The following is a 69,369-nucleotide window of genomic DNA, read 5'->3' on the forward strand; positions in this document are numbered from 1 at the left end:
CAGGGCTGCTCCCAAAGCTGTCTCTGCACCCGCAGAGGTGAGTCCCTTCTGTAGATGGACACAGTGACACAATTTCTTCACATGTTCTTGTGTCTCACTGCTCACCATGTGCCACCATCATGAGTGCATTCCTACCTTCCTGCCTTTGGTGAAGAGCTGCAGCCATGTTTCACAATCCTGATACTTTCAATGGCTTTCCCAGACAGCTTTGCACTCCTCAAACTCAGAATTGATCTGATTGTATCTGGCAGTGAGGCAGTAACCCTGCTGGCACCAGGTACAACATGTGAGGTTAACGTGGGGGGCACTGGATACAAAAAGGCCACGATGGCTTCGTGTTCAATGAAATCAGACTGTGGGTGGATGTTGTGTAGGGGAACAGGAATGACTTTCTGTTGCTCAGATAGAATGTGGTAGGAATCAACTCCAGTACTGCGCTGATTTAAATGAGCTTGCTTTGTTAATTGCACACGTTTGAAACAGTGTTTTCACAGCAAAGCATGGATCTTGTTATATGCAGGCATTTATGAAAGGGTCAGTGACCCAAGTGACAGGAATGTACTGTTCCAGGTGCAGCCGTTTTTGCAATATCTCCAATCTGATTTCCTTCATACACTTCCCCTGGTGTTTGTTCTTATTTTGCACTTACTTTATTTCTTTTTAGCCCTGGGATCAGAGTACACCAAATTCTAGAGCTCAAGCAAAGAGCCTTGAGGGGGCAATAAAGGAGAAGCTGCAGCTGAGACAACCGGAGAAGCTGAAGAAGGAAGTGGCTGCTGTGCCGGCTGCAGCTAAAGAAACAGTCAAAGGTAAAAGTGCAGAGCTTAGCAGTCCTGAATCCACCCTTCATGTTCAGCTTATCAGCTTGCAAAGGCCTAAGTGAAATCTCAGCACGGTGGGCAACAGCATTGCCAGGGAAACCATCAGCCCAACCTCAGGAGCAGAGAAGTATGAATGAGTGTTGAGTGTGAGGTGGTCCTCGGAAGTAAAGGGACCTGAGTGCTCATGGTGGGTGCATGCCTTTGCTTAGTGCTAGAAAGGGAAATGCTTATTTTCTTAGTTCACTTGTGTTCCTTCCAGCCAGACTTCAGCTTGAGAACGAGGGACAGACAGTGGCACTGAGCTGCAGACTTACCTGTGTGATAAACCCCTGGATGTATTTTGTGGGTCTGTTGTGGCTTGCACAGCGTCTGGTTGCACACTCTTGTCTGTAGCTCCTGCTTTTTCCTTTCTCTAGAGGGACCATGTATTGCTTTCTCCTGCTGTATGGCTGTTTCCCTTGTCTGGGTTATAATATGGTGTAGCTCTGCAGTTTCTTTGTTCCTTTGGTGGGACTGTTGGTATGCAGCACTTACTGTGGAAGATATTGCTGAGATTTGTGGAAAGAGCAATGTAATTTTGCTGGCCAGATGTATTTAACTGTGGAGAAGAGCTGTGGGAATGACAGGACAACCTGGACTCCTCTCAAGGCACAATTGTACCAGCTCTCTCTTCTTCCTGTAGCCAAGGGCAACGTGTGTGAGAAGCCTTGGGATGGCAAAGCCAGCAGCCCCACGAAGCGAGCAAGGAAGAGGAAGGCTGCTGAGATCTCTCCCTCTGCTGTGGCAGCTGTGAATCGTCAGAGAAGCACTGAAGAAGAGGAGCCTCCAGCTAAAAAAGCTAAAATAGCAGCTTTGGTAAGGAGGGGAGGAAGCATGAGTGCTGCCCTGGTCAGGCTTACAGATAAGGTCCTTCAGGAGCCCCTTGGCCCCCGTGTTGGGTTAAGGCTCAGCAGTGCTGAAGGAGAAGTGCTGCAGAGGAAGGATCTCCTGAGCAATCATTGACTTTGTCTTCCTTCTTTCCAGACTGCTGCTCCAGCCCTGCCAGAGGTCAGCCTGCTCACCAAGGCTGTAGAAGAAAATGACTTTGAAAAGTTCATCTCAGAAATCTTAGCAGGGGAACTGGAAGCCAAGTGCAACGTGTGTGAGAAGCCTTGGGATGGCAAAGCCAGCAGCCCCATAAAGAGAGCAAGGAAGCGGAAGGCTGCTGAGATCTCTCCTTCTGCTGTGGCAGCTGTGAATCCTCAGAGAAGCACTGAAGAAGAGGAGCCTCCAGCTAAAAAAGCTAAAATAGCAGCTTTGGTAAGGAGGGGAGGAAGTGTCGGTGCTGTCCTGGTCAGGCTTACTGTTAACGTCCTTCAGGAGCCCCTTGGCCCCCGTGTTGGGTTAAGGCTCAGCAGTGCTGAAGGAGAAGTGCTGCAGAGGAAGGATCTCCTGAGCAATCATTGACTTTGTCTTCCTTCTTTCCAGACTGCTGCTCCAGCCCTGCCAGAGGTCAGCCTGCTCACCAAGGCTGTAGAAGAAAATGACTTTGAAAAGTTCATCTCGGAATTCTTAGAGGAAATGGAAGGACAATATGACTTGGAGCTGGAGAAGGACGTGGATGAACTCCATCTTGAACTTTCTAAGATGATTGATAGTATATCTGAGTAGTCTTGTAGTATATATATATAAAAATAAATATTTTAAAAGGCTTCACAATGAGTCTTAAAGCACAGCTGAACTGGTAAAAGATTGGCAGACTGCATTCCATTGTCCAGAGTTTTCCTGCTGGTCAGAGTTGAGGCCCTGTGCATCCATTCCCTGCTCCTGCTGAAAGGTTGGCTCCTTTCAGCAGCAAGAGGACAAAGCAGTTCTGTGACAGCCCAGAAGGACGTCCATCTGTGTGCTGCAGTGCCTGGCAATTGATCTCCTGATCCAGTGATGCTCTGAAGGCTTCAACCTCAAGCTCCTTCCTTCCTCCTCCCTTGGCCATGCTCAGCGTTGGGTGCAGCTGGAAGCTTCTTTGGGGCTCCCATTTCTTGGGTAGTCCCTATGTCTAGCTTGGAGTTCTGCCAGCTCTTGAGTTTTGTTGGTGTATGCTTTTGTTTTTGACTTGAATCCTTTAAGGCAACTTAATGACAATGTGGGGGTGGGAGGGAGCAGAATTATTCTTTTGTTTTGGACCAAATGTGTCTCCAAGAATGGGGGGTGCTCCCTGCCTTCCAGTTATCAGCAGTGATGCAGCAGCAGTGTGAGAAGCGGGAGCTGCACGCCACAGCTGCGTTATTCCCCCCTTTCCCTTTTTCTGGACTTAATAAGCCTCCCTGCTTATTAAGTGGATAATGCAGAGAGGTCTGGCTGATGAAGCTTCTCACTGTGTCAGTCGGTCAGCATTAGAGAAAGCCAGCATGGAGCTCTGTGAGCTTGTGCAGGGGATGAAGAGCCGCAGAAGCTGCTACCCGCCCTTGGTGCTCTTAGAAAGTTAACTGAATCGGCCAAGGAGGAGCGGGAGTTATGGCTAACCTGTTTCCTGCAGGGGTGAACCCCAGAGGTTTGAGACCAAATGAGGTTTGGCAGATGGATGTCACAGACTTCCCAGAGTTTGGGTGTTTCCGTCACTTGCATGTCACAACTGACACATGCAGTGGTTTTCTCTGGGCTGTGGCACAATCTGGACAGACCGCCATGCATTACATGAAAGCGTTGTGCATGGCCATCGCTGTCATGGGTGCACCTCATGAGTTAAAGACTGACAATGACCCAGGATATAGAAGTGCATGTTTTGGACACTAGTGCACAGTTTGGGGCATTAAGCATATCTTCAGCATTCCTGGCAGCAGCACCGGCCAGGTTATTGTGGAGTGTGCACATCAGACCTTGAAGGGGCGTCTTCGTGCACTTAAAGAGGGGGGAGGGCTGGAGGGGCCTGAGCTGTGCCCACACGCTCTCCTCCTGCGTGAGAGAATCGGATGGGAGACCATCAGCTGACCGAATGGACACCAATAGGTCAGGTCCTGATCAGACCCGACGGAGGGCCATGGCTCCCAGACCCTATGCCACTCCTCGTCATGGGCAGGGGATACGCCTGTGTCGGGACCCCAAGTGGGCCCTGCTGGCTGCCGGCACGTTGGGTTAAGCCGGCACCAAATGATGAGCCATCCTGTGCACCGTGAGGATCCGAACATCTCAGCACCGGTTTTGGTCAACAACTCCTTGGTTAATGTCTCCAGTGCAGCCAGTGATTTGACGTCAGCACTGGGCAGCGGCTGCTGGTAACGGCACATGAGACAGCGTTGCTCCCAATGTGCCTGAAGGTCCGAACTGGGAATCCAGCCTTCATGCCGGACTGATAGTTCGTGAGCGGGGGAGACCTTGTTCCTGGATAGTCCCCCAGTGGTGGACATTCAGAACGATTCTGCACAGCCAATATGTTTTTGTCTTGTTATTTGGTTATGGAGTGTGACATTATAATGCACACTGGACAGAACTGGATTGCCACGAAGATTCTGTACAATAGTGTTACATTGAACTTGGAGAAGTTGTAACTCCATTGTGTACTGTGCTGTTATCTTGAACTTGAATGCACTGTTCTCTACAAGTTGACTAAGTGTTGCCATACAGCATTTCACAATTTTTAGGCAGATTGCTGTTGTGTGCTTTCAGGTTTGTAGTCACTGCAGCTGCATCTCTTTGGTATGTTATTATGACAGTTTCATTGTTTTTCGCATATGTTTAATGATTGATTCATTTGCGGAATAGCCTTAAATGTGCAAATCACATTTGGGGTAACAGGGAGTACGTGGGGGAACCTTTACAGGGGCTGCAGATGATAAAGAGGGGGGAGATGTTGGGTATTGGGCAGGTGGTGCCTGCGTGCACCAGGGCTGGAGTCATGGAGGTCATGGGTATCTGATAGGGGTGGTCACCTGTACCACTATATAGGGTTTGTGGTGCGGCATTAAACTGGTACTTTCAGCGTTACACACTGTGTGTTCTGGTTAGCATTTGGGCTGCTGTGCTAACAGATGTGTCTGGGGTTATCTTGTTTTAAAATGGAAGGGCTCGTAAGGAGCAGAGGGATGTGAGGTATTTCTAGTCCGCTTCATGCTCCCGATTCCAGAACCCTTCCAATTGTGAGGAAACAGAAGTGCTGAGCTGTGTGCGTGTTCCACGGTGCAGAGTCCAGTGACAGTTGGTGCCCTGTGTCTGTGCTGAGCAGCATTGAGGTCTTTAGGAACGTAGGAATCTGCCAATCCCTTGTGAAGGTACTAAAGGTAAAAAGGCAGCATTTCTATCAGTATTGGAGGAGGGAAGGGAACTTTGTCCTTAAGTGCTGTTTTTGTTCCCTTTGTCATGCAGTCAATCCAGCAACTAACTTGAGAACCCGACTTCTCCTCTCTTTAGTTTAGATTTGGGGAAATTCCCTGAAAAAAAATAAAAAAAAAAAAAAAAATTCTCCAAAATTCACTAGTGTCTGTGTGAGTAAAAGGTTCCAACCTTTATTGACTATCGGAAATGCTTAGCTCAGAAATGTGCAGCACTTTAATGAAAGAGTTCTGAATCACTTGAATTTGATCTTCTGTCTGGCCTGGTTGCAGGTTTTACTGCATTTGGTACCTTAAAAAATACAACAACAAAACAAATCTAAAATATCAAAATATTTGATTTTTACATCAGAAGAGAAAAAAAAAAATGAACCAACCCAAACCCTTGTTGTGGCTGAGCAGATCGTGCTGCAGCTCCATGCAGTGCTGAGTTACAGTATACAGGCACATGTGTGTGGATTTGTGTATTGATACGCACTGTCATGCTTTTGCTGTACAGGTAATAAAGACGGAGGATGGTTTTTGTGGATTCTTCAAAGAATCTGGTCTGAAGACCAGAAATTCCAACTTACAGAATTTGACATAGGCAAAGTGAGGAGGAAAATTCTTCCTAACCTGTTATAATTAATTAATTCACGGATTCAGTGTTGGTTCGGCCTACAGGAGAAGTGAACTGCAAAGCTTTGAAGATCACTGTATTTGCTGAGGTTGTCCAGGTGGTTGAGCTTGAAGACCTGCAGCGGTCAGACAAATGTGTTGGGGTTACTCACTGCTGTCACTTGTGGTGTTGAAGGAGGGGCTCCATTGGAGGGCTTGCAGCCGTGCAGCCCAGGGGCTCCGTGCTGAGTCAGGGTGATGTTACTAGAGTTTGACCAGTGTTGAGGAGGGCAATGTTTTGAAACAACTGCTCCTGAGAGACTGATTGAATGAAGAGAACAAAGCTGGGAAGACGGGTGGGCATTCCTCATTCTTTTCTGCTTGTCGGTGTTTTGCTTAGGGTTCCTTTTCAAAAGAAGATTTCACTGATCAAGACTGTAGAAGACTTTCAGTCCAAGGAAGCACGAGCCAGCTCTTTGAGAAGCACAGGAAGAGCTGCACAGAGATCCCCGAGACCAGAACTGCTTCTGTGCGCTCGTCCAGCATGTCGATTAAAGGAAATGATTGCTATTTCTACTTCTATTCCACTTGTAAAAAGGTCTGCTTGGGTTTTTTCCTTCATTTTTTCTTTCTTTCAGTTCTGAAGTTAAGAGGAATGGGTAGAATAAGTAGAAGTATTACTGGTCTTCAGCAAACTTCATAACTAATTGCATTGTACAATAGAGCAACTCGCTAAAAATGAGCTCAAAGCATGGCCAGTTCTCAGGCTGTACTATTTCATTTTCCTCTCTTGGTTTCCATTGGGTTACAGGGAGACAACTGTCCCTTCAGGCACTGTGAAGTCGCTTTGGGCAATGAAACCATCTGCACGCTGTGGAAGGAGGGCCGCTGCTTCAGGAATGTCTGCAGGTTCAGGCACATGGAGATCAGTGTGAGTGTTGGCTCCTCAGAGTTTATCACCAAACCCACTTCTCATTTCTTTAGGTGGGCTGAATGTGCTTTTGCAGATTAGGATCATTTGCTTTGAAATGATGATGGTTCCTACGGTTAAGAATAGGGGAGGAAGCAGAGGGAAGAGAGCTCAATGGCATTGGTATATCATAGCAGAATATTCTTGTAGTTGATACCAACAGTGTTCTATCAACAGATACTAAAGAACCACATCAATCAGACAAGCATTCTGCAAGGTGTGTTAGTTTAACCCCTTCTAAACTGGTGTCCTCACCCACAGAATCCTAGTAAAGCTCAGTGAGCCTGGTGCTCCCAGCCTGCGCACTCTTCAGAGTGGTGTTTGAGTGCTGCTTTGTGGCAGTCTGCTCACTGGCACCATCTGGAGCTCAGTCTCCCTTTGCAGATCTTAGGTCCACGTTACCATCAGCTCTTCTTCCTTTCTGTCTTCAGAAAAAACGCAGCATGATTTCCTGCTACTGGGAGAACCAGCCAGGAGGCTGCCAGAAATCCAACTGTGCCTTCCATCACACCAAGGGACGTTACCTCAATGGGGTTTTCTTTCCACCAAGCCAAAGTGAGTTTGTCTTTTTTAGGTACGAAAGATTAACTCTATTACTCACAGGTGGGTATAGTGTCATAAAGAACGCCAGGTAACGTTCACTTGTGAGCTGATAGATAGGTGCACAGCTGAACTTTGTGCGCTTCTGATACCTCAGTTTTATCTTGCATGCTCAGCTTCTCTCTGCTCCTGTGGCCTTTGCCTTGCAGGTTGTTCTCCTGCATTTAAGCTTTTACTGGGTGTCAGGGAGATGAATGTTGTGTAGGGGGGGATTTCTTTGTTCACAGAGAAGCCATTTGGATGGGCAAGTGGAGACTCAGCATTTATCTGTGTGGGTTTTCAGCCTTGCCTGCCATCTTTGTGCAGTGGATAATCTGATTGAATTCCTACCGCATAACTGAAGAGACTGATTTTTTCTTTGCTTGTACAGACCAGCTTTCTAAGGAGGGAGAAGAAACAAAAACACCTGTCCAGCAACCAGCTGAAGAAAACCATCATGGATTGCGGATCATTTCCACTACAAAATCTGATGCTGATACAAAACAAGGTATTCCAGGATTAATCAGAAGCACTTGCCAATTAACTCCAAAGCAATTCATTGTACAAACACAACAGAACATAGGGTTGCTGAATGGAATCAGCTATTTCCATGATCTTGTTCCTACCTTGTAACTTCATGTGCCTTTCAGATTAGGAAGGTAAACTCCTTTGTTTACATCATTAGAGCAAGACGAGGCCACAGCATGGAGTTTAAGTGCCTGTATGTGCATCTTTTCAACCAGTGGTGAAAGCCACATTTGCTGATAGAGGAATCTAATGTCATATGGATGGGATAAAGTAAGGGATAAAGCCTACTTTTAATATCCAGAAGGATGAAAGGAGGGCAGCAGACAGACATCAGGTCCATGGTGCTCTTAGCTGTGGGGAGAGCTGACAGGGTTTGTTCTGCATGCTTCTGAGCAGGAGGCAGTTTGCAGAGCTGTGGTCCTCAGCGTGTGCCTCTGTCCCTCAGTCTCATTTACTGCTCTGTGTTCCCAGATGACAGTTTGAATGCTGGAATAAAAACACTTGGATCAGAAGGACCTTCAGGAGCTCCTGCTCATCGGCTCAAATCTCAGATTGTTCGTGTGCCTAAGAAGGAGAATGTGCGGACACTGGTCAGCACTGTGATGCTGCCTGCAAAGCAGGGTAATGATGAGTACCTTTGCTTCCATTTGGTGGCTCCTAAGTGGAATGGATAAATTACAATTGGGACTTACCTTGAGTGCATTACAGTTGCAATATAATTTTGTGTCAGGGCTGTCAAAGTGGTGTCTTTTAGTTGTATTTGTTTTGGGTGGGAAATGGGCTCACAAGACAGTAATTCTGTTGGTTTCTGTCAAATAAGCACTTTGTTTTTCTTTGTTTTAGGGGAGGTGCCTGTCAGTCAACTGAATACTGCTGATAAACCTGGAAAACGGAAATCCTCTGTAGGTAAGGGCTGCTTGTGAGCTGCTGTTTGGCTGCCTCCACGTAAATGGGAGGGCACTGCTGAAGCAGGAGGGAGGAAAGTGTGTCGTGGGTCTGTGATGACTCCAAGTGGCACACAAGTGTAGCAGCTGAAAGGTGAATTTGAGAACATACACTTGGAGAAACCAAAGTTTGTGGTTGACTTGTAAAAATCTTTCTCCAAAGGAATTATCTTAGGAATGTTGTTGTTTTCTCTCTGTAGCTGATGTCAGTGGCCTTCCGCTGAAGCGCAGCCTCGTAGAAAGGCTGGGGAAGAAGATCGAGGTTGACAGAGCACCAAGGAGAGGTAAATGGTCATCGGTGTTTGCTGCACAGATTCTCTAGGCTTTCTGCTTATTCTTTCTCAGGAGCGTTGTTGTTGGGAACACGTATATTCTGTAATATTATGACAAATCTGGAAACTTGAGCTCTCGTTGTAATTTCTTGTAATCCTTATGCTTCTCCTTTCTTGATGATGACAGAGAAGGGTGCCAAGCCAGCAGGGGAGATCTGGAAGAAGAGACGACTGGAAGAAGAAAAGCAAAAAGGAGAAGAGGTTCTTACTGAGAAGAGATCTAAGGATAAGCGCAAGAAGAAGAGAATTTTCCCTCCACCTGAGGTGAGGAAAAGACTGTGGAATGGAGCAGGGCTGCTCCCAGAGCTGTCTCTGCACCCGCAGAGGTGAGTCCCTTCTGTAGATGGACACAGTGACACAATTTCTTCACATGTTCTTGTGTCTCACTGCTCACCATGTGCCACCATCATGAGTGCATTCCTACCTTCCTGCCTTTGGTGAAGAGCTGCAGCCATGTTTCACAATCCTGGTACTTTCAATGGCTTTCCCAGACAGCTTTGCACTCCTCAAACTCAGAATTGATCTGATTGTATCTGGCAGTGAGGCAGTAACCCTGCTGGCACCAGGTACAACTTGTGAGGTTAACGTGGGAGCACTGGATACAAAAAGGTCACGATGGCTTCGTGTTCAATGAAATCAGACTGTGGGTGGATGTTGTGTAGGGGAACAGGAATGACTTTCTGTTGCTCAAATAGAATGTGGTATGTAACAGCTCTAGCACTGTGCTGATTTAAACGAGCACTGAAGAAGAGGAGCCTCCAGCTAAAAAAGCAGCTTTGGTAAGGAGGGGAAGAAGTGTCAGTGCTGTCCTGGTCAGGCTGATACTGAGATACAACTCCTGTAGAAAGTGTGGAGAACTGAAATGTTCTGCAGGTTTCCTTTCAAAGTAGTCACTGTGTGCAGGATGCTGGATGAATGACAGTGTGTGCACAATGCTCTGCAGCCCTGTGATTCCTCTGTAGTGTGAAGGAATTTGTCCATTAATGCTGCATTGTTAAAAAGACCTGAGGTGCTCTGCAGCCTTCCCGTGGTTGTTAACATCCTTCAGGAGCCCCTTAGCCCCCGTGTTGGGTTCAGGATCAGCAGTGCTGAAGGAGAAGCACTGCAGAGGAAGGATCTCCTGAGCAATCATTGACTTTGTCTTCCTTCTTCCCAGACTGCTGCTCCAGCCCTGCCTGAGATCAGCCTGCTCACCAAGGCTGTAGAAGATGACACTGAAAAGTTCATCTTGGAAATCTCAGGAGGGGAAATGGTAGCAGAAATTGACTTGGACCTGGAGAAGGATGAGGATGATCTCCTTCGTGAACTTTCTGAGATGATTGACAGTTGAACTGCATAGTAGTTATTATAGTATGTTTAAAAAAACAAAAAACAAAAAAACCAAAAAAAACCCCTTTAATTTAATAAAAACCTTTTCTTTTTGGTTGGATACCCCAGGGTGGTACTTTACTAAAAGAGTCTTTGCAATAATTAGTCATAAAGCACTGGTAAAAGATTGGCAGACTGCATTCCATTGTCCTGAGTTTTCCTGCTGGTCAGAGTTGAGGTCCTGTCCCTGATCCTGGTTGGCTCCTTTCAGCAGCAAGAGAAGAAAGCAGTGGGGATCTGTGCCCTGGGATGTGCCCAAGCCTCCAGCCTGGCACCCACCTGCCTGGTGCTGCCCCTGGCACGTGTGGTGCTGGGATGAGGGGGGAGCCCAGCGGGTTCTCCCTGCTGCTCCCTTCAAACCAGTGTGCGAGGTATGACCCACTGACGCCATCACCCCGGAGTGGGGCACAACGCGGTGCCAGCATCATAATCTCTGCGGGCACTGCAGCGCAGTCAGCGCGGCTCGGGGGCGGGGGGGGGCAGAAAGGAGTTGGGAGGGAGGGAGGAACCTCACAACATCCCGCAAACGGCCCCGGTGCCAACACCGCCCACCGCCCGCCGTCCCCGCACCGCAGCCCGCGCTGCCACCTGGCGGCTGTCCCCGCAGCGCTGCCGGGGGTTCCAGCAGCCGGGCCGCCCCCAGGATGGGACAAATGCGGGGGCAATTAAATTGGATGGAGGAGCCGGAAGGGACCGAGCGGGTCCTGAGCGCTTCAGGGCTGCCCTGAAGTTAAGCACCACATTCGGGGCATTGTCCAAACGCCACTCGGTCAGTGACGGGCTCGGGGCATCCACCACCCCCCAGAAGGGCCCGTGCCTGCGTTGGACCACCCCCACGGCAAAGACGCGTTTCTCAGCCCTCCCCCGCTTCCTTCATCAGTTACGGGCAGCTCTGTGCCATTCCCCTGCTTAGGAAGCCACAACGAGCCACGGGACGGATTCTCAGCCCCATCTCCTGCAGCTCGGACGAGCCGGGGGTCCTCAGCCTCTCCTACAGGATGAACCTCGTAGCCCTTACCAGCTTTGTCGCCTCCTTGCGATGCTTTCAAGGACCTTTTTGTAGGGTGGAGTGCCCCAAAATGCACTTTGCTCCCTGAGCTGGCTCACTGAGCCCAGGCAGCTGCTCAGGTACATCCCAGAGCCACGGGGACATCCCTGCAGTCCCTGAGGACCCTGTTCCCATGTGCTCACTTCCTCACAGCACCCACGGCACAGAAGGACAGGATGCACATCAGGACGGGCGGCTCCCAGCTCTGTTCTTCCCCATAACAGTCAGCACTGCTTTGTCTCTTCCTTTCAGTAACGCTTTATTTGTGAAGACAAAGAGGCGAGGAACAAACACATCCATCGGGAAACAATTCAAACCAACGTACATCATGAGAGTGAAATAAGTTACATTATTTACAGGAACACATCGAGGGATCAAATATTTGTACACACCTTGACAAACCCAGAGCGCAGTGCTGGGCTGCACCACCCAGCAGAGAAAAAAAGCCTTCACCAACAGGAGTTGGGCTCTGTACAACAGCTCTGAGCAAGAAAAGGCACCTGCTGCTGTGTGGGATGGGCTGATGGAGCAGGCAGTGCAGCACTGCAGAGCAGGGAGCAGAGTGCAGGGTGGTGGTGGGATGCAGAGCAGTGAGCAGCTAAAGGGGCAGAGCTGCTCCACTGGGAATGGGGACAAAGGCCCGGGGTGGCAGGAAGGTGAAGGGCAACGCTTTGCTGGAAAGGCCTGGGGGGGGAGTGGGACTGTGCTGGGATCCCTCACAGTTGGGGTGGGAGCAGCACGGGGAGAGAGGGGCAGCTGGTGGGAGCCCTGGGGAGGGTGATGCTGCCTGCAGGATGGAGCAAAGCAGGGGTGAGCACGCTGCAAGGCAAGGGGACAAGTGACAGGTGCTCTGTGGGATCGTACCTGGAGCCCATCCAGCGTGGGACGGGAGGGCATCCCTGGGAGCAGACTGCCCAGGCAGGGAGCCCAAAGCAGCTGTGCTTTTGGAGGCGCTGGGGAGGAACAACGCATCCTTGTGCTTCTCGCAGCTGGCCAGGCTGGGGACAGCCCTACAGCCTTGTCTTTTGTGCCGGGAGAGCTGCAGCTCCCTGGGGGGGCTCACAGTGGTTGGTTTGGGGGCCCAAACATTTGGACTTCTGGGTCAACTCCAGCCCTTGTGTGCAAAGCTCAGCTCCAGGCAGTGCAGTGCCCTTAGCAGAGCATGAAGCTGGCTCCTGTGTGCTGGGAGGAGGAGATCCAGGAGCAAGAGGCAGAAGCCAGGAAGAAGAAGTCCCCCAGCTCTCAGCAAAGGAAGGAGCTCCCTCCCTGGACAGCAGTTATTATCTCCATGCTTGACACCACCAAAGGCACCGAGGGAGAAGCAAAATTAGGTGCACAGAGGCTCAGAGACCACAAGAAAGCAGTGCAAGTCCTGAGCCCTAAAGGAGCACCCAGCACAGTGCGAAAGGACGGAGCCCATCTGCAGCCCAGCCCTGAACCTTCACCCTCTGTGGCCAAAGCCCTCAGCCCCAGCACGGGGCCTGCAGGCCCCGTGCTCTGGGGCATGGAACAGATGGCAAAACAGGCAAGTGCAGCCCCAGGGCCTCCTGCTGCCTGCCCACAGGCAGAGGCAGGGCAGCAAGGGAAGGATCTGAAGAAGCAGAGGCCAAGAAGCCACGCTCACTGGACTGCAGCTGAGTTGGGACTTTGTGCTTTAGCATTTGGGGGACCTGCCCCCCCAACCTGACAGCATGGCTCAGAGCTGCCCCCGCACAGCCCCCTGTGATGGGGAGCAGGGCAGAGCTCTGTGCCAGCTTCCTGGGGCTGTCCTCATCATGTTCAGTGCCTGGGACAGGATCTAGATTGAACTGCATTTTGGGGACAACAACTCTTAACAGCATTACGAGATTCAGTTTAACTCAGATTGCCTCGACCTCAGGCAGAGGCTGTTACAAAACCAGAAACCCTTGAGCTCCCCAGCCCACCCCCAAAATGAAATCAATGACAACAGCACCCAGCTTGCACCGTGAGGTAGCTACACCAAATCAACACACACCCTCCATCTCAGCAGATCAACACCCCCCCACTCTTCCACATGGGAGATACCGACCCACACAGGTACTGAGACACCAGTACCTATGGTACACCCAGCTACAGCCACACGAACGCAGACATACACATCCCAATGGAAAAGAACAGGCTGAGAGGGCAGCGTTGCCCCCACCTCCCAGTGCTGTGCGTCACAGGGCAACCATGGGGCCTGTGATCCATCCTGCCCAGCCCCACAGCACAGGGCTCAGCTGTGACCCAGGAGCAGCCACCATCCTGTCCATGGCAGGGTGACCCTGCGCATGCCATCGTGCCCTCCACCAGGCCATGGAAACTGCATTTTCTTCTTCCCCTCCCCCCCATTCCCAGAATGATAAAAGACAGACTCCATCAAGTAAATAGAGATGCTCCTGTTTCAAGGTGTGCAGAAATTCCCACCCTGCAGTGGTTTGAACGAGGGCTGGTGGCACAAAATAACGGGGCTGCAGAAAGCAGAAGGAAATTGGTCTGTGCTTTCGCATCCGCCCTTACAACTTTCCCAACCACCTTTACATGTCAACAGAGCATTCTACAAAAACTCTTCAACTGTCCATGCAGGCACATATCCAATCAGAGCCGTGAGTCCCTTCTTCTCCTTCCAGAGGTGTCCTTGGTTCTCATGCTGTTGATCTGGCTCCACAGCTGCTGCTCTGAACAGCTTTTCCGGTATTCCCATGTTCCCCTACGAGCCCAGCATGGGGCAGGGCATGATGGAGCAGGGAATGCTCCAAGGGACCACAGGAGAGGTAGAAGAAAGCTCCAGTGTGAGACCAGGGCCTCGTCGGCCCCCTGAGCAAAGAAACGTGAGCAGGGCAGCTGGAGAGGCTGCGTCCTCATTGACACTCCTGGGCTGAGCCTTCAGCCTTCTGAAGGGCTCCAGCCATGCACCATCGTTCTCTGTAGGATTGTCCTTCAGGCGTGCAGCCGTGGGGGGAGTCGTGCAGGATCAGGGTCCAACCCGTCCGCACTCCGCTCCTGGCACAACCATCTCCATCCTCACCCATCTGCAGCCCTTCCCCACCCCACTGCAGAGCAAAGTGGGTACCCAGGGAAGAGCAGAGGGTCAGCAGACTTTGCAGCTGGGATTCAGAGATCTCTGCAGGGAAGCTCAGGGTGAGCCAGCTGTGCAGCACTGGCTGCTTCAGAAACAAAAGAGAATGATGGAATGAGTCAGGAGCTTTGCATGCTTCAGACAGGCACCGCCAGCAGAAGCAGCGCCCACCCCCAGCCCATGGTGGGCTGCCGACTCCCCCCCCCACTGTCCTTGCAAGGGTGAGTGCAGAACACGGCTGCCACAGATGTGGGCAATATTTGGGGTGAGAAGATGCACAAAAAGCCACATGCAGAACAGGGGAAACCAGAAATGTGGGCAAGGGGGAGAGAAGAGGTCTCAGAGGGGTGCTCTGCCCAGCAGCCACAGGAGACTACCTTGACATAGTGATCTTTGGAGCCCGTCACCACCAGGTCATGGTTGCTTGCTGTCTGGCTTACTGCGAGACACATCACGGGCCCAGTGTGGCCACTCAGCTTCCCAACAGGCTGCAGCCTACAACCAGTGACAAGGGTCAGTCAGCCCCTTCCCAACAGCACAGCTCCTCCAGGGCCCTCCCCCAGCACAAAGCCCACTGCCCTCAAGCACTCCTGACATAGAAAGGTCCCCAAACACGGGCATCGCCATCAGGGGTACCCTGCTTCACAGTGATGCTGAGGGATGAAGGCAGCTCTGGGGCACACCGACAGCCATCTGCAGAGCCCAGGCTGCAGTGAGGGCTCAGGGTCAGTGGCACAGCCTGGGGAAGATGCTGCTCATCTCCCATTTCTTCCCTCTTCTCACAGATGGAACGCACACCACAAGTAGTCCCATTGCTGCTCATCACCCATCAGGTCCAAAACAGGGGCTTGAAAAGGCATATGAAAGGGTTCTGTAAGCCCTCATTTGAGGCAGCTTCCACAGCTACAAAGGTTTTCCCTTTCCTAAGGGGAGTCTTTTCAGATGGACACCGTCCACACAGAATCAGTCAGTTGTCCTGCCTGCCTCTGTGCTGCCCCTCACCTGCTCAGCTCCCAGATGCGGACGGAGTTCCCAGTGGCAGCATAGAGGGTGGTGCCAGTGGGGTTGAGAGCAATCTGGTTGATCTGGTGCTCCCCCTGCACACTGGTCACAGGGCGGGTGGTTGTCCCAGCACATGCATCCCCAGAGATCACCTGGCCAGAAGACCTAGAGGAGGGAGGATGGGAGGAGAAAGGATGATCAGAGACCAGCTCAGAGCATGTGAGGCCCCACCGAGGAACCCAAAGAAGCTGTTGGCTCTCAGCTGGTCCCACACTGGGAATGGTCCTGCAGCTGTCTGGCCGCCATGGGACCAGCAAAACCTCCACCTTCCAGAGCAGTGCTTTCCTTTGAGCATTTGCTGCAGAGGGTCCCCACAGATTCCATTCCAAGATCTCCCTAAGCCTCCCTTCTTCCTACAGCTGTAGGCACTGATCCTAAAACAGCTGGGCTCTGTTTCCAGCCTGTGGGACCCCAGGAGTTTCTCACACCATCCTCTGCAAAGCCAGAGCTGCCCACAGTCCCCCACAACCACTCTTCCCACTACATACATCAGGGTGCGGATGCAGCACGCTTAGTCCTGGATGTCCCACACTTTGATGTACAATGTGGACACGGTGAACACCAACCCCGTGTGTCTGCAGTACTTGATGGAAATGACATTATTTGGGTGACCCTTGAGGGAAAGGCACAGCACTGTAAGGTCCTACAGGCATGGGAAAGCACGAGATGCCTCACCCCCAAGCATCTTCCAGTTCCTGGTAGGGCAATGGGCCCCTCCATCTGAACTCAGGCATATCTGAGCAATCATCTTCATGGAAAACCTTGGCATCTCCCCACTAGCAGCCCCTGCCTAACGGCTCTGCCCAGGTGACACAGACTGTGAGACGTGATGCTCACGGCCTCTGCTCTGAGCCAGGAGCATGATGGCCATTGTGCATGGCCATCGCTGTCATGGGTGCACCTCACGAGTTAAAGACCAATAATGACCCAGGATATAGAAGTGCATGTTTTGGACATTGGTGTACAGCTTGGGGCATTAAGCATACCTTCGGCATTCCCGGCAGCAGCACCGGCCAGGCTATTATGGAGTGTGCACATCAGACCTTGAAGGGGCGTCTTCGTGCACTTAAAGAGGGGGGAGGGCTGGAGGGGCCTGAGCTGTGCCCACACGCTCTCCTCCTGCGTAAGAGAATCGGATGGGAAACCATCAGCTGACCGAATGGACACCAATAGGTCAGGTCCTTATCAGACCCGACGGAGGGCCATGGCTCCCAGACCCTATGCCACTCCTCGTCAAGGGCAGGAAACACGTCTGTGTCGGGACCCCAAGTGGGCCCTGCTGGCTGCCGGCACGTTGGGTTAAGCCGGCACCAAACGACGAGCCATCCTGCGCACCGTGAGGATCTGAACATCTCAGCACCGGTTTTGGTCAACGTCTCCTTGGTTAATGTCTCCAGTGCAGCCAGTGATTTGACGTCAGCACTGGGCAGTGGCTGCTGGTAACGGCACATGAGACTGCGTTGCTCCAATGTGCCTGAAGGTCCGAACTGGGAATCCAGCCTTCATGCCGGACTGATAGTTCGTGAGCGGGGGAGACCTTGTTCCTGGATAATCCCCCAGTGGTGGACATTCAGAATGATTCGTCACAGCCAATATGTTTTTGTCTTCTTATTTGGTTATGGGGTGTGACATTATAATGCACACTGGACAGAACTGGAATGCCATGAAGATTTTGTACAATAGTGTTACATTGAACCTGGAGAAGTTGTAACTCCATTGTGTACTGTGCTGTTTTCTTGAACTTGAATGCACTGTTCTCTTCAAGTTCTCTTTAAGTGTTGCCATACAGCATTTCAAAACTGTTAGGCAGATAGCTGTTATGTCTTTTCAGGTTTGTAGTCACTGCAGCTGCATCTCTTTGGTATGTTATTATGACAGCTTCATGGATTTCCGCATATGTTTAATGTTTGATTCGTTTCCAGAATATCCTTTAATGAGCGAAATCACCTTTGGGGTAACAGGGAGTACCTAGGAGAACCTTTACAGGGGCTGCAGATGATAAAGAGGGGGGAGATGTTGGGTATTGGGCAGGTGGTGCCTGCTTGCACCACGGCTGGAGTAAGGGAGGTCACGGGTATCTGATAGGGGCGGTCACCTGTACCACTATATAGGGTTTGTGGTGCGGCATTAAACTGGTACTTTCAGCGTTACACACTGTGTGTTCTGGTTAGCATTTGGGCTGCTGTGCTAACAGATGTGTCTGGGGTTATCTTGTTTTAAAATGGAAGGGCTCGTAAGGAGCAGAGGGATGTGAGGTATTTCTAGTCCGCTTCATGCTCCCGATTCTAAAACCCTTCCAATTGTGAGGAGACAGAAGTGCTGCGCTGTGTGCGTGTTCCACGGAGCAGAGTCCAGTGACAGTTGGTGCCCGGCGTCTGTGCTGAGCAGCATTGAGGTCTTTAGGAACGTAGGAATCTGCCAATCTGTTGTGAAGGTACTAAAGGTAAAAAGGCAGCATTTCTATCAGTATTGGAGGAGGGAAGGAAACTTTGTCCTTAACTGCTGTTTTTGTTCCCATTGTCATGCAGTCAGTCCAGCAACTAACTTGAGAACCCGACTTCTCCTCTCTTTAGTTTAGATTTGGGGAAATTCCCTGCCACCCAAAAAATATTTCCTGGAAAATTCACTAGTGTTTGTGTGAGTAAATGGTTCCAGCCTTTCCTTACTGACTGTCGGAAATGCTTAGCACAGGAAAGTGTGGCACATTAATGAAAGAGTTCCGATTCACTTGAATTTGATCTTCTGTCTGTCCTGGTTGTAGGTTTTACTGCATTTGATACCTTAAAAAAAACCCAACAAAACAAACCTAAAATACCAAAATATTTGATTTTTACATCAGAAAAGAAAAAAAAAAAAACCGCCCCAAACCCTTGTTGTGGCTGAGCAGAACGTGCTGCAGCTCCATGCAGTGCTGAGTTACAGTATTCAGGCATATGTGTGTGGATTTGTGTATTGATACGCACTGGCATGCTTTTGCTGTACAGGTAACAAAGACAGGGGAAGGTTTTAGTGTTTTCTTCATAGGTGAAGAAACCTTGAAGACCAGAAATTCCAACTTACAGAATTTGACATTGGCAAAGTGAGGAGGAAAATTCTTCCTACCCCGTTATTCTTAATTGACGGATTCAGTGTTGGTTCAGCCTACAGGAGAAGTGAACTGCAAGGCTTGGAAGATCGCTGTCTTTGCTGAGGTTGTCCAGGTGGGTGAGCTTGAAGACCTGCAGCGGTCAGACAAATGTGTTGGGGTTACTCACTGCTGTCACTCGTGGTGTTGAAGGAGGGGCTCCATTGGAGGGCTTGCAGCCGTGCAGCCCAGGGGCTCTGTGCTGAGTCAGGGTGATGTTACTAGAGTTTGACCAGTGTTGAGGAGGGCAATGTTTTGAAACAACTGCTCCTGAGAGACTGATTGAATGAACAGAAGAAAGCTGGGAAGATGGGTGGGCATTCCTCATTCTTTTCTGCTTTTTGGTGTTTTGCTTAGGGTTCCTTTTCAAAAGAAGATTTCACTGATCAAGACTGTAGAAGACTTTCAGTCCAAGGAAGCACAAGCCAGCTCTTAGAGAAGCACAGGAAGAGCTGCACAGAGATCCCCGAGACCAGAACTGCTTCTGTGCGCTCGTCGAGCATGTCGAAGAAAGGAGACGATTGCTATTTCTACTTCTATTCCACTTGTAAAAAGGTCTGCTTGGGTTTTTTCCTTCATTTCTCCTTCTTTCAGTTCTGAAGTCAAGAGGACGGGGTGGAATACTTAGAAGTATTACTGATCTTCAGCAAACTTCATAACTGATTGCATTGTGCAAAAGAGCAACTAGCTAAAAATGAGCTCAAAGCACGGCCAGTTCTCAGGTTGCACTAGTTCATTTTCCTCTCTTGGTTTCCATTGGGTTACAGGGAGACAACTGTCCCTTCAGGCACTGTGAAGCTGCTTTGGGCAATGAAACCACCTGCAGGCTGTGGAAGGAGGGCCGCTGCTTCAGGAATGACTGCAGGTTCAGGCACATGGAGATCAGTGTGAGTGTTGGCTCCTCAGAGTTTATCACCAAACCCACTTCTCATTTCTTTAGGTGGGCTGATGTGCTTTTGCAGATTAGGTTCATTTGCTTTGAAATGATGATGGTTCCTATTGTTAAGAGGGGGCTGGGAGGAAGCAGAGGGAAGAGAGCTCAATGGCAATGGTATATCATAGCAGAATATTAATGTAGTAGATACCAACAGTGTTCTCTCAACAGTTGCTAAAGAACCACATAATTCAGACAAGCATTCTGCAAGGTGTGTTAGTTTAACCCCTTCTAAACTGGTGTCCTCACCCACAGAATGCTAGAAAAGCTCATTGAGCCTGGTGCTCCCAGCCTGCGCACGCTTCAGAGTGGTGTTTGAGTGCTGCTTTGTGGCAGTCTGCTCACTGGCACCATCTGGAGCTCAGTCTCCCTTTGCAGATCTTATGTCCACATTACCATCAGCTTTTCTTCCTTTCCGTCTGCAGAAATTTCGCAGCATGATTTCCTGCTACTGGGAGAACCAGCCAGGAGGCTGCCAGAAATCCAACTGTGCCTTCCATCACACCAAGGGACGTTATCTCAATGGGGTTTTCTTTCCACCAAGCCAAAGTGAGTTTGTCTTTTTTAGGAATGAAAGATTAACTCTATTACTCACAGGTGGGTATAGTGTCATAAGGAATGCCAGATAACGTTCACTTGTGAGCTGATAGATGCACAGCTGAACTTTGTGCGCTTCTGATACTCAGTTTTTTCTTGCATGCTCAGCTTCTCTCTGCTCCTGTGGCCTTTGCCTTGCTGGTTGTGTTCCTGCAAATAAGCTTTTTCTGGGTGTCAGGGAGATGAATGTTGTGTAGGGGGGGATTTCTTTGTTCACAGAGAAGCCATTTGGATGGGCAAGTGGAGACTCAGCATTTATCTGTGTGGGTTTTCATCCTTGCCTGCCATCTTTGTGCAGTGGTTGTAAGGTTAGGATCAAAGTTTTAAATTGATCCTTTTCTTCCTGTAGCTACGCTGCCAAGTCCACCAGAGTCTGCAGGTGACGATCCGAATGCAGCTCAGATAACAGTGCAGCAGAGCAAGCTTTCCGTGCAGTCCGATCCCTCTCCACAGTTGATGGAAGTGATGCAAATGGAAAACAAAGAGAGAGTCCCAAGCGCTACACATCCTCCCATTTTAATCAAAGCTGCAGATGATGACAAATGTGATGATGGTGAGTGTGGTTGCTTTTCCCGGTTCTTTACTAGTTACTCTATTCACTTAGGCTGCTTCTATGGGTTTACCAGGTAAGTATAGCTGTTAAAATAAGGAACCTGTCTGTAATCACTTCCATTTGTACTTAAGAATATAAACTGTGGGCTGCCAATTAACTCCAAAGCAATTTGTTGTAAAAACACAACAGAACATAGGGTTGCTGAATAGACTCAGCTATTTCCATGATCTTGTTCCTACCTCGTATCTTCATGTGCCTTTCAGATTAGGTAGGTAAACTCCTTTGTTTACTTCATTAGAGCAAGATGAGGCCACAGCATGGAGTTTAAGTGCCTGTATGTGCATCTTTTCAACCACTGGTTAAAGCCACATTGTTGATAGAGGAATCATGTGGATGGGTTAAAGTAAGGGATAAAGCCTACTTTTAATATCCAGAAGGATGAAAGGAGGGTATCAGACAGACGTCAGGTCCATGGTGCTCTTAGCTGTGGGGAGAGCTGACAGGGTTTGTTCTGCATGCTTCTGAGCAGGAGGCAGTTTGCAGAGCTGTGGTCCTCAGCGTGTGCCTCTGTCCTTCAGTCTCATTCACTGCTCTGTGTTCCCAGATGACAGTCTGAATGCTGGAATAAAAACACTTGAAGAAATCAAACTGAAGAAACAAAAGGATAAAACCAAACAACAAAGTGGTGAGTTCATATGCCCTACTTTGTTATCCTTCTGATAATACTCAGATAGCTGGCACTGTGCTGGGGAATAGAGCCGTTCACAGAAGTGAACCATTATCTTGCACTGCTGGTTTTGGAGTAGCAGTTGCTGGTGGCTGGGTGCTCCATGAGAGATAGACTTTTTTGTGGTTAACTGTTCTAAAATCTTTCTCCAAAGGAATTATCTTAGGAATGTTGTTGTTTTTTCTCTGTAGCTGTTGTCAGTGGCCTTCCGCTGAAACGCAGCCTGGCAGAAAGGCTGGAGAAGAAGATCAAGATTGACAGAGCACCAAGGAGAGGTAAATGGTTGTCTGTGTTTGCTGCACAGATTCTCTAGGCTTTCTGCTTATTCTTTCCTGGGTGCGTTGTTGTTGGGAACACGCATATTCTGTAATATTATGTCAAATCTGAAAACCTAAGCTCTCGCTGGACTCTCTTTTAATCATTATGCTTCTCCTTTCTTGATGATGGCAGAGAAGGGTGCCAAGCCAGCAGGGGAGATCCATGTCAAAACTCTGGAAGAGATCCGTCTTGAGAGAGCGAATCAGCGAGGAGAAACCCCAGCTGCCCCCCAGGCAGAAGGGTGCTGTAAGGTGGAGGATCCCAGCTCCGGGGTGAGGCCTTCTCCTGCAGTTCGCATCAAAACCTCGGAAGCCCTGGCTGAAAGGAAACACAAACAGCTGGAGGAAGAGAAGCAAAAAGTAGAAGAGCTTCTTACTGAGAAGAGAGCTAAGGGTAAATGCAAGAAGAAAATTTTCCCTCCACCTGAGCCTGGTAACGTGAAACTGGAAGAGCCACCGCGTAAAATCAAGCCATTGGAAGAAGTGCATATTAAAACCTTGGAAGAAATCAAGCAGGAGAAAGCCCTGCGGATGCAGCAGATGGCAAAGCCAGCAGGTAACGAGGTGCTTCACTGTCCGCACTGCTGAAGTGCTTCCCCTGTCAAGCAAATGGAGTTTGCTTAGAATTGCCTGGGCTGTTTCTTACAACATGCAAAGGCAGGAAGTGCCAGGATGTCCATCCATGTGTTTTTCCATCGAATCCATGGTGTCTGCCTGCTTCATTCTGGAAAATTCATTTGCTGTGAGGTTTTGTTGTTCAGTTTCTCCTGTACTTTCTTTCTGCCATGGTTTTGGTGTGGCATGTTCTGTGTGTTGATGCCAAGGTTGCCTTCATCTTTGGCTTGTATTGCTTAGTTTGATATGTAAATGTATTTGAAAAGCATGGATTGATTCCTCAGCATGGGGGCCAACCTCTGTCAGAAAGGTCAGGGGGGTGAGTTATTCATTGGGGAGGTGAGAGAGGCTTTGTGAAGAGACAGCATGTGAAGGAGGGAAGAGCTTGGATACTGTATGGACTGCGTGATGTCGCCTCTGTCTGTGCTTTGTTATTGAATGTGAGGAAATAAGCACATGGAGGAAACACTGGCACTCAGGTTTCTTTCTATGCTTGCTGTTGACCAAGTGATTTTCTTTTTCTTTGTTTCAAAGCACCTGGAAGAGAAGAGGAAAAGACTGTGGAATGGAACAGGGCTGCTCCCAAAGCTGTCTCTGCACCCGCAGAGGTGAGTCCCTTCTGAAGATGGACACATTGACACAATTTCTTCACATGTTCTCATGTCTCACTGCTCACCATGTGCCACCATCATGAGTGCATTCCTACCTTCCTGCCTTTGGTGAAGAGCTGCAGCCATGTTTCACAATCCTGATACTTTCAATGGCTTTCCCAGACAGCTTTGCACTCCTCAAACTCAGAATTGATCTGATTGTATCTGGCAGAGAGGCAGTAACCCGTTTTTGAAACATCTCTAATCTGATTTCCTTCATATGCTCCCTCTGGTGTTTGTTCTTATTTTGCACTTACTTTATTTCTTTTTAGCCCTCGGATCAGAGTACACCAAATTCTAGAGCTCAAGCAAAGAGCCTTGAGGGGACAATAAAGGAGAAGCTACAGCTGAGACAACCGGAGAAGCTGAAGAAGGAAGTGGCTGCTGTGCCGGCTGCTGCTGAAGAAACAGTCAAAGGTAAAAGTGCAGAGCTTAGCAGTCCTGAATCCACCCTTCATGTTCAGCTTATCAGCTTGCAAAGGCCTAAGTGAAATCTCAGCACGGTGGGCAAAAGCATTGCCAGGGAAACCATCAGCCCAACCTCAGGAGCAGAGAAGTATGAATGAGTGTTGAGTGTGAGGTGGTCCTTGGAAGTAAAGGGACCTGAGTGCTCATGGTGGGTGCGTGCCTTTGCTTAGTGCTAGAAAGGGAAATGCTTATTTTCTTAGTTCACTTGTGTTCCTTCCAGCCAGACTTCAGCTTGAGAACGAGGGACAGACAGTGGCACTGAGCTGCAGACTTACCTGTGTGATAAACCCCTGGATGTATTTTTTGGGTCTGTTGTGGCTTGCACAGCGTCTGGTTGCACACTCTTGTCTGTAGCTCCTGCTTTTTCCTTTCTCTAGAGGGACCATGTATTGCTTTCTCCTGCTGTATGGCTGTTTCCCTTGTCTGGGTTATAATATGGTGTAGCTCTGCAGTTTCTTTGTTCCTTTGGTGGGACTGTTGGTATGCAGCACTTACTGTGGAAGATACTGCTGAGATTTGTGGAAAGAGCAATGTAATTTTGCTGGCCAGATGTATTTAACTGTGGAGAAGAGCTGTGGGAATGACAGGACAACCTGGACTCCTCTCAAGGCACAATTGTACCAGCTCTCTCTTCTTCCTGTAGCCAAGGGCAAGGTGTGTGTGAAGCCCTCGGATGGGAAAGCCAGCACCCCCACGAAGCGAGCAAGGAAGCGGAAGGCTGCTGAGATCTCTCCTTCTGCTGTGGCAGCTGTGAATCCTCGGAGAAGCACTGAAGAAGAGGAGCCTCCAGCTAAAAAGGCTAAAATAGCAGCTTTGGTAAGGAGGGGAGGAAGTGTCAGTGCTGTCCTGGTCAGGCTGATACAGAGATACAACTGCTGCAGAAAGTGTGGAGAACTGAAATGTTCTGCAGGTTTCCTTTCAAAGCAATCGCTGTGTGCTGGATGCTGGATGAATGGCAGTGTGCGCACAATGCTCTACAGCCCTGTGATTCCTTTGTGGTGTGAAGGAATTTGTCCATTATTGCTGCATTGTTAAAAAGACCTGAGGTGCTCTGAAGCCTTCATATGGTTGTTAACGTCCTTCAGGAGCCCCTTAGCCCGCGTGTTGGGTTAAGGCTCAGCAGTGCTGAAGGAGAAGCGCTGCAGAGGATGGATCTCCTGAGCAATCATTGACTTTGTCTTCCTTCTTTCCAGACTGCTGCTCCAGCCCTGCCTGAGGTCAGCCTGCTCACCAAGGCTGTAGAAGATGACACTGAAAAGTTCATCTCGGAACTCTTAGAGGAAATGGAAGGAGAAATTGACTTGGAGCTTGAGAAGGATGTGGATGAACTCCATCCTGAACTTTCTGAGATGATTGACAGTATATCTGAGTAGTCTTATAGCATATATATATATATAAATAAATATTTTAAAAGGCTTCACAATGAGTCTTATAGCACAGCTGAACTGGTAAAAGATTGGCAGACTGCATTCCACTGTCCTGAGTTTTCCTGCTGGTCAGAGTTGAGGTCCTGTGCATCCATTCCCTGATCCTGGTTGGCTCCTTTCAGCAGCAAGAGGACAAAGCAGTTCTGTGACAGCCCAGAAGGACGTCCATCTGTGTGCTGCAGTGCCTGGCAATTGATCTCCTGATTCAGTGACGCTCTGAAGGCTTCAACCTCAAGCTCCTTCCTTCCTCCTCCCTTGGCCATGCTCAGCGTTGGGTGCAGCTGGAAGCTTCTTCGGTGCTCCCATTTCTCGGGCAGTCCCCATGTCTAGCCTGGAGTTCTGCCAGCTCTTGAGTTTTTTTGGTGTATGCTTTTGTTTATGACTCGAATCCTTTAAGGCAACTTAATGACAATGTGGGGGTGGGAGGGAGCAGAATTATTCTTTTGTTTTGGACCAAATGTGCCACCAAGGCGGGGGGGTGCTCCCTGCCTTCCAGTTATCAGCAGTGATGCAGCAGCAGTGTGAGAAGTGGGAGCTGCACGCCACTGCTGCGTTATTCCCTCCTTTCCCTTTTGCTGGATTTCCAGTGCTGTTTGCTGACAGAGCTTGATGCTGTGCTGATGATTTCTGGAAGCCAACACGTGTGCGCTTCACTTGTCTCAGTTCAGAGTGCAGCCATCCCAGCCCTGCTGTGGGCACAGTGCAGCCCTGGCCCTGCTGGAGGACGCCGTGGTGACTCTGTGCTTCAGCAGGGTATTGAGTGGTTTTCTGCTGACTCTGGGTGGGACTGTGCCCATGTCGTGTCTGCCACTGTTACTGTAAATATTTTATCTTTTCCTTTTGTATTTGCCTTCTATTTAAGATATTTTATGAACGTAGTCAGGCTCCTCTGTTTATGCTGGCGGCTCCCAGCTGTGTTTTTAAATAAACCTGGCACAGGACAGCAGTGCTGTACGTCTGCCTGCAGCTCTTGGAGGGAGCAGGAGGGGAGCCAGGAGTGCTGCTCCAGCAACATCCTGGTGCTGCTGCCACCAGGGTTACTGCTGTGCTGCTGTTATGAGCTCCATGGAAGAGATGAGCTCCAGCACGGCCTCCTCACACTTATTTGGCTCTGAAGCCTTCAGTTGCTATTGGCCGTGGCACATTCCATGCGGTGTGAATCTCTCTAACAGACATAACTGTATCAGTGGAATTGTGGGGGCTGGGAGGGAGGACACAGTGCTGCTGAGAGCAGGGCCAGGCAGCCCAGCATGCTCAGCACCACAGCCAGGTGAGGCTGGCAGTTCAGTTACAGGTGTGTGTGCAGCTGGTCACCACTCAGCCTCCCCCATTGCAGCTCCCCGTGTCCCACAGTTCCCCCATCCCCGTTCTCCCGCTGTCCCATTGTCACCCTGCCACACCACTGCTGTGTGCACTAAACCTTTATTGCCCCCCGAAGAGGTCCTCATTGTACACCACCTGCGCCCGCTTGTCGCGGTGTGAGCCCTTGGCACTGTTCTTTACGGCTGTTGGGGCACAGGATGGGGGCAGGGACTCAGCACTGCTGGCACCCCCACACCGTCCCTGTGCCCCCCCAGTGCCCCCCAGCTCACCCAGGGATCCCCAGAGCCTGGTCAGCTGATTCCATCTTCTTGTAGGTGACAAAGGCACAGCTGTGGGGGGGTGAGGTCAGCACAGCTTCCACCCCATTCAGCACCACCCCAGAACAGATGCACCCATACATCACTGACTCACCCACAGCTTTGCCCACGCCCCCTGCCCCTCTGCCCATCCTGCTCTCGCCTCCCCCGCTCCTCAGCCTCCGGCTCCTGCTCCCAGTCCAAGCGGCTGTTGCGCTCTCCCCTCTCAGGGGGGTCCCCACGTCCCCCACCAGCTTCAGGGTCCCGCAGGTGCTTGCTGGTGCAGACGAAGCTGGTTTGAAAAAATTGCGGGGGCGGAGGGGGGGTGAGCAAAATAAACACAGAGTGAGGGCACAAATATGGGGGAGAGAACAAAATAAAGGGATAGGAACCACAAATAATGAGGTGGGGGCAATAAAGAACTGTGGGGGGGGGGGGGATGGCACTCACCTCTCATCGGGGTACCATCCCGTTCTCTGCCATCCACGATGTTGTGGGAAGCTGTGGAGGAACTGCTCGAATGTATTCTCTCTAAGACAGGGGAGCAGGTATCTCCTAAATGCATATCCGAGCTGGTAAAATGGGCTCATATGAATGGACACCTTCAGGAGGTGGCACTGATGTTCACTGTAGCCGAATGTCGAGAAATAGTCGACCATATGTGGGACTTTGTTATCTCCAAAAATAAGGAATACAAAATAAATACACTGAAGAATATGCAAGCCGAGTGGGAGATTGCTGCTGCTGTGGTACAAGCTCTATCCGGACCTAGTGCTCAGTCAAGGTCAGAGCTTGACTCCCTGTTACCAGGAGTTTCGTACTCCGTTTGCTCATCAGCCTCACAAGTCAGGGCTGCCGCAGAAGCCCCTAATAATCCCCCGTCTTCGACCTCTTCAACGTCTCTGGCAGATCCGGTTTTGGCTGGTGAGGAAGGTGCGGTGGGGGGGGGCTGAGGGGTGTGCAGAGCAGCAAGAAGCTCCTGAGAGTGAAAGCGACTCGGATAATGGTGGGAATGAGAAAGCGTTGGAGGAACATAATAAAACATTAACTGAGGAGCTGCAGGACTTAGAACTGCGTACGAAGGAGGCATCAGTCTCTTCGAGCGTTTCACCGATGTCTTTACAGCCCCTGTCTATGCGATTCCCCCCCACACGTAGCGATCCTCCACCTTTGCGTTGGTCTGGAGTCATTAGAGACATGATATTGGAGAGACCGTGTCAAGCTGTGTTTCAGCTCGCTTGCCCGCTGATAGACGATCAGCAGGGAGCTGCTCGGTGGGAAGTGCATCATTGGAAATTGTTACAGCAGGCTGGTAAGACTGTGACTGACTATGGGAAACGATCTGAAGCTTCTTAGCAAATCATTCAATGGATTTTCACTGAGGATACTCATATGACACTAGACACTTCTAATCTTGTGCGGTTGTTACTAACACCACCAGAATACGTTGTTGGTCTCATCTCAAGGCAGAAAATAGCATCCAGCCTTTATAGTAACTGTGTTTGTGTGTTTCTTTCCTAGTGGAATTGCTTTGTAACTTGCGGTGTTATAAATAATATTAGTAATGGTTTGACATAGTGTGTGATTTTCTGTGTTACCACTGCAGTCTCAAGAATTAGAATTTTAGGCATTATCCATAGATCAAATGTGTGTTAAAGAAAGGATTTGATGTAATCAGTGCTGTAATCTATGGGAATAGCTCTTTTAGTATGTTAGTACTGCTCACTCATGATGTTATTAGCCTATTAATTAGCTTTTCTTAATTTGCAAAGACAAAACCTGGAAAGGAATCCCAGGCAAAGGGATGACCCTGTATCGTAGAATGGATACGTCTCTTACACCCAACTAATTGGGATTTTAAAAATATGACCATGCATCACTTGAGACAAAAGTGCATACTAATAGAACTAAATTTGATAGTTTATTCTGTTTTCCAGGCAGCTGTTCCACTTGGGCTCTGTATCACGCACTGGCCATGCGGATATGGTGTACAACTGGAAGAAATCCTTCAGACCCTGAATGCAGGAGAGAATCTGTGATGGGTGAGAGAGGAAAGGTGCACTTTGAAGCAGGGAAGGCCCTGCTGGCACCGCCTGTCGCAACCACCACCAACACGGTTTGCTGTTTCTCAAGGGTCAATAAGTAATAATGCCCCTAGTGATACTCCAGCACATTTGTCCTCTAAAACTGGTTCTATCTGACATGCAACTTCATAAAGTTCAATTATCAATTATTAGCTCAAAGGCATGGTTATGAGCATCCTAAAAGCATTTGTTGCACAATAGTTAGTGGCCATTAAAAATCAATATATCAGAGTATATGAAAGTTGAAGACTTTTCCTAACTAGTTACATGTGAACACAATGGGACCCTCATGGATTTATTTCCAGGTTGCAGAAACTTAGGTTGCAGAGCAAACGTGTTTGTTCTTTTTAGTAGGTTTAACAGTAATGTTGTTATGCTGTGTTTGACTTGTCTCTTTTTTCACATCTAGAGTATTGTCAATCGAGGCCTTGATTGAGTTATAATGGTTATGTTATTAATATAAGTAGTGTTGTTATTCTATAGGCAGTAGCTTGCTAATTAATAAAAAAGGGGGGGTCGCCGCGCTCCGACCCCGCAGAGCTCCACTCCATGCGGTACTTGGAAATAGGGATGACGGATTCCGGCCCCGAGCAGCCCTGGTTCTTTGAAGTGGGGTACGTGGATGGCGAAATCTTCGTGCACTACAACAGCTCTGGTCGGAGCTACGTGCCCTGCACCGAGTGGATGAAGGCACCTGGAGCTGTGGATCCCGAGTACTGGGACAGGAACACCCAGAGAGCACTGAGCAATGAGCAGAATAGCTGCATGAGCCTGGTCAATGCGGCACGGCGCCACAACCAGAGCGGCGGTGAGCACAGCTGGCACCGCGGCTCCATGCTGTGGGATGGGGCTCCATGGTGCATTGCCGCCCGCACCCCCCAGGGCTGGTCCTGCCCGGCGGCACCGTCCCGTGGCTGCCCGTCACAGCCCCACCGAGCTCGACCCTGGGGGACCCCAACCCCATCCCCACTACAGTGGGTCCCCTGGAGCTGAAGGGGCCCATCAACCCCTGCCTGGCTGTGTTTCAGGGTCTCACACATGGCAGCGGATGTTGGGCTGTGACATCCTCGAGGACGGCACCACCCGGGGCTATCATCAGTATGGCTATGATGGGAGAGACTTCATTGCCTTCGACAAAGACACGATGATGTTTACTGCAGCGGTTCCAGAGTCAGTTCCTACCAAGAGAGCGTGGGAGGAACCTGGTTATGCTGAGAGACGGAAACATTACCTGGAGCAAACCTGTGTGCAGTGGCTGCAGAGACATGTAGAGAACGGGAAGGCAGAACTGGGGAGGACAGGTGAGGGGGTCCTGCGGTGTGAGACTGCAGGTGGGGCGGGGGCTCAGCGTGGGGAGCTCAGCCCGGCCCTCACTGCCGCCCACCTTCAGAGCAACCCGAGGTGTGAGTGTGGGGGAAGAAGGCCGACGGGATCCTGACCTTGTCCTGCCACGCTCACGGCTTCTACCCACAGCCTATCGCCGTCAGTTGGATGAAGGACAGCATGGTGCTGGGCCAGGACACCAACTCGGGGGGCATCGTGCCCAACAGCTACGGCACCTACCACACCTTGGTCACCATCGACGCGGTGCCTGGGGACGGGGACAAGTACCAGTGCTGCGTGGAGCATGCCAGCCTGCCCCAACCCAGCCTCTACTCATAGGGTGAGTGAGGGGATGTGGGGCTGGGGGGCTCTGGGCTGCCCTGCTGACAGCTCTGCCTTCCCCCAGAGCGGTCACAGTCCAGCCTGGTGCCCAACGTGGTGGGGGTGGTTGTCGCCGTTATGGCCATTGCCATCATGGCTGGCGTTGGATTCATCATCTACAGACGCCATGCAGGTAAAAGTGGAGGGGTGTAGGAGGACAGTGGGGGCTGTGGGGGGATTTGAGGCTCCCTCAGGAGCCCTCAGCCTGGCTGTGATGTGAACCTGTGCTGATGCATCTCTCTGTCTGCAGGGAAGAAGGAGAAAGGCTACAACACGGCACCCAGTGAGTGATGAGGGCAGCGCTGTCCCCCACCTCTGCCCAGTGCCAGGGCAGCATTGAGGTCCCCGCTTTCTCCCAGGGTTCCCCTTCCTGGTGCTCAAAGCTGCTCCATGCCCCACAGCATGAACAGGGCTGGGGCTCATGGCTGTGAGAGTCCTTCCTTGTTTTCTGACTCCAAGCTTGCTTCCTGAGGTGTTTCTTGTGAGAAGACTCTCAATGATTTATTGAAGTGGCAAGTAATGGGTGCTACTGTGTGACAATCAATATCACTTTTTGGGTATTTGAATATTTGAAAGCACCTTCCTTCAGAGCTGTTTGCCTCCAGAAGAGTGCTCAGGACTGTTTATGAGTGGAAGATCTGGCCCGGGACTAAATAGCTCCAGCTTGGTGTGGGAAAACTGGGTAATGAAGCCATCGTGTCCTGTGAAAAACAGGATGCGGATGGGTATCCCTGCTCCCTCTTATCTGCTGGCAAGGCTCAGAAGATGGGAACAAAGGAATTTCTGCTAAGATCCCAGAGCCAGAAGCTTCCATTCCAAGGAGTGCTGACTCAACTACTTTGGATTCGAGCTGTCACTCCAAAGAGAGCTGACTTGACCACTTTGGACATATAAATAAGTTGGTGCTACCATTGGAAATTGTCATCGTGGTCACCATTAACAGAACAACGCCTGACGACCCACCACGACTGAAGACCAATGACTGAACTACAAACCTCGATGGATCCATGGTGGTGAATATCTCCCTCTTGCTTCCTACAGAGACTCCTTGCTTCTATTTCATATTTTTACTGCATTCCCTTCCCCATCACCCTACACCATAATAGCGTCCGTCCTCCCCTTCCCCATCTCCCTGATAAAGTCTTGTAATAAACTGGTCGGACCAATGTTTGAACCGTTGTTTCTTAATCCCGCACCAGGTATACGTATATCAAAGAACCTTGCCTCCCTCCTACAAACTGGGCTGAGACAATGGCTCTTCTTACCTTACAGGCCAGGAAGGTGGAACCAGCAACTCGAGCACAGCTGCGGTGTGGGGCTGGGGGTTGGAAGGGGTCCCTGTGCTCCTTGTGGTGCTGCACCAGGGCTGGGCCGGGACTCTGCAGGGAGCTGAGGGTTGGGATGTGAACGTGGCCCTATGGGACACCATCTCTTCTTCTTCACACAGGAAGTAACCAAACCGTCTGAGTGCTGTGCTTCAGCCTGCAAGGGGCCAACTGGCCACACGAGCATTTGGGGTCGGTGATGAACACAGCCCCATCCCCTCTACCTCTCACATCTCCCTCTGCTTCCTATGCTGTTATGCTTTTCCTGTGCTGCTTCTTGTGAAATAAAGTGTTGGGCTGTTCTGTGCTCAGCCTGCCTGCATTCTGCTCTGTGCCGTGCTCAGGGTTGGGGTGGATGAGGGGACCTCCCCTCATCCCTCCTCCCCCCACCCCACACTCTTTGCCCATTGCTCCATTTCACACTGCTGCTCTCCTCCTCCCCTTTGCACTCCCTGTGCTATCTGCACCGCTTTGGCATGAAGACATGACTGGAAAGTTCATCCAGTATTGGGCTGAGCTGTGCTTCCCCCCCATAACCCACAGTGCTGCCACAGCCACATTCTGAGGGCAGACACCCAGCTTCCATAACCAACCATGCACTGAGGCTGAGCTGCCCACACCCCACATCCCAACCTGCTCCTCTACAAAACATCTCCACTTTATTCCATACAAATCCCAGAGCATCCCACTCTTCCCATCCTGCAGCGGGGAGCAGAGACAGCCACAGCTCCCCATGTCCCATCGCATCCCACTCCAGCTGCCCTGTGGTCCTCAGTGCTGCAGCAGCCGGCTGTAGGGTCCACCGCGGGTCCTCAGTTCGGTGGGTGTCCCCATCTCAGCCATCGTGTCATGCTCCAGCACCACAACATGGTCTGCCTTCTCCAGCATCTGGGGTTGATGGCGGATGAGCAGCATTGACTGGTCCCCCCTGTTGGGTATTGGGTAGGTTTGTGGCGTGGCATTAAGCTGGTACATTCGGTGTTACACGCTGTGTGTGAGTCCCGTCTGATCCCATGTGCGGAGGCACGGTACTTTCACACAGCAGCCTTGATTTGTCGCCGGATCGGGAGACGACAGCCTTCATGTCAGAAATGTGGACAAATGCTTCTGTTGTCTGAACCGTCTCTTGGCCCTCAGCACAATGATGCGCTGCCTTTCCAACCCTTCACAGCACTGCTAGGTGCCAAGTGCTGTGCTTTAAGTCTGTTGTACGATGAGTGGCAGCAGAGACTTTCCAAGTGAAATGCTTCATGCTGTAGATAAACAACAACAACAAATACAGCTGGGTTAATGTGGTTGTCTTCCTGTGGCATATTAGTTGAAGCAAAAAAGAAAATCCCCATCCCTTCTTGCTGAAGCTCTTGGCCACCCCCAGGAAGGGCTGAAAACCACTTCCAGGTCCTTTCCTTAGAGCCTTTGATGCAGAGGGTCCCCACAGATTCCATTCCAAGATCTCCCTAAGCCTCCCTTCTTCCTACAGCTGTAGGCACTGATCCTAAAACAGCTGGGCTCTGTTTCCAGCCTGTGGGACCCCAGGAGTTCCTCACACCATCTTCTGCAAAGCCAGAGCTGCCCACAGTCCCCCACAGCCACTCTTCCCACTACATACGTCAGGGTGCGGATGCAGTGCGCTGAGTCCCGGATATCCCACACTTTGATGTACGACGTGGACACGGTGAACACCAACCCCGTGTGGCTGCAGTACTTGATGGAAACGACATTATTTGAGTGACCCTTGAGGGAAGCAATTTCCTGACCCGTCACCAAGTTCCACAACTTACAGCTCCGGTCTGTAGGAAGAAGAACGTGACTGAGAGAGTTGGGCTGGGGAGTTCCTCCGTGGCGTGGAGGCACCGACTCCTTCCCAAGCGCTGCCTCCCACCACCCACAGCTCCTCTCCAGGGCAATGGAGCCAGCCTGCTCCAGCACCTGGACATCAGAAGGCAGGGACAGGGGAGCAGCCCAGAAGGAGCCATCCCTGCCATGCACCCCAATTCCCCACGCCAGCCTGGGGAGATCTATGAGAATAGCGCATAAAAAGCCAGCAGCCCCCACACCTGTTCTGTCCAACAAATACCTTTTTAGGCAGTGAAAAGCAGTTCATCGGTGGCATCCAGGCAGAGCACAGGCTTGGTGTGTCCTTCTGCCACAGAGACGCACTGCAGTGGGGCTGTCCTGGAATTCTGCTGCCACCCACTGGATTAATGATGCCCCCTGCATGCGAAAGAAAGAAGGTGGGGTAGGTATGTGGAAAGGCACAGCACTGTAAGGTCCTACAGGCATGGGAAAGCACGAGCTGCCTCACCCCCAAGCATCTTCCACTTCCTGGTAGGGCAATGGGCCCCTCCATCTGAACTCAGGCATATCTGAGCAATCATCTTCATGGAAAACCTTGGCATCTCCCCACTAGCAGCCCCTGCCTAACGGCTCTGCCCAGGTGACACAGACTGTGAGACATGATGCTCACGGCCTCTGCTCTGAGCCACGAAACTCAGCTCATTGGACCTCAGCTCAGTTGAGGACAAACTGCACTTTCTCCATTCTGAAGCTCTGCCAGGAACGCTTCATTAGACCAATTTCATGGCAGTTCCTTCAAGCTGCCAGCCAGCCTGTGGTTGGCAATATTTGGAAACGGAGCTGTACTCCTTTTAAAACCAAAAGGATGACAGGGGGCAGCACTGGCATTTGCACCCAGCACCCTGTCCCCGATGCTGGCTCAGAGGATCCATCCTCACCAAACGTTCTTCCAAGGGACGCCCTGCAGGCACCTCATCCCTCCGGCCACAGCATCAGCCAATCACTTCCACATCAGAGTGTTCAGAACACTGAGGTCCAGCAGCCCCACTGCTGCAGTCCTGAGCTATGTGGACACCAGCAGCTCTTTCCTGCTGGCATTCCAAGCGCTGCCTGGGGCTCTGAGCTATGCTAAATCTTTTCCTATGAGTAGGCAAAACAAGGCAAAAGGCTGGAGAAGGGCAGGCCCAGGGCTGCATGAGGTCTGCATTAGTCAGGAGGGTGAAGGTAAGCTCATTAATTCGGGTTTCGCAGTCACCCGCGTGCGATCTCCTTCTCAATTAGCAGCTGTGCTCACACATTCAGCAGCTCTCCTCTGACCCCTAGTGTTGCTACTGGTCTCGAAGTGACACCGAGACCAAAGGGAAATCCCGGTTCCCCAGGGTGAGATGCGATCAGAGCAAACAGCTCAAGGCGACAAAGCACACACCCGTCTGGCGCCGTGTATCCAGTGGTTGCTGAGAGCAGAGCACCCATCAGCACCAGAGGTGCTCCTAAAGGGCAATGAGAAGGTTGTCCTTGCACTGGGACAAACTCAGGAGCACATTCAGCCCGAGGCTGAGCTCTGCACAGCAGTGACTTGGCTTCTGGGGCAAAGAGCTCTGCTCACACAGGACCCAGCACTGCAGAGATACAGCCAAGAGTGGGGAACGCCTGCACGTATTTCCCTGGAAGATGCTTGCAAGAAAAACACACTGACAGTGCCCAGTGTTGCTCACCCCAGCATTACAGTCCTGCTGGAGAGCCAGGGATGCGACAGGACATGCTGACAAGAAATGACACAGAGTGTGTGATGAGGACCTCAATCTGCTTATTATGTGGATGATGCGGAGAGGTCTGGCTGATGGAGCTTCTCACTGTGTGAGTCGGTCAGCATTAGAGAAAGCCAGCATGGAGTTCTGTGAGCTTTTGCAGGGGACGAAGAGGCGCAGAAGCTGCTACCCACCTTTGGTGCTCTTAGAAAGTTAACTGAGAGAATTGGAAGGGAGACCATCAGCTGACCAAATGGACACCAATAGGTCAGGTCCTGATCAGACCTGACGGAGGGCCATGGCTCCCAGACCCTATGCCACTCCTTGTCAAGGGCAGGAAACACGTCTGTGTCGGGACCCCAAGTGGGCCCTGCTGGCTGCCGGCACGTTGGGTTAAGCCGGCACCAAATGACGAGCCATCCTGTGCACCGTGAGGATCCGAACATCTCAGCACCAGTTTTGGTCAACAACTCCTTGGTTAATGTCTCCAGTGCAGCCAGTGATTTGATGTCAGCACTGGGCAGCGGCTGCTGGTAACGGCACATGAGACAGCGTTGCTCCCAATGTGCCTGAAGGTCCGAACTGGGAATCCAGCCTTCATGCCGGACTGATAGTTCGTGAGCGGGGGAGACCTTGTTCCTGGATAGTCCCCCTATAATATATAATGCACACTGGACAGAACTGGATTGCCATGAAGATTCTGTACAATAGTGTTACATTGAACTTGGAGAAGTTGTAACTCCATTGTGTACTGTGCTGATATCTTGAACTTGAATGCACTGTTCTCTACAAGTTGACTAAGTGTTGCCATACAGCATTTCACAATTTTTAGGCAGATTGCTGTTGTGTGCTTTCAGGTTTGTAGTCACTGCAGCTGCATCTCTTTGGTATGTTATTATGACAGTTTCATTGTTTTTCGCATATGTTTAATGTTTGATTCATTTGCGGAATAGCCTTAAATGTGCAAATCACCTTTGGGGTAACAGGGAGTATGCAGGGGAACCTTTACAGGGGCTGCAGATAATAAAGAGGGGGGAGATGTTGGGTATTGGGCAGGTGGTGCCTGCATGCACCAGCAGTGGAGTCATGGAGGTCATGGGTATCTGATAGGGGTGGTCACCTGTACCACTATATAGGGTTTGTGGCGCGGCATTAAACTGGTACTTTCAGCGTTACACACTGTGTGTTCTGGTTAGCATTTGGGCTGCTGTGCTAACAGATGTGTCTGGGGTTATCTTGTTTTAAAATGGATGGGCTCGTAAGGAGCAGAGGGATGTGAGGTATTTCTAGTCCGCTTCATGCTCCCGATTCCAGAACCCTTCCAATTGTGAGGAAACAGAAGTGCTGAGCTGTGTGCGTGTTCCACGGTGCAGAGTCCAGTGACAGTTGGTGCCCGGCGTCTGTGCGGGGCAGCACCGAGGTTGTTAGAAGCATAGGAATCTGCCAGAGAGGAATCTGATGTGAAGGTACTAAAGGTAAAAGGCAGCATTTCTATCAGTACTGGAGGAGGGTAGGAAACTTTGTCCTTAAGTGCTGTTTTTGTTCCCTTTGTCATGCAGTCAATCCAGCAACTAACTTGAGAACCCGACTTCTCCTCTCTTTAGTTTAGATTTGGGGAAATTCCCTGAAAAAAAAAAAAAAAAAAAAAAATTTCCTCGAAAATTCACTAGTGTCTGTGTGAGTAAAAGGTTCCAACCTTTATTGACTATCGGAAATGCTTAGCTCAGAAATGTGCAGCACTTTAATGAAAGAGTTCTGAATCACTTGAATTTGATCTTCTGTCTGGCCTGGTTGCAGGTTTTACTGCAATTGGTACCTTAAAAAAAAAAGCAACAACACAAATCTAAAATACCAAAATATTTGATTTTTACATCAGAAAAGAAAAAAAAAAAAAGAACCAACCCAAACCCTTGTTGTGGCTGAGCAGATCGTGCTGCAGCTCCATGCAGTGCTGAGTTACAGTATACAGGCACATGTGTGTGGATTTGTGTATTGATACGCACTGGCATGCTTTTGCTGTACAGGTAATAAAGACGGAGGATGGTTTTTGTGGATTCTTCAAAGGTGAAGAATCCTTGAAGACCAGAAATTCCAACTTACAGAATTTGACATAGGCAAAGTGAGGAGGAAAATTCTTCCTAACCTGTTATAATTAATTAATTCACGGATTCAGTGTTGGTTCGGCCTACAGGAGAAGTGAACTGCAAAGCTTTGAAGATCACTGTATTTGCTGAGGTTGTCCAGGTGGTTGAGCTTGAAGACCTGCAGCGGTCAGACAAATGTGTTGGGGTTACTCACTGCTGTCACTCGTGGTGTTGAAGGAGGGGCTCCATTGGAGGGCTTGCAGCCGTGCAGCCCAGGGACTCCGTGCTGAGTCAGGGTGATGTTACTAGAGTTTGACCAGTGTTGAGGAGGGCAATGTTTTGAAACAACTGCTCCTGAGAGACTGATTGAATGAAGAGAACAAAGCTGGGAAGATGGGTGGGCATTCCTCATTCTTTTCTGCTTGTCGGTGTTTTGCTTAGGGTTCCTTTTCAAAAGAAGATTTCACTGATCAAGACTGTAGAAGACTTTCAGTCCAAGGAAGCACGAGCCAGCTCTTTGAGAAGCACAGGAAGAGCTGCACAGAGATCCTCGAGACCAGAACTGCTTCTGTGCGCTCGTCCAGCATGTCAATTAAAGGAAATGATTGCTATTTCTACTTCTATTCCACTTGTAAAAAGGTCTGCTTGGGTTTTTTCCTTCATTTTTTCTTTCTTTCAGTTCTGAAGTTAAGAGGAATGGGTAGAATAAGTAGAAGTATTACTGGTCTTCAGCAAACTTCATAACTAATTGCATTGTACAATAGAGCAACTCGCTAAAAATGAGCTCAAAGCATGGCCAGTTCTCAGGCTGTACTATTTCATTTTCCTCTCTTGGTTTCCATTGGGTTACAGGGAGACAACTGTCCCTTCAGGCACTGTGAAGCCGCTTTGGGCAATGAAACCATCTGCACGCTGTGGAAGGAGGGCCGCTGCTTCAGGAATGTCTGCAGGTTCAGGCACATGGAGATCAGTGTGAGTGTTGGCTCCTCAGAGTTTATCACCAAACCCACTTCTCATTTCTTTAGGTGGGCTGAATGTGCTTTTGCAGATTAGGTTCATTTGCTTTGAAATGATGATGGTTCCTACGGTTAAGAATAGGGGAGGAAGCAGAGGGAAGAGAGCTCAATGGCATTGGTATATCATAGCAGAATATTCTTGTAGTTGATACCAACAGTGTTCTATCAACAGATACTAAAGAACCACATCAATCAGACAAGCATTCTGCAAGGTGTGTTAGTTTAACCCCTTCTAAACTGGTTTCCTCACCCACAGAATGCTACGAAAGCTCAGTGAGCCTGGTGCTCCCAGCCTGCGCACTCTTCAGAGTGGTGTTTGAGTGCTGCTTTGTGGCAGTCTGCTCACTGGCACCATCTGGAGCTCAGTCTCCCTTTGCAGATCTTAGGTCCAGGTTACCATCAGCTCTTCTTCCTTTCTGTCTTCAGAAAAAACGCAGCATGATTTCCTGCTACTGGGAGAACCAGCCAGGAGGCTGCCAGAAATCCAACTGTGCCTTCCATCACACCAAGGGACGTTACCTCAATGGGGTTTTCTTTCCACCAAGCCAAAGTGAGTTTGTCTTTTTTAGGTACGAAAGATTAACTCTATTACTCACAGGTGGGTATAGTGTCATAAAGAACGCCAGGTAACGTTCACTTGTGAGCTGATAGATAGGTTCAGAGCTGAACTTTGTGCACTTCTGATACCTCAGTTTTATCTTGCATGCTCAGCTTCTCTCTGCTCCTGTGGCCTTTGCCTTGCTGGTTGTGTTCCTGCAATTAAGCTTTTACTGGGTGTCAGGGAGATGAATGTTGTGTAGGGGGGGATTTCTTTGTTCACAGAGAAGCCATTTGGATGGGCAAGTGGAGACTCAGCATTTATCTGTGTGGGTTTTCAGCCTTGCCTGCCATCTTTGTGCAGTGGATAATCTGATTGAATTCCTACCGCATAACTGAAGAGACTGATTTTTTCTTTGCTTGTACAGACCAGCTTTCTAAGGAGGGAGAAGAAACAAAAACACCTGTCCAGCAACCAGCTGAAGAAAACCATCTTGGATTGCAGATAATTTCCACTATAAAATCTGATGCTGATACAAAACAAGGTATTCCAGGATTAATCAGAAGCACTTGCCAATTAACTCCAAAGCAATTCATTGTACAAACACAACAGAACATAGGGTTGCTGAATGGAATCAGCTATTTCCATGATCTTGTTCCTACCTTGTAACTTCATGTGCCTTTCAGATTAGGAAGGTAAACTCCTTTGTTTACATCATTAGAGCAAGACGAGGCCACAGCATGGAGTTTAAGTGCCTGTATGTGCATCTTTTCAACCAGTGGTGAAAGCCACATTTGCTGATAGAGGAATCTAATGTCATATGGATGGGATAAAGTAAGGGATAAAGCCTACTTTTAATATCCAGAAGGATGAAAGGAGGGCAGCAGACAGACATCTGGTCCATGGTGCTCTTAGCTGTGGGGAGAGCTGACAGGGTTTGTTCTGCATGCTTCTGAGCAGGAGGCAGTTTGCAGAGCTGTGGTCCTCAGCGTGTGCCTCTGTCCCTCAGTCTCATTTACTGCTCTGTGTTCCCAGATGACAGTTTGAATGCTGGAATAAAAACACTTGGATCAGAAGGACCTTCAGGAGCTCCTGCTCATCGGCTCAAATCTCAGATTGTTCGTGTGCCTAAGAAGGAGAATGTGCGGACACTGGTCAGCACTGTGATGCTGCCTGCAAAGCAGGGTAATGATGAGTACCTTTGCTTCCATTTGGTGGCTCCTAAGTGGAATGGAGAAATTACAATTGGGACTTACCCTGAGTGCATTACAGTTGCAATATTATTTTGTGTCAGGGCTGTCAAAGTGGTGTCTTTTGGTTGTATTTGTTTTGGGTGGGAAATGGGCTCACAAGACAGTAATTCTGTTGGTTTCTGTCAAATAAGCACTTTGTTTTTCTTTGTTTTAGGGGAGGTGCCTGTCAGTCAACTGAATACTGCTGATAAACCTGGAAAACGGAAATCCTCTGTAGGTAAGGGCTGCTTGTGAGCTGCTGTTTGGCTGCCTCCACGTAAATGGGAGGGCACTGCTGAAGCAGGAGGGAGGAAAGTGTGTCGTGGGTCTGTGATGACTCCAAGTGGCACACAAGTGTAGCAGCTGAAAGGTGAATTTGAGAACATACACTTGGAGAAACCAAAGTTTGTGTTTGACTTGTAAAAATCTTTCTCCAAAGGAATTATCTTAGGAATGTTGCTGTTTTCTCTCTGTAGCTGATGTCAGTGGCCTTCCGCTGAAGCGCAGCCTCGTAGAAAGGCTGGGGAAGAAGATCGAGGTTGACAGAGCACCAAGGAGAGGTAAATGGTCATTGGTGTTTACTGCACAGATTCTCTAGGCTTTCTGCTTATTCTTTCTCAAGAGCGTTGTTGTTGGGAACACGTATATTCTGTAATATTATGACAAATCTGGAAAATTGAGCTCTCGTTGGAATTTCTTGTAATCCTTATGCTTCTCCTTTCTTGATGATGACAGAGAAGGGTGCCAAGCCAGCAGGGGAGATCTGGAAGAAGAGACGACTGGAAGAAGAAAAGCAAAAAGGAGAAGAGGTTCTTACTGAGAAGAGATCTAAGGATAAGCGCAAGAAGAAGAGAATTTTCCCTCCACCTGAGCCTGGTAACGTGAAACTGGAAGAGCCACCGTGTAAAATCAAGCGATTGGAAGAAATGCATATTAAAAGCTTGGAAGAAATCAAGCAGGAGAAAGCCCTGCGGATGCAGCAGATCGCAAAGCCAGCAGGTAACGAGGTGTTTCACTGTCTGCTCTGCTGAAGTGCTTCCCCTGTCAAGCAAATGGAGTTTGCGTAGAATTGCCTGGGCTGTTTCTTACCAAATGCAAAGGCAGGAAGTGCCAGATGTCCATCCATGTGTTTTTCCATTGAATCCATGGTGTCTGCCTGCTTCATTCTGGAAAATTCATTCGCTGTGAGGTTTTGTAGTTCAGTTTCTCCTGTACTTTCTTTCTGCCATGTTTTTGGTGTGGCATGTTCTGTGTGTTGACGCCAAGGTTATCTTCATCTTTGGCGTGTTGCTTGTTTTAATATGTAAATGTGTTTGTAAAGCATGGATTGAGTTTTTAACATGGGGGCCAACCTCTGTCAGAAAGGTCAGGGGGGTGAGTTATTCATTGGGCAGGTGAGAGAGGCTTCGTGAAGAGACAGCATGTGAAGGAGGGAAGAGCTTGGATACTGTATGGACTGCGAGATATCGCCTCTCTCGTGTTCTTTGTTATTGAATGTGAGGAAATAAGCACATGGAAGAAACGCTGGCACTCAGGTTTCTTTCTATGCTTGCTGTTGACCAAGTGATTTTCTTTTTCCTTGTTTTAAAGCACCTGGAAGAGAAGAGGAAAAGACTGTGGAATGGAGCAGGGCTGCTCCCAAAGCTGTCTCTGCACCCGCAGAGGTGAGTCCCTTCTGTAGATGGACACAGTGACACAATTTCTTCACATGTTCTTGTGTCTCACTGCTCACCATGTGCCACCATCATGAGTGCATTCCTACCTTCCTGCCTTTGGTGAAGAGCTGCAGCCACGTTTCACAATCCTGATACTTTCAATGGCTTTCCCAGACAGCTTTGCACTCCTCAAACTCAGAATTGATCTGATTGTATCTGGCAGTGAGGCAGTAACCCTGCTGGCACCAGGTACAACTTGTGAGGTTAACGTGGGAGCACTGGATACAAAAAGGTCACGATGGCTTCGTGTTCAATGAAATCAGACTGTGTGTGGATGTTGTGTAGGGGAACAGGAATGACTTTCTGTTGCTCAAATAGAATGTGGTATGTAACAGCTCTAGCACTGTGCTGATTTAAACGAGCACTGAAGAAGAGGAGCCTCCAGCTAAAAAAGCAGCTTTGGTAAGGAGGGGAAGAAGTGTCAGTGCTGTCCTGGTCAGGCTGATACTGAGATACAACTCCTGTAGAAAGTGTGGAGAACTGAAATGTTCTGCAGGTTTCCTTTCAAAGTAGTCACTGTGTGCAGGATGCTGGATGAATGACAGTGTGTGCACAATGCTCTGCAGCCCTGTGATTCCTCTGTAGTGTGAAGGAATTTGTCCATTAATGCTGCATTGTTAAAAAGACCTGAGGTGCTCTGCAGCCTTCCCATGGTTGTTAACATCCTTCAGGAGCCCCTTAGCCCCCGTGTTGGGTTCAGGATCAGCAGTGCTGAAGGAGAAGCACTGCAGAGGAAGGATCTCCTGAGCAATCATTGACTTTGTCTTCCTTCTTCCCAGACTGCTGCTCCAGCCCTGCCGGAGGTCAGCCTGCTCACCAAGGCTGTAGAAGATGACACTGAAAAGTTCATCTTGGAAATCTCAGGAGGGGAAATGGTAGCAGAAATTGACTTGGACCTGGAGAAGGATGAGGATGATCTCCTTCGTGAACTTTCTGAGATGATTGACAGTTGAACTGCATAGTAGTTATTATAGTATGTTTAAAAAAACAAAAAACAAAAAAAAACAAAAAAAACCCCTTTAATTTAATAAAAACCTTTTCTTTTTGGTTGGATACCCCAGGGTGGTACTTTACTAAAAGAGTCTTTGCAATAATGAGTCATAAAGCACAGCTGAACTGGTAAAAGTTTGGCAGACTGCATTCCATTGTCCTGAGTTTTCCTGCTGGTCAGAGTTGAGGTCCTGTGCATCCATTCCCTGATCCTGGTTGGCTCCTTTCAGCAGCAAGAGAAGAAAGCAGTGGGGATCTGTGCCCTGGGATGTGCCCAAGCCTCCAGCCTGGCACCCACCTGCCTGGTGCTGCCCCTGGCACGTGTGGTGCTGGGATGAGGGGGGAGCCCAGCGGGTTCTCCCTGCTGCTCCCTTCAAACCAGTGTGCGAGGTATGACCCACTGACGCCATCACCCCGGAGTGGGGCACAACGCGGTGCCAGCATCATCATCTCTGCGGGCACTGCAGCGCAGTCAGCGCGGCTCGGGGACGGGGGGGGGCAGAAAGGAGTTGGGAGGGAGGGAGGAACCTCACAACATCCCGCAAACGGCCCCGGTGCCAACACCGCCCACCGCCCGCGGTCCCCGCACCGCAGCCCGCGCTGCCACCTGGCGGCTGTCCCCGCAGCGCTGCCGGGGGTTCCAGCAGCCGGGCCGCCCCCAGGATGGGACAAATGCGGGGGCAATTAAATTGGATGGAGGAGCCGGAAGGGACCGAGCGGGTCCTGAGCGCTTCAGGGCTGCCCTGAAGTTAAGCACCACATTCGGGGCATTGTCCAAACGCCACTCGGTCAGTGACGGGCTCGGGGCATCCACCACCCCCCAGAAGAGCCCGTGCCTGCGTTGGACCACCCCCACGGCAAAGACGCGTTTCTCAGCCCTCCCCCGCTTCCTTCATCAGTTACGGGCAGCTCTGTGCCATTCCCCTGCTTAGGAAGCCACTACGAGCAACGGGAACGGATTCTCAGCCCCATCTCCTGCAGCTCGGACGAGCCGGGGGTCCTCAGCCTCTCCTACAGGATGAACCTCGTAGCCCTTACCAGCTTTGTCGCCTCCTTGCGATGCTTTCAAGGACCTTTTTGTAGGGTGGAGTGCCCCAAAATGCACTTTGCTCCCTGAGCTGGCTCACTGAGCCCAGGCAGCTGCTCAGGTACATCCCAGAGCCACGGGGACATCCCTGCAGTCCCTGAGGACCCTGTTCCCATGTGCTCACTTCCTCACAGCACCCACGGCACAGAAGGACAGGATGCACATCAGGACGGGCGGCTCCCAGCTCTGTTCTTCCCCATAACAGTCAGCACTGCTTTGTCTCTTCCTTTCAGTAACGCTTTATTTGTGAAGACAAAGAGGCGAGGAACAAACACATCCATCGGGAAACAATTCAAACCAACGTACATCATGAGAGCGAAATAAGTTACACTATTTACAGGAACACATCGAGGGATCAAATATTTGTACACACCTTGACAAACCCAGAGCGCAGTGCTGGGCTGCACCACCCAGCAGAGAAAAAAAGCCTTCACCAACAGGAGTTGGGCTCTGTACAACAGCTCTGAGCAAGAAAAGGCACCTGCTGCTGTGTGGGATGGGCTGATGGAGCAGGCAGTGCAGCACTGCAGAGCAGGGAGCAGAGTGCAGGGTGGTGGTGGGATGCAGAGCAGTGAGCAGCTAAAGGGGCAGAGCTGCTCCACTGGGAATGGGGACAAAGGCCCGGGGTGGCAGGAAGGTGAAGGGCAACGCTTTGCTGGAAAGGCCTGGGGGGGGAGTGGGACTGTGCTGGGATCCCTCACAGTTGGGGTGGGAGCAGCACGGGGAGAGAGGGGCAGCTGGTGGGAGCCCTGGGGAGGGTGATGCTGCCTGCAGGATGGAGCAAAGCAGGGGTGAGCACGCTGCAAGGCAAGGGGACAAGTGACAGGTGCTCTGTGGGATCGTACCTGGAGCCCATCCAGTGTGGGATGGGAGGGCATCCCTGGGAGCAGACTGCCCAGGCAGGGAGCCCAAAGCAGCTGTGCTTTTGGAGGCGCTGGGGAGGAACAACGCATCCTTGTGCTTCTCGCAGCTGGCCAGGCTGGGGACAGCCCTACAGCCTTGTCTTTTGTGCCGGGAGAGCTGCAGCTCCCTGGGGGGGCTCACAGTGGTTGGTTTGGGGGCCCAAACATTTGGACTTCTGGGTCAACTCCAGCCCTTGTGTGCAAAGCTCAGCTCCAGGCAGTGCAGTGCCCTTAGCAGAGCATGAAGCTGGCTCCTGTGTGCTGGGAGGAGGAGATCCAGGAGCAAGAGGCAGAAGCCAGGAAGAAGTCCACCAGCTCTCAGCAAAAAAAGGAGCTCCCTCCCTGGACAGCAGTTATTATCTCCATGCTTGACACCACCAAAGGCACCGAGGGAGAAGCAAAATTAGGTGCACAGAGGCTCAGAGACCACAAGAAAGCAGTGCAAGTCCTGAGCCCTAAAGGAGCACCCAGCACAGTGCGAAAGGACGGAGCCCATCTGCAGCCCAGCCCTGAACCTTCACCCTCTGTGGCCAAAGCTCTCAGCCCCAGCACGGGGCCTGCAGGCCCCGTGCTCTGGGGCATGGAACAGATGGCAAAGCAGGCAAGTGCAGCCCCAGGGCCTCCTGCTGCCTGCCCACAGGCAGAGGCAGGGCAGCAAGGGAAGGATCTGAAGAAGCAGAGGCCAAGAAGCCACGCTCACTGGACTGCAGCTGAGCTGGGACTTTGTGCTTTAGCTTTCGGGGGCCTGCCCCCCCAACCTGACAGCATGGCTCAGAGCTGCCCCCCCACAGCCTCCTCTGATGGGGAGCAGGGCAGAGCTCTGTGCCAGCTTCCTGGGGCTGTCCTCGTCATGTTCAGTGCCTGGGACAGGATCTAGATTGAACTGCATTTTGGGGACAACAACTCTTAACAGCATTACGAGATTCAGTTTATCTCAGATTGCCTCGACCTCAGGCAGAGGCTGTTACAACACCAGAAACCCTTGAGCTCCCCAGCCCACCCCCAAAATGAAATCAATGACAACAGCACCCAGCTTGAACCGTGAGGTAGCTACACCAAATCAACACACACCCTCCATCTCCCCAGATCAACACCCCCCCACTCTTCCACATGGGAGATACCGACCCACACAGGTACTGAGATACCAGTACCTATGGTACACCCAGCTACAGCCACACGAACGCAGACATACACATCCCAATGGAAAAGAACAGGCTGAGAGGGCAGCGCTGCCTCCACCTCCCAGTGCTGTGCGTCACAGGGCAACCATGGGGCCTGTGATCCATCCTGCCCAGCCCCACAGCACAGGGCTCAGCTGTGACCCAGGAGCAGCCACCATCCTGTCCATGGCAGGGTGACCCTGCGCATGCCATCGTGCCCTCCACCAGGCCATGGAAACTGCATTTTCTTCTTCCCCTCCCCCCCATTCCCAGAATGATAAAAGACAGACTCCATCAAGTAAATAGAGATGCTCCTGTTTCAAGGTGTGCAGAAATTCCCACCCTGCAGTGGTTTGAACGAGGGCTGGTGGCACAAAACAAACGAGGTTGCAGAAAGCAGAAGGAAATTGGTCTGTGCTTTCCCATCCGCCCTTACAACTTTCCCAACCACCTTTACATATCAACAGAGCATTCTACAAACACTCTTCAACTGTCCATGCAGGCACATATCCAAACAGAGCTGTGAGTCCCTTCTTCTCCTTCCAGAGGTGTCCTTGGTTCTCATGCTGTTGATCTGGCTCCACAGCTGCTGCTCTGAACAGCTTTTCTTGTATTCCCACGTTCCCCTACGAGCCCAGAGGGGGGCAGGGCAAGATGGAGCAGGGGATGCTCCAAGGGACCACAGGAGAGGTAGAAGAAAGCTCCAGTGTGAGACCAGGGCCTCGTCGGCCCCCTGAGCAGAGAAACGTGAGCAGGGCAGCTGGAGAGGCTGCGTCCTCATTGACACTCCTGGGCTGAGCCTTCAGCCTTCTGAAGGGCTCCAGCCATGCACCATTGTTCTCTGTAGGATTGTCCTTCAGGCGTGCAGCCGTGGGGGGAGTCGTGCAGGATCATGGTCCAACCCGTCCGCACTCCGCTCCTGGCACAACCATCTCCATCCTCACCCATCTGCAGCCCTTCCCCACCCCACTGCAGAGCAAAGTGGGTACCCAGAGAAGAGCAGAGAGTCAGCAGACTTTGCAGTTGGGATTCAGAGATCTCTGCAGGGAAGCTCAGGGTGAGCCAGGTCAGATGTGCAGCTCTGGCTGCTGCAGAAACAAAAGAGAGTGATGGCATGAGCCAAGAGCTTTGCATGCCTCAGAATGGCACTGCCAGCAAAAGCAGCGCCCACCCCCAGCCCATGGTGGGCTGCTGACTCCCCCCCCACCATCCGTGCAAGTGTGAGGGCAGAACACAGCTGTCAGAGATGTGGGCAAGATTTGGGGTGAGAAGATGCACAAAAAGCCACATGCAGAACAGGGGAAACCAGAAATGTGGGCAAGGGGGAGAGAAGAGGTCTCAGAGGGGTGCTCTGCCCAGCAGCCACAGGAGAGTACCTTGACATAGTGATCTTTGGAGCCCGTCACCACCAGGTCATGGTTGCTTGCTGTCTGGCTTACTGTGAGACACATCACGGGCCCAGTGTGGCCACTCAGCTTCCCAACGGGCTGCAGCCTACAACCAGTGACAAGGGTCAGTCAGCCCCTTCCCAACAGCACAGCTCCTCCAGGGCCCTCCCCCAGCACAAAGCCCACTGCCCTCAAGCACTCCTGACATAGAAAGGTCCCCAAAAAGGGGCATCGCCACCAGGGCTACCCTGCTTCACAGTGATGCTGAGGGATGAAGGCAGCTCTGGGGCACACCGACAGCCATCTGCAGAGCCCAGGCTGCAGTGAGGGCTCAGGGTCAGTGGCACAGCCTGGGGAAGCTGCTGCTCATCTCCCATTTCTTCCCTCTTCTCACAGATGGAAGCCACGCCTCAAGTAGTCCCATTGCTGCTCATCACCCATCAGGTCCAAAACAGGGGCTTGAAAAGGCATATGAAAGGGTTCTGTAAGCCCTGATTTGAGGCAGCTTCCACAGCTACAAAGGTTTTCCCTTTCCTAAGGGGAGTCTTTTCAGATGGACACCGTCCACACAGAATCAGTCAGTTGTCCTGCCTGCCTCTGTGCTGCCCCTCACCTGCTCAGCTCCCAGATGCGGACGGAGTTCCCAGTGGCAGCATAGAGGGTGGTGCCAGTGGGGTTGAGAGCAATCTGGTTGATCTGGTGCTCCCCCTGCACACTGGTCACAGGGCGGGTGGTTGTCCCAGCACATGCATCCCCAGAGATCACCTGGCCAGAAGACCTAGAGGAGGGAGGATGGGAGGAGAAAGGATGATCAGAGACCAGCTCAGAGCCTGCGAGGCCCCACCGAGGAACCCAAAGAAGCTGTTGCCTCTCAGCTGGTCCCACACTGGGAATGGTCCTGCAGCTGTCTGGCCGCCATGGGACCAGCAAAACCTCCACCTTCCAGAGCAGTGCTTTCCTTTGAGCATTTGCTGCAGAGGGTCCCCACAGATTCCATTCCAAGATCTCCCTAAGCCTCCCTTCTTCCTACAGCTGTAGGCACTGATCCTAAAACAGCTGGGCTCTGTTTCCAGCCTGTGGGACCCCAGAAGTTTTGCACACCATCCTCTGCAAAGCCAGAGCTGCCCACAGTCCCCCATAGCCACTCTTCCCACTACATACATCAGGGTGCGGATGCAGCACGCTTAGTCCTGGATGTCCCACACTTTGATGTACGATGTGGACGCGGTGAACACCAACCCCGTGTGTCTGCAGTACTTGATGGAAACGACATTTATTTGGGTGACCCTTGAGGGAAAGGCACAGCACTGTAAGGTCCTACAGGCATGGGAAAGCACGAGCTGCCTCACCCCCAAGCATCTTCCACTTCCTGGTAGGGCAATGGGCCCCTCCATCTGAACTCAGGCATATCTGAGCAATCATCTTCATGGAAAACCTTGGCATCTCCCCACTAGCAGCCCCTGCCTAACGGCTCTGCCCAGGTGACACAGACTGTGAGACGTGATGCTCACGGCCTCTGCTCTGAGCCAGGAGCATGATGGCCATTGTGCATGGCCATCGCTGTCATGGGTGCACCTCACGAGACCGATAATGACCCAGGATATAGAAGTGCATGTTTTGGACGCTGGTGCACAGCTTGGGGCATTAAGCATACCTTCGGCATTCCCGGCAGCAGCACCTGCCAGGCTATTATGGAGTGTGCACATCAGACCTTGAAGGGGCGTCTTCGTGCACTTAAAGAGGGGGGAGGGCTGGAGGGGCCTGAGCTGTGCCCACACGCTCTCCTCCTGCGTAAGAGAATCGGATGGGAGACCATCAGCTGACCGAATGGACACCAATAGGTCAGGTCCTTATCAGACCCGACGGAGGGCCATGGCTCCCAGACCCTATGCCACTCCTCGTCATGGGCAGGAAACACGTCTGTGTCGGGACCCCAAGTGGGCCCTGCTGGCTGCCGGCACGTTGGGTTAAGCCGGCACCAAACAACGAGCCATCCTGCGCACCGTGAGGATCTGAACATCTCAGCACCGGTTTTGGTCAACGTCTCCTTGGTTAATGTCTCCAGTGCAGCCAGTGATTTGACGTCAGCACTGGGCAGCGGCTGCTGGTAACGGCACATGAGACTGCGTTGCTCCAATGTGCCTGAAGGTCCGAACTGGGAATCCAGCCTTCATGCCGGACTGATAGTTCGTGAGCGGGGGAGACCTTGTTCCTGGATAATCCCCCAGTGGTGGACATTCAGAAGGATTCATCACAGCCAATATGTTTTTGTCTTCTTATTTGGTTATGGGGTGTGACATTATAATGCACACTGGACAGAACTGGAATGCCATGAAGATTTTGTACAATAGTGTTACATTGAACCTGGAGAAGTTGTAACTCCATTGTGTACTGTGCTGTTTTCTTGAACTTGAATGCACTGTTCTCTTCAAGTTCTCTTTAAGTGTTGCCATACAGCATTTCAAAATTGTTAGGCAGATAGCTGTTATGTCTTTTCAGGTTTGTAGGCACTACAGCTGCATCTTTTTGGTATGTTATTATGACAGCTTCATGGATTTCCGCATATGTTTAATGTTTGATTCGTTTCCAGAATATCCTTTAATGAGCGAAATCACCTTTGGGGTAACAGGGAGTACCTAGGAGAACCTTTACAGGGGCTGCAGATGATAAAGAGGGGGGAGATGTTGGGTATTGGGCAGGTGGTGCCTGCTTGCACCACGGCTGGAGTAAGGGAGGTCACGGGTATCTGATAGGGGCAGTCACCTGTACCACTATATAGGGTTTGTGGCATCGCATTAAACTGGTACTTTCAGCGTTACACACTGTGTGTTCTGGTTAGCATTTGGGCTGCTGTGCTAACAGATGTGTCTGGGGTTATCTTGTTTTAAAATGGAAGGGCTTGTAAGGAGCAGAGGGATGTGAGGTATTTCTAGTCCGCTTCATGCTCCCGATTCTAAAACCCTTCCAATTGTGAGGAGAACAGAAGTGCTGAGCTGTGTGCGTGTTCCACGGTGCAGAGTCCAGTGACAGTTGGTGCCCGGCGTCTGTGCTGAGCAGCATTGAGGTCTTTAGGAACGTAGGAATCTGACAATCTGTTGTGAAGGTACTAAAGGTAAAAAGGCAGCATTTCTATCAGTATTGGAGGAGGGAAGGAAACTCTGTCCTTAACTGCTGTTTTTGTTCCCATTGTCATGCAGTCAATCCAGCAACTAACTTGAGAACCCGACTTCTCCTCTCTTTAGTTTAGATTTGGGGAAATTCCCTGCCACCCAAAAAATATTTCCTGGAAAATTCACTAGTGTTTGTGTGAGTAAATGGTTCCAGCCTTTCCTTACTGACTGTCGGAAATGCTTAGCACAGGAAAGTGTGGCACTTTAATGAAAGAGTTCCGAATCACTTGAATTTGATCTTCTGTCTGTCCTGGTTGTAGGTTTTACTGCATTTGATACCTTAAAAAAAACCAACAAAACAAACCTAAAATACCAAAATATTTGATTTTTACATCAGAAAAGAAAAAAAAAAAAACCAACCCAAACCCTTGTTGTGGCTGAGCAGAACGTGCTGCAGCTCTATGCAGTGCTGAGTTACAGTATTCAGGCATATGTGTGTGGATTTGTGTATTGATACGCACTGGCATGCTTTTGCTGTACAGGTAACAAAGACAGGGGAAGGTTTTAGTGTTTTCTTCATAGGTGAAGAAACCTTGAAGACCAGAAATTCCAACTTACAGAATTTGACATTGGCAAAGTGAGGAGGAAAATTCTTCCTACCCCGTTATTCTTAATTGACGGATTCAGTGTTGGTTCAGCCTACAGGAGAAGTGAACTGCAAGGCTTGGAAGATCGCTGTCTTTGCTGAGGTTGTCCAGGTGGGTGAGCTTGAAGACCTGCAGCGGTCAGACAAATGTGTTGGGGTTACTCACTGCTGTCACTCGTGGTGTTGAAGGAGGGGCTCCATTGGAGGGCTTGCAGCCGTGCAGCCCAGGGGCTCTGTGCTGAGTCAGGGTGATGTTACTAGAGTTTGACCAGTGTTGAGGAGGGCAATGTTTTGAAACAACTGCTCCAGAAAGACTGATTGAATGAACAGAAGAAAGCTGGGAAGATGGGTGGGCATTCCTCATTCTTTTCTGCTTGTCGGTGTTTTGCTTAGGGTTCCTTTTCAAAAGAAGATTTCACTGATCAAGACAGTAGAAGACTTTCAGTCCAAGGAAGCACGAGCCAGCTCTTTGAGAGAGCACAGGAAGAGCTGCACAGAGATCTTCGAGACCAGAACTGCTTCTGTGCACTCGTCGAGCATGTCGAAGAAAGGAGACGATTGCTATTTCTACTTCTATTCCACTTGTAAAAAGGTCTGCTTGGGTTTTTTCCTTCATTTCTCCTTCTTTCAGTTCTGAAGTCAAGAGGACGGGGTGGAATACTTAGAAGTATTACTGATCTTCAGCAAACTTCATAACTAATTGCATTGTGCAAAAGAGCAACTAGCTAAAAATGAGCTCAAAGCACGGCCAGTTCTCAGGTTGCACTAGTTCATTTTCCTCTCTTGGTTTCCATTGGGTTACAGGGAGACAACTGTCCCTTCAGGCACTGTGAAGCCGCTTTGGGCAATGAAACCACCTGCAGGCTGTGGAAGGAGGGCCGCTGCTTCAGGAATGACTGCAGGTTCAGGCACATGGAGATCAGTGTGAGTGTTGGCTCCTCAGAGTTTATCACCAAACCCACTTCTCATTTCTTTAGGTGGGCTGAATGTGCTTTTGCAGATTAGGTTCATTTGCTTTGAAATGATGATGGTTCCTATTGTTAAGAGGGGGCTGGGAGGAAGCAGAGGGAAGAGAGCTCAATGGCAATGGTATATCATAGCAGAATATTCTTGTAGTTGATACCAACAGTGTTCTCTCAACAGTTGCTAAAGAACCACATCATTCAGACAAGCATTCTGCAAGGTGTGTTAGTTTAACCCCTTCTAAACTGGTGTCCTCACCCACAGAATGCTAGGAAAGCTCAGTGAGCCTGGTGCTCCCAGCCTGCGCACTCTTCAGAGTGGTGTTTGAGTGCTGCTTTGTGGCAGTCTGCTCACTGGCACCATCTGGAGCTCAGTCTCCCTTTGCAGATCTTATGTCCACATTACCATCAGCTTTTCTTCCTTTCCGTCTGCAGAAATTTCGCAGCATGATTTCCTGCTACTGGGAGAACCAGCCAGGAGGCTGCCAGAAATCCAACTGTGCCTTCCATCACACCAAGGGACGTTATCTCAATGGGGTTTTCTTTCCACCAAGCCAAAGTGAGTTTGTCTTTTTTAGGAATGAAAGATTAACTCTATTACTCACAGGTGGGTATAGTGTCATAAAGAACGCCAGGTAACGTTCACTTGTGAGCTGATAGATAGGTGCACAGCTGAACTTTGTGCGCTTCTGATACTCAGTTTTTTCTTGCATGCTCAGCTTCTCTCTGCTCCTGTGGCCTTTGCCTTGCTGGTTGTGTTCCTGCAATTAAGCTTTTTCTGGGTGTCAGGGAGATGAATGTTGTGTAGGGGGGGATTTCTTTGTTCACAGAGAAGCCATTTGGATGGGCAACTGGAGACTCAGCATTTATCTGTGTGGGTTTTAATCGTTGCCTGCCATCTTTGTGCAGTGGTTGTAAGGTTAGGATCAAAGTTTTAAATTGATCCTTTTCTTCCTGTAGCTACGCTGCCAAGTCCACCAGAGTCTGCAGGTGACGATCCGAGGGCAGCTCAGATAACAGTGCAGCAGAGCAAGCTTTCCGTGCAGTCCGATCCCTCTCCACAGTTGATGGAAGTGATGCAAATGGAAAACAAAGAGAGTGTCCCAAGCGCTACACATCCTCCCGTTTTAATCAAAGCTGCAGATGATGACAAATGTGATGATGGTGAGTGTGGTTGCTTTTCCCGGTTCTTTACTAGTTACTCTATTCACTTAGGCTGCTTCTATGGGTTTACCAGGTAAGTATAGCTGTTAAAATAAGGAACCTGTCTGTAATCACTTCCATTTGTACTTAAGAATATAAACTGTGGGCTGCCAATTAACTCCAAAGCAATTTGTTGTAAAAACACAACAGAACATAGGGTTGCTGAATAGACTCAGCTATTTCCATGATCTTGTTCCTACCTCGTATCTTCATGTGCCTTTCAGATTAGGTAGGTAAACTCCTTTGTTTACTTCATTAGAGCAAGATGAGGCCACAGCATGGAGTTTAAGTGCCTGTATGTGCATCTTTTCAACCACTGGTTAAAGCCACATTGTTGATAGAGGAATCATGTGGATGGGTTAAAGTAAGGGATAAAGCCTACTTTTAATATCCAGAAGGATGAAAGGAGGGTATCAGACAGACGTCAGGTCCATGGTGCTCTTAGCTGTGGGGAGAGCTGACAGGGTTTGTTCTGCATGCTTCTGAGCAGGAGGCAGTTTGCAGAGCTGTGGTCCTCAGCGTGTGCCTCTGTCCTTCAGTCTCATTCACTGCTCTGTGTTCCCAGATGACAGTCTGAATGCTGGAATAAAAACACTTGAAGAAATCAAACTGAAGAAACAAAAGGATAAAACCAAACAACAAAGTGGTGAGTTCATATGCCCTACTTTGTTATCCTTCTGATAATACTCAGATAGCTGGCACTGTGTTGGGGAATAGAGCCGTTCACAGAAGTGAACCTTTATCTTGCACTGCTGGTTTTGGAGTAGCAGTTGCTGGTGGCTGGGTGCTCCATGAGAGATAGACTTTTTTGTGGTTAACTGTTCTAAAATCTTTCTCCAAAGGAATTATCTTAGGAATGTTGTTGTTTTCTCTCTGTAGCTGTTGTCAGTGGCCTTCCGCTGAAACGCAGCCTCGCAGAAAGGCTGGAGAAGAAGATCAAGATTGACAGAGCACCAAGGAGAGGTAAATGGTTGTCTGTGTTTGCTGCACAGATTCTCTACGCTTTCTGCTTATTCTTTCCTGGGTGCGTTGTTGTTGGGTACACGCATATTCTGTAATATTATGTCAAATCTGAAAACCTAAGCTCTCGCTGGACTCTCTTTTAATCATTTTGCTTCTCCTTTCTTGATGATGGCAGAGAAGGGTGCCAAGCCAGCAGGGGAGATCCATGTCAAAACTCTGGAAGAGATCCGTCTTGAGAGAGCGAATCAGCGAGGAGAAACCCCAGCTGCCCCCCAGGCAGAAGGGTGCTGTAAGGTGGAGGATCCCAGCTCTGGGGTGAGGCCTTCTCCTGCAGTTCGCATCAAAACCTCGGAAGCCCTGGCTGAAAGGAAACACAAACACCTGGAGGAAGAGAAGCAAAAAGTAGAAGAGCTTCTTACTGAGAAGAGAGCTAAGGGTAAATGCAAGAAGAAAATTTTCCCTCCACCTGAGCCTGATAAAGTGAAACTGGAAGAGCCACCGCGTAAAATCAAGCAATTGGAAGAAATGCATATTAAAAGCTTGGAAGAAATCAAGCAGGAGAAAGCCCTGCGGATGCAGCAGATCGCAAAGCCAGCAGGTAAGGAGGTGCTTCACTGTCTGCTCTGCCGAAGTGCTTCCCCTGTCAAGCAAATGGAGTTTGCTTAGAATTGCCTGGGCTGTTTCTTACAACATGCAAAGGCAGGAAGTGCCAGGATGTCCATCCATGTGTTTTTCCATCGAATCCATGGTGTCTGCCTGCTTCATTCTGGAAAATTCATTTGCTGTGAGGTTTTGTTGTTCAGTTTCTCCTGTACTTTCTTTCTGCCATGGTTTTGGTGTGGCATGTTCTGTGTGTTGATGCCAAGGTTGCCTTCATCTTTGGCTTGTATTGCTTAGTTTGATATGTAAATGTATTTGAAAAGCATGGATTGATTCCTCAGCATGGGGGCCAACCTCTGTCAGAAAGGTCAGGGGGGTGAGTTATTCATTGGGGAGGTGAGAGAGGCTTTGTGAAGAGACAGCATGTGAAGGAGGGAAGAGCTTGGATACTGTATGGACTGCTTGATGCCGCCTCTGTCTGTGCTTTGTTATTGAATGTGAGGAAATAAGCACATGGAGGAAACACTGGCACTCAGGTTTCTTTCTATGCTTGCTGTTGACCAAGTGATTTTCTTTTTCTTTGTTTCAAAGCACCTGGAAGAGAAGAGGAAAAGACTGTGGAATGGAACAGGGCTGCTCCCAAAGCTGTCTCTGCACCCGCAGAGGTGAGTCCCTTCTGTAGATGGACACATTGACACAATTTCTTCACATGTTCTCATGTCTCACTGCTCACCATGTGCCACCATCATGAGTGCATTCCTACCTTCCTGCCTTTGGTGAAGAGCTGCAGCCATGTTTCACAATCCTGATACTTTCAATGGCTTTCCCAGACAGCTTTGCACTCCTCAAACTCAGAATTGATCTGATTATATCTGGCAGAGAGGCAGTAACCCGTTTTTGAAACATCTCTAATCTGATTTCCTTCATATGCTCCCCCTGGTGTTTGTTCTTATTTTGCATTTACTTTATTTCTTTTTAGCCCTCGGATCAGAGTACACCAAATTCTAGAGCTCAAGCAAAGAGCCTTGAGGGGACAATAAAGGAGAAGCTACAGCTGAGACAACCAGAGAAGCTGAAGAAGGAAGTGGCTGCTGTGCCGGCTGCTGCTGAAGAAACAGTCAAAGGTAAAAGTGCAGAGCTTAGCAGTCCTGAATCCACCCTTCATGTTCAGCTTATCAGCTTCAAAGGCCTAAGTGAAATCTCAGCACGGTGGGCAACAGCATTGCCAGGGAAACCATCAGCCCAACCTCAGGAGCAGAGAAGTATGAATGAGTGTTGAGTGTGAGGTGGTCCTCGGAAGTAAAGGGACCTGAGTGCTCATGGTGGGTGCGTGCCTTTGCTTAGTGCTAGAAAGGGAAATGCTTATTTTCTTAGTTCACTTGTGTTCCTTCCAGCCAGACTTCAGCTTGAGAACGAGGGACAGACAGTGGCACTGAGCTGCAGACTTACCTGTGTGATAAACCCCTGGATGTATTTTTTGGGTCTGTTGTGGCTTGCACAGCGTCTGGTTGCACACTCTTGTCTGTAGCTCCTGCTTTTTCCTTTCTCTAGAGGGACCATGTATTGCTTTCTCCTGCTGTATGGCTGTTTCCCTTGTCTGGGTTATAATATGGTGTAGCTCTGCAGTTTCTTTGTTCCTTTGGTGGGACTGTTGGTATGCAGCACTTACTGTGGAAGATACTGCTGAGATTTGTGGAAAGAGCAATGTAATTTTGCTGGCCAGATGTATTTAACTGTGGAGAAGAGCTGTGGGAATGACAGGACAACCTGGACTCCTCTCAAGGCACAACTGTACCAGCTCTCTCTTCTTCCTGTAGCCAAGGGCAACGTGTGTGAGAAGCCTTGGGATGGCAAAGCCAGCAGCCCCACGAAGCGAGCAAGGAAGAGGAAGGCTGCTGAGATCTCTCCCTCTGCTGTGGCAGCTGTGAATCCTCAGAGAAGCACTGAAGAAGAGGAGCCTCCAGCTAAAAAAGCTAAAATAGCAGCTTTGGTAAGGAGGGGAGGAAGCATGAGTGCTGCCCTGGTCAGGCTTACTGATAAGGTCCTTCAGGAGCCCCTTGGCCCCCGTGTTGGGTTAAGGCTCAGCAGTGCTGAAGGAGAAGCGCTGCAGAGGAAGGATCTCCTGAGCAATCATTGACTTTGTCTTCCTTCTTTCCAGACTGCTGGTCCAGCCCTGCCGGAGGTCAGCCTGCTCACCAAGGCTGTAGAAGAAGATGACTTTGAAAAGTTCATCTCAGAAATCTTAGCAGGGGAACTGGAAGCCAAGTGCAACGTGTGTGAGAAGCCTTGGGATGGCAAAGCCAGCAGCCCCATAAAGAGAGCAAGGAAGCGGAAGGCTGCTGAGATCTCTCCTTCTGCTGTGGCAGCTGTGAATCCTCAGAGAAGCACTGAAGAAGAGGAGCCTCCAGCTAAAAAAGCTAAAATAGCAGCTTTGGTAAGGAGGGGAGGAAGTGTCAGTGCTGTCCTGGTCAGGCTTACTGTTAACGTCCTTCAGGAGCCCCTTGGCCCCATGTTGGGTTAAGGCTCAGCAGTGCTGAAGGAGAAGTGCTGCAGAGGAAGGATCTCCTGAGCAATCATTGACTTTGTCTTCCTTCTTCCCAGACTGCTGCTCCAGCCCTGCCGGAGGTCAGCCTGCTCACCAAGGCTGTAGAAGAAGATGACCTCGAAAAGTTCATCTCGGAATTCTTAGAGGAAATGGAAGGACAATATGTCTTGGAGCTGGAGAAGGACGTTGATGAACTCCATCTTGAACTTTCTGAGATGATTGATAGTATATCTGAGTAGTCTTGTAGTATATATATATAAAAATAAATATTTTAAAAGGCTTCACAATGAGTCTTAAAGCACAGCTGAACTGGTAAAAGATTGGCAGACTGCATTCCATTGTCCTGAGTTTTCCTGCTGGTCAGAGTTGAGGTCCTGTGCATCCATTCCCTGATCCTGGTTGGCTCCTTTCAGCAGCAAGAGGACAAAGCAGTTCTGTGACAGCCCAGAAGGACGTCCATCTGTGTGCTGCAGTGCCTGGCAATTGATCTCCTGATCCAGTGATGCTCTGAAGGCTTCAACCTCAAGCTCCTTCCTTCCTCCTCCCTTGGCCATGCTCAGCGTTGGGTGCAGCTGGAAGCTTCTTTGGGGCTCCCATTTCTTGGGTAGTCCCTATGTCTAGCTTGGAGTTCTGCCAGCTCTTGAGTTTTGTTGGTGTATGCTTTTGTTTTTGACTTGAATCCTTTAAGGCAACTTAATGACAATGTGGGGGTGGGAGGGAGCAGAATTATTCTGGTGTTTTGGACCAAATGTGCCACCAAGGCGGGGGGTGCTCCCTGCCTTCCAGTTATCAGCAGTGATGCAGCAGCAGTGTGAGAAGCGGGAGCTGCACGACACAGCTGCGTTATTCCCCCCTTTCCCTTTTTCTGGACTTAATAAGCCTCCCTGCTTATTAAGTGGATAATGCAGAGAGGTCTGGCTGATGAAGCTTCTCACTGTGTCAGTCGGTCAGCATTAGAGAAAGCCAGCATGGAGCTCTGTGAGCTTGTGCAGGGGATGAAGAGCCGCAGAAGCTGCTACCCGCCCTTGGTGCTCTTAGAAAGTTAACTGAATCGGCCAAGGAGGAGCGGGAGTTATGGCTAACCTGTTTCCTGCAGGGGTGAACCCCAGAGGTTTGAGACCAAATGAGGTTTGGCAGCTGGATGTCACAGACTTCCCAGAGTTTGGGTGTTTCTGTCACTTGCATGTCACAACTGACACATGCAGTGGTTTTCTCTGGGCTGTGGCACAATCTGGACAGACCGCCATGCATTACATAAAAGCGTTGTGCATGGCCATCGCTGTCATGGGTGCACCTCATGAGTTAAAGACTGACAATGACCCAGGATATAGAAGTGCATGTTTTGGACACTAGTGCACAGTTTGGGGCATTAAGCATACCTTCGGCATTCCTGGCAGCAGCACAGGCCAGGTTATTGTGGAGTGTGCACATCAGACCTTGAAGGGGTGTCTTCGTGCGCTTAAAGAGGGGGGAGGGCTGGAGGGGCCTGAGCTGTGCCCACACGCTCTCCTCCTGCGTAAGAGAATCGGATGGGAGACCATCAGCTGACCGAATGGACACCAATAGGTCAGGTCCTTATCAGACCCGACGGAGGGCCATGGCTCCCATACCCTATGCCACTCCTCGTCATGGGCTGGAAACACGTCTGTGTCGGGACCCCAAGTGGGCCCTACTGGCTGCCGGCACGTTGGGTTAAGCCGGCATCAAACAACGAGCCATCCTGCGCACCGTGAGGATCTGAACATCTCAGCACCGGTTTTGGTCAACGTCTCCTTGGTTAATGTCTCCAGTGCAGCCAGTGATTTGACGTCAGCACTGGGCAGTGGCTGCTGGTAACGGCACATGAGACTGCGTTGCTCCAATGTGCCTGAAGGTCCGAACTGGGAATCCAGCCTTCATGCCGGACTGATAGTTCGTGAGTGGGGGAGACCTTGTTCCTGGATAATCCCCCAGTGGTGGACATTCAGAAGGATTCGTCACAGCCAATATGTTTTTGTCTTCTTATTTGGTTATGGGGTGTGACATTATAATGCACACTGGACAGAACTGGAATGCCATGAAGATTTTGTACAATAGTGTTACATTGAACCTGGAGAAGTTGTAACTCCATTGTGTACTGTGCTGTTTTCTTGAACTTGAATGCACTGTTCTCTTCAAGTTCTCTTTAAGTGTTGCCATACAGCATTTCAAAATTGTTAGGCAGATAGCTGTTATGTCTTTTCAGGTTTGTAGGCACTACAGCTGCATCTTTTTGGTATGTTATTATGACAGCTTCATGGATTTCCGCATATGTTTAATGTTTGATTCGTTTCCAGAATATCCTTTAATGAGCGAAATCACCTTTGGGGTAACAGGGAGTACCTAGGAGAACCTTTACAGGGGCTGCAGATGATAAAGAGGGGGGAGATGTTGGGTATTGGGCAGGTGGTGCCTGCTTGCACCACGGCTGGAGTAAGGGAGGTCACGGGTATCTGATAGGGGCAGTCACCTGTACCACTATATAGGGTTTGTGGCATCGCATTAAACTGGTACTTTCAGCGTTACACACTGTGTGTTCTGGTTAGCATTTGGGCTGCTGTGCTAACAGATGTGTCTGGGGTTATCTTGTTTTAAAATGGAAGGGCTTGTAAGGAGCAGAGGGATGTGAGGTATTTCTAGTCCGCTTCATGCTCCCGATTCTAAAACCCTTCCAATTGTGAGGAGAACAGAAGTGCTGCGCTGTGTGCGTGTTCCACGGTGCAGAGTCCAGTGACAGTTGGTGCCCGGCGTCTGTGCTGAGCAGCATTGAGGTCTTTAGGAACGTAGGAATCTGACAATCTGTTGTGAAGGTACTAAAGGTAAAAAGGCAGCATTTCTATCAGTATTGGAGGAGGGAGGGAAACTTTGTCCTTAACTGCTGTTTTTGTTCCCTTTGTCATGCAGTCAGTCCAGCAACTAACTTGAGAGCCCGACTTCTCCTCTCTTTAGTTTAGATTTGGGAAAATTCCCTGAAAGAAAGGGTTTTTTTTGGAAAATTCACTAGTGTTTGTGTGAGTAAAAGGTTCCAGCCTTTCCTTACTGACTGTAGGAAATGCTTAGCACAGAAAAGTGCAGCACTTTAATGAAAGAGTTCCGAATCACTTGAATTTGATCTTCTGTCTGGCCTGGTTGTAGGTTTTACTGCATTTGATACCTTAAAAAAAAACCAACAAAACAAACCTAAAATACCAAAATATTTGATTTTTACATCAGAAAAGAAAAAAAAAACAAATGAACCAACCCAAACCCTTGTTGTGGCTGAGCAGAACGTGCTGCAGCTCCATGCAGTGCTGAGTTACAGTATACAGGCATATGTGTGTGGATTTGTGTATTGATACGCACTGGCATGCTTTTGCTGTACAGGTAACAAAGACAGGGGAAGGTTTTAGTGTTTTCTTCGTAGGTGAAGAAACCTTGAAGACCAGAAATTCCAACTTACAGAATTTGACATTGGCAAAGTGAGGAGGAAAATTCTTCCTACCCCGTTATTCTTAATTGACAGATTCAGTGTTGGTTCAGCCTACAGGAGAAGTGAACTGCAAGGCTTGGAAGATCGCTGTCTTTGCTGAGGTTGTCCAGGTGGGTGAGCTTGAAGACCTGCAGCGGTCAGACAAATGTGTTGGGGTTACTCACTGCTGTCACTCGTGGTGTTGAAGGAGGGGCTCCATTGGAGGGCTTGCAGCCGTGCAGCCCAGGGGCTCCGTGCTGAGTCAGGGTGATGTTACTAGAGTTTGACCAGTGTTGAGGAGGGCAATGTTTTGAAACAACTGCTCCTGAGAGACTGATTGAATGAAGAGAACAAAGCTGGGAAGATGGGTGGGCATTCCTCATTCTTTTCTGCTTGTCGGTGTTTTGCTTAGGGTTCCTTTTCAAAAGAAGATTTCACTGATCAAGACAGTAGAAGACTTTCAGTCCAAGGAAGCACGAGCCAGCTCTTTGAGAGAGCACAGGAAGAGCTGCACAGAGATCTTCGAGACCAGAACTGCTTCTGTGCACTCGTCGAGCATGTCGAAGAAAGGAGACGATTGCTATTTCTACTTCTATTCCACTTGTAAAAAGGTCTGCTTGGGTTTTTTCCTTCATTTCTCCTTCTTTCAGTTCTGAAGTCAAGAGGACGGGGTGGAATACTTAGAAGTATTACTGATCTTCAGCAAACTTCATAACTAATTGCATTGTGCAAAAGAGCAACTAGCTAAAAATGAGCTCAAAGCACGGCCAGTTCTCAGGTTGCACTAGTTCATTTTCCTCTCTTGGTTTCCATTGGGTTACAGGGAGACAACTGTCCCTTCAGGCACTGTGAAGCCGCTTTGGGCAATGAAACCACCTGCAGGCTGTGGAAGGAGGGCCGCTGCTTCAGGAATGACTGCAGGTTCAGGCACATGGAGATCAGTGTGAGTGTTGGCTCCTCAGAGTTTATCACCAAACCCACTTCTCATTTCTTTAGGTGGGCTGAATGTGCTTTTGCAGATTAGGTTCATTTGCTTTGAAATGATGATGGTTCCTATTGTTAAGAGGGGGCTGGGAGGAAGCAGAGGGAAGAGAGCTCAATGGCAATGGTATATCATAGCAGAATATTCTTGTAGTTGATACCAACAGTGTTCTCTCAACAGTTGCTAAAGAACCACATCATTCAGACAAGCATTCTGCAAGGTGTGTTAGTTTAACCCCTTCTAAACTGGTGTCCTCACCCACAGAATGCTAGGAAAGCTCAGTGAGCCTGGTGCTCCCAGCCTGCGCACGCTTCAGAGTGGTGTTTGAGTGCTGCTTTGTGGCAGTCTGCTCACTGGCACCATCTGGAGCTCAGTCTCCCTTTGCAGATCTTATGTCCACATTACCATCAGCTTTTCTTCCTTTCCGTCTGCAGAAATTTCGCAGCATGATTTCCTGCTACTGGGAGAACCAGCCAGGAGGCTGCCAGAAATCCAACTGTGCCTTCCATCACACCAAGGGACGTTATCTCAATGGGGTTTTCTTTCCACCAAGCCAAAGTGAGTTTGTCTTTTTTAGGTACGAAAGATTAACTCTATTACTCACAGGTGGGTATAGTGTCATAAAGAACGCCAGATAACGTTCACTTGTGAGCTGATAGATAGGTGCACAGCTGAACTTTGTGCGCTTCTGATACTCAGTTTTTTCTTGCATGCTCAGCTTCTCTCTGCTCCTGTGGCCTTTGCCTTGCTGGTTGTGTTCCTGCAATTAAGCTTTTTCTGGGTGTCAGGGAGATGAATGTTGTGTAGGGGGGGATTTCTTTGTTCACAGAGAAGCCATTTGGATGGGCAAGTGGAGACTCAGCATTTATCTGTGTGGGTTTTCAGCCTTGCCTGCCATCTTCGTGCAGTGGTTGTAAGGTTAGGATCAAAGTTTTAAATTGATCCTTTTCTTCCTGTAGCTACGCTGCCAAGTCCACCAGAGTCTGCAGGTGACGATCCGAATGCAGCTCAGATAACAGTGCAGCAGAGCAAGCTTTCCGTGCAGTCCGATCCCTCTCCACAGTTGATGGAAGTGATGCAAATGGAAAACAAAGAGAGTGTCCCAAGCGCTACACATCCTCCCGTTTTAATCAAAGCTGCAGATGATGACAAATGTGATGATGGTGAGTGTGGTTGCTTTTCCCGGTTCTTTACTAGTTACTCTATTCACTTAGGCTGCTTCTATGGGTTTACCAGGTAAGTATAGCTGTTAAAATAAGGAACCTGTCTGTAATCACTTCCATTTGTACTTAAGAATATAAACTGTGGGCTGCCAATTAACTCCAAAGCAATTTGTTGTAAAAACACAACAGAACATAGGGTTGCTGAATAGACTCAGCTATTTCCATGATCTTGTTCCTACCTCGTATCTTCATGTGCCTTTCAGATTAGGTAGGTAAACTCCTTTGTTTACTTCATTAGAGCAAGATGAGGCCACAGCATGGAGTTTAAGTGCCTGTATGTGCATCTTTTCAACCACTGGTTAAAGCCACATTGTTGATAGAGGAATCATGTGGATGGGTTAAAGTAAGGGATAAAGCCTACTTTTAATATCAAGAAGGATGAAAGGAGGGTATCAGACAGACGTCAGGTCCATGGTGCTCTTAGCTGTGGGGAGAGCTGACAGGGTTTGTTCTGCATGCTTCTGAGCAGGAGGCAGTTTGCAGAGCTGTGGTCCTCAGCGTGTGCCTCTGTCCCTCAGTCTCATTTACTGCTCTGTGTTCCCAGATGACAGTCTGAATGCTGGAATAAAAACACTTGAAGAAATCAAACTGAAGAAACAAAAGGATAAAACCAAACAACAAAGTGGTGAGTTCATATGCCCTACTTTGTTATCCTTCTGATAATACTCAGATAGCTGGCACTGTGTTGGGGAATAGAGCCGTTCACAGAAGTGAACCTTTATCTTGCACTGCTGGTTTTGGAGTAGCAGTTGCTGGTGGCTGGGTGCTCCATGAGAGATAGACTTTTTTGTGGTTAACTGTTCTAAAATCTTTCTCCAAAGGAATTATCTTAGGAATGTTGTTGTTTTCTCTCTGTAGCTGTTGTCAGTGGCCTTCCGCTGAAACGCAGCCTCGCAGAAAGGCTGGAGAAGAAGATCAAGATTGACAGAGCACCAAGGAGAGGTAAATGGTTGTCTGTGTTTGCTGCACAGATTCTCTAGGCTTTCTGATTATTCTTTCCTGGGTGCGTTGTTGTTGGGAACACGCATATTCTGTAATATTATGTCAAATCTGAAAACCTAAGCTCTCGTTGGACTCTCATTTAATCATTATGCTTCTCCTCTCTTGATGATGGCAGAGAAGGGTGCCAAGCCAGCAGGGGAGATCCATGTCAAAACTCTGGAAGAGATCCGTCTTGAGAGAGCGAATCAGCGAGGAGAAACCCCAGCTGCCCCCCAGGCAGAAGGGTGCTGTAAGGTGGAGGATCCCAGCTCCGGGGTGAGGCCTTCTCCTGCAGTTCGCACCAAAACCTTGGAATCCCTGGCTGAAAGGAAACACAAACACCTGGAGGAAGAGAAGCAAAAAGTAGAAGAGCTTCTTACTGAGAAGAGAGCTAAGGGTAAATGCAAGAAGAAGAGAATTTTCCCTCCACCTGAGCCTGATAAAGTGAAACTGGAAGAGCCACCGCGTAAAATCAAGCCATTGGAAGAAGTGCATATTAAAACCTTGGAAGAAATCAAGCAGGAGAAAGCCCTGCGGATGCAGCAGATGGCAAAGCCAGCAGGTAACGAGGTGCTTCACTGTCTGCTCTGCTGAAGTGCTTCCCCTGTCAAGCAAATGGAGTTTGCTTAGAATTGCCTGGGCTGTTTCTTACAACATGCAAAGGCAGGAAGTGCCAGGATGTCCATCCATGTGTTTTTCCATCGAATCCATGGTGTCTGCCTGCTTCATTCTGGAAAATTAATTTGCTGTGAGGTTTTGTAGTTCAGTTTCTCCTGTACTTTCTTTCTGCCATGTTTTTGGTGTGGCATGTTCTGTGTGTTGATGCCAAGGTTGCCTTCATCTTTGGCTTGTATTGCTTAGTTTGATATGTAAATGTATTTGAAAAGCATGGATTGAGTCCTTAACATGGGGGCCAAGCTCTGTCAGAAAGGTCAGGGGGGTGAGTTATTCATTGGGGAGGTGAGAGAGGCTTTGTGAAGAGACAGCATGTGAAGGAGGGAAGAGCTTGGATACTGTATGGACTGCGTGATGCCGCCTCTGTCTGTGCTTTGTTATTGAATGTGAGGAAATAAGCACATGGAGGAAACACTGGCACTCAGGTTTCTTTCTATGCTTGCTGTTGACCAATTGATTTTCTTTTTCTTTGTTTCAAAGCACCTGGAAGAGAAGAGGAAAAGACTGTGGAATGGAACAGGGCTGCTCCCAAAGCTGTCTCTGCACCCGCAGAGGTGAGTCCCTTCTGAAGATGGACACACTGACACAATTTCTTCACATGTTCTTGTGTCTCACTGCTCACCATGTGCCACCATCATGAGTGCATTCCTGCCTTCCTGCCTTTGGTGAAGAGCTGCAGCCATGTTTCACAATCCTGATACTTTCAATGGCTTTCCCAGACAGCTTTGCACTCCTCAAACTCAGAATTGATCTGATTATATCTGGCAGAGAGGCAGTAACCCGTTTTTGAAACATCTCTAATCTGATTTCCTTCATATGCTCCCCTGGTGTTTGTTCTTATTTTGCACTTACTTTATTTCTTTTTAGCCCTCGGATCAGAGTACACCAAATTCTAGAGCTCAAGCAAAGAGCCTTGAGGGGACAATAAAGGAGAAGCTACAGCTGAGACAACTGGAGAAGCTGAAGAAGGAAGTGGCTGCTGTGCCGGCTGCTGCTGAAGAAACAGTCAAAGGTAAAAGTGCAGAGCTTAGCAGTCCTGAATCCACCCTTCATGTTCAGCTTATCAGCTTCAAAGGCCTAAGTGAAATCTCAGCACGGTGGGCAACAGCATTGCCAGGGAAACCATCAGCCCAACCTCAGGAGCAGAGAAGTATGAATGAGTGTTGAGTGTGAGGTGGTCCTCGGAAGTAAAGGCACCTGAGTGCTCATGGTGGGTGCATGCCTTTGCTTAGTGCTAGAAAGGGAAATGCTTATTTTCTTAGTTCACTTGTGTTCCTTCCAGCCAGACTTCAGCTTGAGAACGAGGGACAGACAGTGGCACTGAGCTGCAGACTTACCTGTGTGATAAACCCCTGGATGTATTTTGTGGGTCTGTTGTGGCTTGCACAGCGTCTGGTTGCACACTCTTGTCTGTAGCTCCTGCTTTTTCCTTTCTCTAGAGGGACCATGTATTGCTTTCTCCTGCTGTATGGCTGTTTCCCTTGTCTGGGTTATAATATGGTGTAGCTCTGCAGTTTCTTTGTTCCTTTGGTGGGACTGTTGGTATGCAGCACTTACTGTGGAAGATACTGCTGAGATTTGTGGAAAGAGCAATGTAATTTTGCTGGCCAGATGTATTTAACTGTGGAGAAGAGCTGTGGGAATGACAGGACAACCTGGACTCCTCTCAAGGCACAATTGTACAAGCTCTCTCTTATTCCTGTAGCCAAGGGCAAGGTGTGTGTGAAGCCCTCGGATGGGAAAGCCAGCAGCCCCACGAAGCGAGCAAGGAAGCGGAAGGCTGCTGAGATCTCTCCTTCTGCTGTGGCAGCTGTGAATCCTCGGAGAAGCACTGAAGAAGAGGAGCCTCCAGCTAAAAAGGCTAAAATAGCAGCTTTGGTAAGGAGGGGAGGAAGTGTCAGTGCTGTCCTGGTCAGGCTGATACAGAGATACAACTGCTGCAGAAAGTGTGGAGAACTGAAATGTTATGCAGGTTTCCTTTCAAAGCAATCGCTGTGTGCTGGATGCTGGATGAATGGCAGTGTGCGCACAATGCTCTACAGCCCTGTGATTCCTTTGTGGTGTGAAGGAATTTGTCCATTATTGCTGCATTGTTAAAAAGACCTGAGGTGCTCTGAAGCCTTCATATGGTTGTTAACGTCCTTCAGGAGCCCCTTAGCCCGCGTGTTGGGTTAAGGCTCAGCAGTGCTGACGGAGAAGCGCTGCAGAGGATGGATCTCCTGAGCAATCATTGACTTTGTCTTCCTTCTTTCCAGACTGCTGCTCCAGCACTGCCGGAGGTCAGCCTGCTCACCAAGGCTGTAGAAGATGACACTGAAAAGTTCATCTCGGAACTCTTAGAGGAAATGGAAGGAGAAATTGGCTTGGAGCTGGAGAATGATGTGGATGAACTCCATCGTGAACTTTCTGAGATGATTGATAGTATATCTGAGTAGTCTTATAGCATATATATATATATAAATAAATATTTTAAAAGGCTTCACAATGAGTCTTATAGCACAGCTGAACTGGTAAAAGATTGGCAGACTGCATTCCATTGTCCTGAGTTTTCCTGCTGGTCAGAGTTGAGGTCCTGTGCATCCATTCCCTGCTCCTGGTTGGCTCCTTTCAGCAGCAAGAGGACAAAGCAGTTCTGTGACACCCCAGAAGGACGTCCATCTGTGTGCTGCAGTGCCTGGCAATTGATCTCCTGATCCAGTGACGCTCTGAAGGCTTCAACCTCAAGCTCCTTCCTTCCTCCTCCCTTGGCCATGCTCAGCATTGGGTGCAGCTGGAAGCTTCTTCAGTGCTCCCATTTCTTGGGTAGCCCCTATGTCTAGCTTGGAGTTCTGCCAGCTCTTGAGTTTTTTTGGTGTATGCCTTTGTTTTTGACTTGAATCCTTTAAGGTAACTTAATGATGATGTGGGGGTGGGAGGGAGCAGAATTATTCTTTTGTTTTGGACCAAATGTGCCACCAAGGCGGGGGGTGCTCCCTGCCTTCCAGTTATCAGCAGTGATGCAGCAGCAGTGTGAGAAGCGGGAGCTGCACGCCACTGCTGCGTTAATCCCTCCTTTCCCTTTTGCTGGATTTCCAGTGCTGTTTGCTGGCAGAGCTTGATGCTGTGCTGATGATTTCTGGAAGCCAACACGTGTGCGCTTCACTTGTCTCAGTTCAGAGTGCAGCCATCCCAGCCCTGCTGTGGGCACAGTGCAGCCCTGGCCCTGCTGGAGGACGCCGTGGTGACTCTGAGCTTCAGCAGGGTATTGAGTGGTTTTCTGCTGACTCTGGGTGGGACTGTGCCCATGTCGTGTCTGCCATTGTTACTGTAAATATTTTATCCTTTCCTTTTGTATTTGCCTTCTATTTAAGATATTGTATGAACGTAGTCAGGCTTCTCTGTTTGTGCCAGCGGCCCTCAGCTGTGTTTTTAAATAAACCTTGCACAGGACAGCAGTGCTGTACGTCTGCCTGCAGCTCATGGAGGGAGCAGGAGGGGAGCCAGGAGTGCTGCTCCAGCAACATCCTGGTGCTGCTGCCACCAGGGTTACTGCTGTGCTGCTGTTATGAGCTCCATGGAAGAGTTGAGCTCCAGCACTGCCTCCTCTCACTTGTTTGGCTCTGAACCCTTCAGTTGCTATTGGCCGTGGCACATTCCACGCAGTGTGAATCTCTCTAACAGACATAACTGTATCAGTGGAATTGTGGGGGCTGGGAGGGAGGACACAGTGCTGCTGAGAGCAGGGCCAGGCAGCCCAGCATGCTCAGCACCACAGCCAGGTGAGGCTGGCAGTTCAGTTACAGGTGTGTGTGCAGCTGGTCACCACTCAGCCTCCCCCATTGCAGCTCCCCGTGTCCCACAGTTCCCCCATCCATGTTCTCACACTGTCCCATTGTCACCCTGCCACACCACTGCTGTGTGCACTAAACCTTTATTGCCCCCCGAAGAGGTCCTCATTGTACACCACCTGCGCCCGCTTGTCACTGTGTGAGCCCTTGGCACTGTTCTTTACGGCTGTTGGGGCACAGGATGGGGGCAGGGACTCAGCACTGCTGGCACCCCCACACCGTCCCTGTGCCCCCCCAGTGCCCCCCAGCTCACCCAGGGATCCCCAGAGCCTGGACAGCTGATTCCATCTTCTTGTAGGTGACAAAGGCACAGCTGTGGGGGGGTGAGGTCAGCACAGCTTCCACCCCATTCAGCACCACCCCACAACAGATGCACCCATACATCACTGACTCACCCACAGCTTTGCCCACGCCCCCTGCCCCTCTGCCCATCCTGCTCTCGCCTCCCCCGCTCCTCAGGCTCCGGCTCCTGCTCCCAGTCCAAGCGGCTGTCGTGCTCTCCCCTCTCAGGGGGGTCCCCACGTCCCCCACCAGCTTCAGGGTCCCGCAGGTGCTTGCTGGTGCAGACGAAGCTGGTTTGAAAACATTGCGGGGGCGGAGAGGGGGTGAGCAAAATAAACACAGAGTGAGGGCACAAATATAGGGGAGAGAACAAAATAAAGGGATAGGAACCACAAATAATGAGGTGGGGGCAATAAAGAACTGTGGGGCGGGGGGGGGGATGGCACTCACCTCTCATCGGGGTACCATCCC

General features: G+C 49.8%; 3 protein-coding genes and 1 pseudogene across 4 annotated transcripts; 2 read left to right on the forward strand and 2 right to left on the reverse strand.

The window, feature by feature from the left end:
* The first annotated feature begins 5,960 nt into the window (after positions 1-5,960).
* LOC146757175 (zinc finger CCCH domain-containing protein 11A-like) lies at positions 5,961-42,913 on the forward strand (annotated as a pseudogene). Its single transcript, XR_014937088.1, has 18 exons — positions 5,961-6,320; positions 6,534-6,653; positions 7,124-7,323; positions 7,553-7,779; positions 8,271-8,420; positions 8,643-8,705; positions 8,944-9,027; positions 22,018-22,473; positions 23,034-23,107; positions 23,422-23,566; positions 24,261-24,424; positions 24,811-24,846; positions 26,863-26,958; positions 27,474-27,596; positions 29,342-29,555; positions 29,776-30,148; positions 30,235-30,367; positions 42,668-42,913. The product of XR_014937088.1 is annotated as a zinc finger CCCH domain-containing protein 11A-like (transcript).
* Positions 14,324-16,627, reverse strand: LOC146757176 (kinesin-like protein KIF21B). Its single transcript, XM_085523268.1, has 3 exons — positions 16,619-16,627; positions 15,573-15,898; positions 14,324-15,065 (listed from the first exon to the last, which is right to left on the reverse strand). The coding sequence occupies exons 1-3, from the start codon at positions 16,625-16,627 to the stop codon at positions 14,708-14,710; spliced, it is 693 nt and encodes a 230-aa protein (XP_085379394.1). The 3' UTR covers positions 14,324-14,707.
* Positions 40,885-41,971, forward strand: LOC146757177 (zinc finger CCCH domain-containing protein 11A-like). Its single transcript, XM_085523293.1, has 2 exons — positions 40,885-41,190; positions 41,782-41,971. The coding sequence occupies exons 1-2, from the start codon at positions 40,917-40,919 to the stop codon at positions 41,883-41,885; spliced, it is 378 nt and encodes a 125-aa protein (XP_085379419.1). The 5' UTR covers positions 40,885-40,916; the 3' UTR covers positions 41,886-41,971.
* Positions 42,914-46,671: 3,758 nt separating the features above from the next.
* On the reverse strand, positions 46,672-49,096 carry LOC146757178 (kinesin-like protein KIF21B). The gene is made up of 4 exons (XM_085523641.1): positions 49,088-49,096; positions 48,047-48,372; positions 47,343-47,539; positions 46,672-46,778 (listed from the first exon to the last, which is right to left on the reverse strand). Exons 1-4 carry the CDS (start codon positions 49,094-49,096, stop codon positions 46,672-46,674), a joined length of 639 nt encoding a protein of 212 aa, XP_085379767.1.
* Between the last annotated feature and the right edge of the window lie 20,273 nt (positions 49,097-69,369).

This window comes from Coturnix japonica, chromosome 24 (genome assembly GCF_054131305.1).
Source record: "Coturnix japonica strain WE chromosome 24, WE-NBRP24, whole genome shotgun sequence".
Lineage (NCBI taxonomy): Eukaryota > Metazoa > Chordata > Aves > Galliformes > Phasianidae > Coturnix > Coturnix japonica.

Coding starts and splice junctions, on each gene's coding strand:
- LOC146757176 (XM_085523268.1), bottom strand. Junction 15,066..15,572: donor CGCATCTGGGAGCTGAGCAG/GTGAGGGGCAGC, acceptor CACTGGTTGTAG/GCTGCAGCCTGTTGGGAAGC.
- LOC146757178 (XM_085523641.1), bottom strand. Junction 47,540..48,046: donor CGCATCTGGGAGCTGAGCAG/GTGAGGGGCAGC, acceptor CACTGGTTGTAG/GCTGCAGCCCGTTGGGAAGC. Junction 46,779..47,342: donor CCACATTTCTGGTTTCCCCT/GTTCTGCATGTG, acceptor TTCTCTGCTCAG/GGGGCCGACGAGGCCCTGGT.
- LOC146757177 (XM_085523293.1), top strand. CDS start 40,917: ATGATGACAGAGAAGGGTGCCAAGCCAGCAGGGGAGATCTGGAAGAAG. Junction 41,191..41,781: donor GCAGATCGCAAAGCCAGCAG/GTAACGAGGTGT, acceptor CTTGTTTTAAAG/CACCTGGAAGAGAAGAGGAA.